This window comes from Cyprinodon variegatus, unplaced genomic scaffold (genome assembly GCF_000732505.1).
Source record: "Cyprinodon variegatus isolate N-32 unplaced genomic scaffold, C_variegatus-1.0 Scaffold836, whole genome shotgun sequence".
NCBI lineage: Eukaryota > Metazoa > Chordata > Actinopteri > Cyprinodontiformes > Cyprinodontidae > Cyprinodon > Cyprinodon variegatus.
The window spans coordinates 106,316-167,136 of NW_015151289.1; the positions used below are offsets into that span (position 1 = coordinate 106,316).

A 60,821-nucleotide genomic window follows, 5' to 3' on the forward strand; every position below is an offset into this window, starting at 1 on the left:
TAAAGAGAATTGGTCCTAGCACTGATCCCTGTGGTACTCCACAGGGATCAAGTAAGACACTAACATGTCTTACTTCATCAAACCAATTTTAATATCAGACAAAGAAAACATGAGCATATTTAAAATTTATTTTCTGATGCAGATTTTATTGTTCTAAAGGAAAAAATGTCACTTAATTCTGGTTCAGTTTTATCTATTTGATGCTAGATTACTGAATGACCTGCAGACTGATACTATTCCCTTAGACAATATCTGTCTTTCAACTTGAAGTAGGAGGAAAGATCCTAAATGCAATAATGTGTCTGAATCTAAAAAAAAAAGAAATACCAAATTATAAACTAATTGACCTCTATCCACATAGAAACAGTTAAAAGCCATTATTAGAGACACTACCCAAAAATTGGGAAAATATAAAATGAAATTGAACCTTTCAAGGTCTACCTAAATTATCTCAAGAGGAAATGGTCCTCTCATCTAGGACTTCACAAAAGACCCTGAGACATCTAAAACTCAAGATAAAAAAGAGCCTTAGCAAACATGCTTTAGTCTCAGAGACAAAATATCTGTTTCTGCATTAAAAGAAGGTGAGAATCAACCTTAATGTACCAGAAGGATCCAATGATCCCTTTAACCTTTGGAAACAATTTTGTGAGCTGTTGAGGCGAAAGCCAACATTTTTGGAAAGAGAGGCTGTTGTTAAATCTGGTTTAAAATGAAGAAATTTTAAGAACATATTTTCAGAAAAAAAAGCATGGTTGTGTTAGTGGGATGACGGTACTTTGGGCCTTGGAAGACTAAACTATGATATGAATTTTGCTTTCTATCAGAAATATTTAAGAATAATTCCCTGCCTTCGTTTGCTTTTATAAGAAGCAAGACAATGATCCAAACAGAGCAGGTTGATCTAGGTTTAATTCAAAGGGAAATGAGGGCTTTCGAGTTGTGTCACCAATGTTCATACTTAAATTTGATCGAGCTAAATGACAACAATAAAGATGATCAAACCTTTCAAAAGTAGCTGCAATAAAACGAACATTTCAAAGACTGGGCTAAATGGTAATGTCTCCCCTTATGTATATCTGGGTGAGTACTTGACAGCAGTAGTTAACATCAATAAGAACAATTACTTTTCTTCAAAGGGCCAAGTCAGTTGAATAGCTTTTGTTGTTTCAATAATTCAAATCATAATCTATACGTTTTTTTTTTTACTGATTAGATGTGATATTTGTTATGTTAACATTTGTTTAATACTAGAAACAAACAATTCTGTAATAGGGCTGGATCTTTCCTTACAATATTTCCTGGAGTACTGTTGGAAAAAATAAATAAAAGGATCTAAAAGAAAAGAGAAAAAAAGATTATTATTTAGATGTAGCTTAATATTGATATTTATTTCCAAAGTGATGCATGAGTCGTTAAAATGACTGGGAGAAAACATTCAATACGCTTATGAAGTACCTTAACCTAGAATTAATAATAAATTACACTACCATAATACATACAAATATAAAGGTTGTTATAAAGGTAAAGGTTTACATACCCTCCCATTAAGGCAACATGATCAATTCACACTAGTCATTCCAATAACAAAAAACTGAAAAAATAATAATATGTACTTAATGGTAATTTATTAGAATAAAATTGTGATTTGGAATTTTTAATTCTAAAAAAAAATTTGTAAAAGGAATTTTTCTTATAAATAAAAGTACCTTTCTCACAGCGAACCTCTCAAGAGGTGCAGAAATCTGACTAAACATTTCCTGAACATTGCAGAAAACACCTGATTTCTGTGATTGTTTCAAAGGTGTTGCTCACCAAAATTTTAGTTCAGGAGCTCCATCAGGAGTGTTGATTGTTGTACTTGATAATATATGAATATTTATATATAAATATATATATATTCCCCGGGCGCCCAACGATGGCAGCCCACTGCGCCCCAAGGGGATGGGTTAAATGCAGAATTAAATTTCTGCATGTGAGATCTATAAAGTTCAATTATTATTATTCAAAATTATTGGCATGATTTACATTTTTATATGTTTTATTTGTCATTACTTTTGACAGTTTTTATTTACAGTATTGTACTGTCAGCTGATTTTTTTTTTTCTGTGTTTAATGAAAGGGTATAAAGCACAACTGTATGTAGAAAAGAACCTTGTGCTCATTGTTACGCATAGTAAGGAGTGTTGATGCTGTGGGCCTATAACTCTTTCAAACACAGTTGAATCATTTTTATTTTATTACTTTATTTACTTGACACCTTCTGTATCATGACTGTTAAATAAAAGGACATTTGAAATAATAATATAATGCCTTTTACAAAAAAAAAAAAATGCCTTTAAATAAATATTTTGAAGGGTGTAAAGGGTGGATGATGGAAAAACAAAATCAGTACCTGAGCTATAAGTAGAAGTTATCTCACTTTATAGTTTATTCCTAGATAGAGTTCTGGGATTAAATTATTAATACCCACTACAGAAGAAAAAGGACTGTCATCCCTCAAAGCTTCAACTTTCAAGCTTCTTCATAAACACTTCAGCAATATTCTAAAAATAGCTATCTCGATGCTCTATTTTTATCTCGTTTTCAATAAGAGGAAATTGATGTTATTGAGACAGAGAGGAACAAGCAGATCCTTAAATACCCTTTAAGTCACTCTTATTGTTTTGTTTGTGCACAGAGAGTGAAGCAGCCTCGGGGAAGGCATAAAAACGAACAAAGAACCCTGATCAGCAGCATGAACCTACTTTGCCAAACCTGTTGCAGCTGTGACTATAGTCATGACAGCAGCCATAATATTGAGCTGTTTTAAAGATCTTTCTTTTCCATCAAGTGTAAAAATGGTTATTATAGCCAGGATGTCAACCAAGGGGAATGTTGCAAATTCATATAGACTTACATGTTATGTACCGTAAGTTTATATGAAAACAAGATTGAATTTATTGTCTTAATGTGGAAGCATGTGATTAAATAGCTTTTTATTCTAGAGGAACATCAATAGAAGTAAAGCTAAAAAATAAAACAAAAGAGTTGTGCTTCAAACTCTTTAACTAGATTCATTGCTCAGGGAGTTGGACTTTCACTCTAGCTTCCATAAGAAAAGTCTCATAAAGAAAATGAAACACTGTGGGACTTCTTCCATCATAAACAAGCACAACATTAAAGCATGCCCCTGCAGCTTGATGCAGTGATGCATAATCATCTTAGATGCACAGCAGTCGGTCTGCTAATAGGGGATTTTCCTATGCTGCCGATGGTTGAGTGCTGCTTCCTCACAATGAAGAGTTGGATTACAAAACCTTTTTTTTTTTTTAGCTCCACATCTTTGTAGCTATGAGTTTTGCCACTAGAGGGCAGTAAAAAACAAGAGGATTTGTAAGGATTTTCTGCCCAATTTCTAAAACTCAAATCTGCTGCTGGTTTAAACCATACTAGACACATAACATTTTCTGTACACTTTGGCATTAGTTGATGGTAAAATGTTCTTGTTTTAGACCAGATTACCAAAATCATTCCATTTGCTAAGTGGTAAAATATTGAGAGATAGATACAAACAAATGTTTTGATTACATATTTTTAGATACAGAAGATGACATACTTACTCTTTAGTGGAATTATTTTAATAATGATCTGACTTAGGTAAAATGTTTTGAAAAACTTTCCACAACTCTGCTGTAATTTTATCCCACAGACAGAACACTTTAAGCTGTATCTGGTTTTTAGACCACAAGACCTTTACAACTCTTATTACACTTTTTCCTCAGAAATAAGATCAAGGCCATTCTTCTTCACAAATCTTTTTGGGACCCTCTTCTGCACAGTCTGATCTTTTTTTCTATCTACACTCTAGTTCTACAGTTAAGTTTAAGTTTCATTTAGTTTTTTTTCCCTCAGAACCCAGCTGAGACTCTTCTTGACCACGTGTTTGGAACAATCACGTGAAAAAGCTCTCCTCGTTTTATCTCCGGATTCTTACCTAGAATGTCCTAAACTACTTCTCCTTTTGTCAATCTTTAATTTATGATTCCTTCCATCTATCCATCGTTCAAAGCTTGTTCCGTCAGGGTTGCAGTGGTACTGGTGCTGATCTCCATGAAGGTAAAACCCGGAAAGGTACCAGTCTGTCTCAGGGCAACACAGAGCCACAGACATACAACCATGCACACACACAGTCACACCCAAGGACAATTTAGAGATGCTGATGAACCAAACATTCATGTTTTTGGACTGTGGGAGGAAGTCTGAGTACCCAGAGAGAACCCATGCATGCACGGAGAGAAGATGCAAACTCCATGTAGAAAGACCCCCGGCTGCAAGGAACAAGTGCTACTCTCTGCCTCTCCTCCCTTATGATTCCTACCAGTACCATATATCATGATGTGCCAATCTCAAAGCTCCCCTGTTCATATGATGCTTCGGGGCTGAAAAGCAGAAAAAAACAAAAACAAAAAAAAACATGATAATACAGCATGGTTTTTCTAAACTGCAGAAAACTCTTCTGTGTATATGTATAACTGAGCTTTTCCTGACCTGTCTGTCACAAATGATTTGATGAGCACCTGATTATGGTTGATTTGAGGTTATATCTTCTCCCCCCCTCTAAAACAAATTGTGTTTATGTTGCTTAGTTAAACATTCTGAGGTTTTTAAGTACAAAATAACAGGAACTGATGCCAGTAATAAGCTTTGCAGTAATGAGGTCAAGATTGTCCTGAGAGAACTAGCTCTCACCCATCATGAGATTACTTCTATCTTGTTACTTTGGTGATGCGTAACCTTTTCAAAAAGTCATCAATTAATACTCTTTAATCTGATATTAATCTGCACTTATAGAGGGCAGGTTTGTTTTATTAAACTTAAAGGATTTTACTCATTTTCTTGGCTCCTTGTTTCTTTATTTTTGTGTTCCATAATTACTTCTTCTGTCGCTCCATTTAATTATACATATAAGGTGTATTCGGTTTAATTTTCTTAAGTGTGCAGATTCACATTTGGTCCAAATTTTTATGTCAACACCCCTTAATAACTATATTTCAATGATGCAAAGTGTCTAAATGGGTTTTTGTTAAAGTGCATTTCCTTCCTTTTCAAAACTTTGAGGTGTTTCATGTTTTCTGCACCATGATTCATCTTTGATGTTGCATCTTTTTTGTACATTTCAAGTTTCCTGATAACTTCATTAAAGCTAAAAAGGAACATGAAGTCAGCCAGCTTTGCTGTAGCTGCATCCTGAAGGAAGGTTTCTAATATGCATGAATACTGTGAGAATCTTTCTTTAGAGTTGGTGCTAATTCTTATTTTAATTGAAAACTATGACAACTGTTAAATCGTGCTGATCACACAATTAAAAACATCTAAAGGGAGTATTGCCCTTGAATTATTTATAAAGCAGTGTATGGAGGATTTTACTTCTCTGTGTCTATAAAAGTGGCAACTGAATCTCTTTGCAGCTGCTGCAGTAAAAATAAAGATCATAGAGGAATCTAATGGATAAATATTCTTGATTACCTTTAAAGTTTCCGTTGCTTTTTCCTAAATCTTATCTTCATCCTGCCACTTTGTGAGTTCACACTGCGAGCCCCACCTGTTTACTGGATGCACCAACGAATGGATTCACACATTTCTCCATTCATGACATCTGTGATCATAGCAGGAGCCTTTTGAAGTCTGAGGCCTAATGTTTATGCTGTTCAAGTCCGCATAACTAAAGGATACTTGGAGAGAACCAATTAGAATGAAATGAATTTGTCCTTATATACCTATGATGAATAGGCTGCAGGAGTTAATAGCTGCTGATTCTGATTCCCTTTTACCTTTTTAAACATGAAGAGAAATAATATTCAGTAGTACTAATATGTCTAATTTACCCTCTTTTTAAACAAGCCTTGAATAATACTATTATTACCACATCAAATAGAATTTAAACAGAGACCCAGTAAAGGAAACTGGCTACATATCCTGCAGATTGGGAATACATATGGAAGGAATTGGACATGTTGTTAATAGATCCATGAAAGCAAAAGTGAAAACCCCTTGAGGCCATCCGGTTGCTGGTATTCCACAGCTCCTAATTACTTGGCAGGCTGAAACTTTGCAGACAGAGCAGGCAAGACAAATGAATCCTTTAATCATGGTCAACAAAAGCAGAGGAAACGCACAGACCTCCAATTCCTGTGGGATACTTACAACTGAGCTCAATAAAGTATGTAGCAGTTAATTAATATGTGTAAATTTGATTATTGTAACTTAATGGGCACTTGAGAAAATCAGTGGTTGATGTCTGCAAGCATTTTAGTTATGGGTTCCTCACTTCTACTACTACAGGTCATCCCAGTTTTCTATAACAAGATGATTAACAGACTTTAAGAGGAAGGGATCCTAAAATGTCAAAGTTTTATATCCAGAATACCTTTTTAACTCATTGTATGCAAAGTTAAAAGTATAGTAATAGTAACGTAAATAATTTGCTCTTTGCAAATAGCATTGATCTATTTAAGGAAACTTAACTCACCAACTGTGCAGTCATACCTTTAGCTTAAGATTTTTTTATTAGTTTTTTAGTGCCCAGTTGTTGGTTTTAGTTTAACCCTGACCTCACATTCTGGTATGGCTCATGCCGAAGAAGAAGAAGAAGAAGAAAAAAAGACAAGCTGTAGTAATAAAGTTACTTTTAGTGAGACAGATAGATTAAATACATATAAAGTTGCAAAATTAAAAAGAACCAAAGAACTAGATGAACCTTAAGACTTTGGAAGCATAAACTCAGTGTTATTTGTTTTGTCTATATAGCATTGTCACTAAAATAAGAAAGTAATAGTGTAACATAGCATTCAATCTATATGGTTGAGATTTGTGATCTCCAGGTTGAAAAGTTGGCATCGTGCCACCAGCTCTTCTCACAGATCCAAAAAGGCAGCAATAGGACATTATCATTGCACAAATATTAAACTTTATATCTAAACTGAGCTTAGTTTATATCAGATTTAATCAAATATTTTCAGTAAAATTATTGTATATTTGTGAAGTTAGATACTGGCTACTTTGAAAACTGTTGTAAATTTCAGCTTCAACAAATAAATTGGGTATTTTAAGCCACTGTGCTTTGATGTGTTCCCTACTTAACTTCCTGCTGGAGATGGCTGTCAGCATGGGGGTGGAGGTTGGTTGATGACCCAAATGCAGAGATGAGGGAGGCAGAGATGAGTTCTTGCAGGTTTCATAAAATCTAAAAGATAAGAGAAACAAAATCAAAGAGTCAAACCATAAAGCCAGGAGACGTCAGGAGAAAACAGACATTGGGAGCCAAGTAACAACAAGGATCCAGCACTGAGGAGCTGCCCAGGGACAGTATATATGGGACACAGACTGGGGTAATCAGCTGATATGAAGCAGGTGTGGATGGAAGTGACTGGAAGGGAGCTAGGGGAAAAGAGACAGGCACAAGGGGGCAACAGAGAGTGACTTAAGACTGCTTACGGTAAATATAACACAAATGGAAAATGAACCAAAGATCAACAAAACAGAATGACTTAGATTGTGAAAACTCAAAGTCCAAAAAGGGAGAACAATAAATGGGCCCTGGACTGGGAATAGGTAACTAATAAAAACTGGGTCACATATTGAAAAAAACATTTGTTTTTTTGTTTTTTTTAAAAAAAGGTAAATTTATTATAAAAAATTGAAAACAAGCTCTATGCTAAATAAACTATTTATAGAAAACAAACTTCTCTCACTTCCTACTCTACTGCCACCCCTATTTGGATGGCATTATCATGGAAACCTACCGCTGCCTTCCACTTTAGCTTAAGTGTTTAAGCAATTTGAACTATTCGGAATGATCCTTAGGCTGATTATGGAATCTGACCATTTTTAGCTGCTATTCCTTCACCTTTTTTTGCCACAACGAGCACTATCCTGTGTAGGAAAGGACTGCTCTGCTGTGCTGAATCTGGAAAGCCTTAGAGTCTAAGGCTTAGACCATCTTGACATCATTATAAAAAAAAAACTTATTGAATGATGCTACACAGTAACAAACTAGGTGTTAAAGATTCAGTCAACCTATTGCACTCTAATAACAGTATTTATAATTATAATGAGTGTAAATCAGCATAGGTGTTGGAGTTGAAATATTTGAAAGCCAAACAGTGCAACTTTTACTCTATATGGTGTTATTACCTGTTTTTTCTTCTTGAGTTTGACACTAATATGAGTAAAATTATCTCTGAAAAGTTGACTCTAGCTATAGAGCACATTTCATACTAATTTAGAGTGTATATTTAACTCTGTAAGTGTTAAGTGACACCTTTTTTTTTACTGTGTAGTCAAAACAAGGACTACTGCCTTCAAAAAATATATATATTTTTATAAACTCATTGAGTTATGCGACTTCTGAAACATTGAGAACAGCAACAGTAATTTAATCTTCAAAATCCAAACTCTTTTAAGTCTTTTAAGTCATCTGTGTCTGGTTAAATTTTTTATTTTTTTTTCACCATGAAGGAAAAAAACTTCTAATAGGCGCTGAAAACAACAGCTTCAGGCAATGCAAATTACTAAGCATCAACTAAACGCCAAGCGGACTCTGATTTTAAACTTCTTGATCTGAAAGCCACTAACACATTGTGATGAAAGTGTTTTTCTCTAACAAGAGCAATCATATTTGATTTATCTATTCTCCTCCTCTCCCACAAGAACTTCGTGATAGCTGATACATCCCATTTGAAGAACCTCTCTCATTAGATTGGATCTGGAGAGGGAAAACAAATTGCATGCAAAACAAGCTGTGTCTCTTTTGTAATGAATTATGCTGCACATCAGGCATGGTTTCTGGAGTCCCGAACCCCAGACGTCAACTCCTCGCATCTCCAGCCAATTGTGAATTGCTGCCATTGACTTGTCTGAATTTGCAAAACAAGCAACCTTTTAATTCATTCAAGTTAAGATGCAGATCCTTGGCCTTCAGACTGCTCAGTCTGTCTGCAGTGACAGCTCAGGGATCTGGATGCTGGCTACCCATTTAATCCTGTCACTCTGCTGTTGGACTGCACTGAACTCAGGACAAGAAGTTCTCCGTAATTAAGGTTTTTTATAATTTAAAATCAGAAAAATTGAAAATAAATGAATATGTACATTTTTTAATAACAGGGTGCAGTTTTCAGTGATATTGAACCATTAATTGTATTCTACTCATGAGAGATTTGGTTGTGGAGGTAAATCCAGAAGAAACTCCTCCCAAGCATCAGGGGAAACATGGTATTCTCAGGGCAAAGGGCTATGAAGTGTTTCAAACAGGTTCCAGGTCTGCATCTGGATTTCTTTTTTCAGATCAGCAGCCTTTGAGTACCTCATATACTTCCTCTACCCTCACTCTCAGATCTAGATGCTAAAACTCAGAAAAACATTATTTCGCTCTCGGCTTCTGTACCTTTTAGGATTGATCATTAGGTGTGACCATCTTATCAGTGCAACATATATGAACTCTTCGGTAGCACTCATCCCTTCAGAACCGCCTTAACCTCCAACATTTGTGTTTTGCCATTTTCTCTTTACAAGGTTAATTAGAGTTTTTTGAAAGGTGTTATTATTCTAAATTGTAATGTTGCTGACCTTGTCTATAAGCCTTAGTTTCAGCACCCAATAAGGGGAAACACATTTCTGCTCCTGTTTCGTGTTCTTTTGGTTGCGAGCCAAATCTAATGATTTTATGCAGTGTTAAAATTCCTATAAGTTGCTTGCATCAAGGCAAAGCAAATTAATCGACTGCAAGAATGATTTTTTTCTCTTGGCAGGGGGGTTGGGCTTTATAATTTGAAAACTACATTTGTTATAAACCTCATCTCCTGAAACTCTCATGAGAAGAAAATCAAAGGCTAATGAGGAACAGCTTTTGACCGCTCTTGCGGTCTTTGTAATGGATGAGGTTGCATTGTTTCACATTGCGTTTCTACTCAATTATATATTAATGAGCTTCCCAATAACTGGCTGTTGGATTCCTCCGAGGCTTTAAATCTGCTCTGTGTTCTACGGGGAATGAAAGTAATAACTGCCAGGTGCAAATAAAAGTAAAATATAGTGCTATGCATACCAACTGTGAAAAAAAGTAAAAAAAAAAAAAAAGAAATATGTAAAAAAAAAAGAAAAGGTTAAACACAAATATATCCTTTTCATGTCATTCACAAGGTCTGATTGTGAAATGATTANAAACCTGCTCTGTGTTCTATGGGGAATGAAAGTAATAACTGCCAGGTGCAAATAAAAGTAAAATATAGTGCTATGCATACCAACTGTGAAAAAAAAAAAAAAAAAAAAAAAAAAAAAAAAGTAAAAAAAAAAAAAAAAAAAGGTTAAACACAAATATATCCTTTTCATGTCATTCACAAGGTCCGATTGTGAAATGATTATATTGTTCAATGTTAAAACACTGGTGGGGCATCTATTATTTATTTAATCATTGTAAGGACAATTCGATGGACACATTAATTTTCCCCTTTTTTTACACTTATTCAGATTTTTTTTTTGTATATCTGAGGATTTTTTTTTGACAAAAAACATTGTCAGGTATAATTAGTTTATGTCAATATAATTCAAAATCTATTTCTTATTAATAATTAAAGCATCATGTGTTGTATGTTTTTCCAATTCCTTTAGGTTATGGCTACAGTCCGAAAAGGTTACTATTCAGTAGTTTGATTGTTTTTATCCTATGTGTTAATTTATGTCTGTCTTATTTTATTAGCATTGTTTATTGTATTTTCTTTCAATTTTTCCTATTGATGTGATCAGCACTTTGGTCAACAAGTTGCTGTTTTTGAATACGCTTTATAAATAAATTGGATTGGTTTTTGATTGATTGAGAGTATAGGCCTGCTTCTGCAGTAAAAATAGTTTACCATGCTGATAGCTTGCAAAGAAAAGCTCTGTGTTTACACTTTGAAGCTTTCCCTCTCTATTTCTTTTCCTGAGAAGAGATCACTCTGGACAACTTTTTAAATGACATTTAATATTATGTCTGTATTAAATAACCATAAGACATGACAACAGAACTTGACACTAATAGTAATCTTACTCAGACCAGGGAATTTACCAAGGGTTACAGAAGGCAATGCTTACCAACATCTCATGAAGGGGCCACAATTCAAAGTTAAAGAAGCATTTTATTTTGTTCTACATGGAAATTCTGAAAAATCACTATAACTTGCATACTCCTGGTTAGCTTTCTAATAAAATCTTAAGAAAAAATAAAATCATCCTTGGGTAAAACCACCGAAAGTATAACACTGCCATCTTGTGGCTACAAGCAGCTATTACTTCAACCAGTTTATTATGTGATGCAGCCTTCACAGGCTGAGTATGAAGAGCTGCTCCTGCACTTTTAAAACAGATGTCCTTTGCAGAGTTGTTGTTTTTTTTCGTTTTTTTTCCAACTATATATCCAACTAATCAGATTAGTTGGATATATATATAAAAAATTGAAACTATGAAATTGCAACTATCAACTAATAAATGAAACAATCATGTTTTATTATATCATGTTTAATCAAGTCTTACTTTATATTTCAACCCATTTTCTCCTTGAAGCACGCTATATCAAAGTGTTAACACACTTATATTTCTGGATTGCCTTATATAAATGTAAATAGTTTTTTGCAAGAGAAAATATGGAAATAAAATAAATTAAATGTTCTCAATAACTCTCTGCTGCCCCCAGGAGGTTAACAGTTGGTATGTTACATACATGTGATTAAAGAAGAAAACTAAATCTGCACTAAAGATAATTACAGGGGCTCAGAATTTATTTATTTATTTATTTACTTTGTTGTTGTTGTTTTTTTACAATGTTGGTATAAAGGTTGTTCCTTGCATGATATTTTAAATCGCATATAATACATGAAGTTGGCTTCCCCCAGTAACGATGATGAAAAACGGAACTATTTAGAGTTTTCTTCAAATTTCTTGTTGATTCAAACCAACATTAGAAGAAAAAAAAAACAGTGATGCAGTGATGTTAGTGATGAAGTCAGTCCCTGCTTTGTGAGTAGTATCATAACCTTTGACATACAATAGTGCTGCGTAGAGATTTAGCAGATCAGACGCGCGCTTTGGACCATCTGAACATAACACACGTTTCTCTGTATGATTTTTAAACCTGTTCTAAAAAGAAATGAATAAATGAGCATGAAAATGCAATAAAAAAAAATAAAAAAAAATATTACTACCATCAATATAATAAAAATAGTAACACGTTTAAGTTATTACCTTATGAATTTAAATGTTGAGTTCACAATTAGAAAGAGATTCAACTCTTTTCATCAGAAAGTTTTGCATGTTCGTGTCCTTTTTTACTTTTCAGAAACAGCTTTGTTGTTTTACAAACAGTTTGATCAAATTATAAGGCATATGCTTAATAGCTAATTTACATGAATGAATTCAGCCAACCTTGTAAAAAGTTAAATTGGCCTATAGGCGGTGAGGCTTCGTGTTTTTGTTTTTTTGTTTTTTTGTCATCTTTTTTAAATTTATTTTTATATAGCCTATATTTATTTATTTATTCACGCCTCTGCTTATTGCTTTAACTGTAATAGGAATATGTGGTGATAAAACATGGGTTAACATTTAGATGGAGTTAGAGGGCCCATTTCCCGTTAGTTTTTAGAAGGATTTAGTTTTATTCCCTCATAGTTTTAGGCTATTAGTTATTTCGTTTACAGAGATATTCATCTCCAGGAAAAGTTTGCCAATTGGGCGTAATTCAAAATTAAAACCTTTTTTTTTTTGCAGTTTTGATGGTTTTATTTTGTTTTAGCAATAATCAAGGGAGTTTTTTTTTTTTTTTTTTTTTTTTTTTTTGTCTTTTTTAACCCTTCCCCAGTGAAGATTTAAATTGAAGCTTAAATTTTAAATTGCAAACCGTCGGCTAGCGCATATAATTATTTGTCAAATTAATTTAAAATGGTTTAGGAAAAAAAAAAAAAGAAAAAGTGTTATCTTTTTCTATTCTTTTTTTATATTTATTTTTTTCCTTCAATTATTTTGGGCCGTTTCCTTCCTATCAAAAGCAAATGAAATCTCATAAATTAAACTTGGGGAGAAGAGAAGGCCTTGTGAGGGGCTGGAGGTTGCGGGTTGGATTCCAAGGGGGGCAGAGGGTTAACTGAGGGGGCTTGCGTGACAAGAGGAGGGAAAACGGGAGCCCTGTTCTGCAGAAATGTTTTCTGAAGGCAACTGAACTTCAGGCTGTGAGGAACCAACAACCCCTCATAAAGCCCCAGTTCAACGACCACGAGGTTTTATTATTATTATTATTATTATTATTATTATTATTATTAATATTATTATTATTATTATTATTATTATTATTATTATTATTATGTGCCAGCCATGATTTATCTATATAAGATTATAACAGAGGAAAACCTATTGTAATTTTTATTGAAAATCCAAAGAATGCATTGCTCACTGTGAATGAATTTTATATTTTATTTTAGTTTTGTTCAATGTGATTCAAAGCTGAAAGGTTTTCCACCCAATACTATATATCTACTTTTAGTGTATGTGTGTGTGTTTGTGTCTGTGTGTGTATTGGTTTTTATTTTCTAATATGCACAAATTAATAAACATAATCAGTTATGTCTCACAGAAATAAACATTATTAACTTTCAGGCCATTTTCTTTTATTTATTCATCTTTTTTTTATTAATAATAAATTCCTTGTCTTCTTAAAAAGTCAAAAACTGTTGCTTAATTTTCTTTTACGAGATTGCATCACTTTTAGCAAAGGTCTATATTTGTTTGTTTTTTTCATTTCCTCCTTGGTTTGACTTAAATTTAAATTAACAAGTCCTACATATTTTGTTTATTTTCACAATGTATGGACAGGTATTTCTTGAAGCAATATTTACAACAAATACACCATCTGAAAAAAACAAATAGGCTTTATTTCTTTCAAACTTTCCTCACTAGGTAGAATTCAGTGACAGGAGGACATCTAAGAGGCTCTAACAGGCTGTGTGCTGGTAGTGATCTTTTGGGGCCATGATTTATTGAGAATATAGACCTAGATTGTAAGCTAATATGACAGAAGTGCTTTGACCTCAGGGGGAGGAGGCTGTGCTCTCTCTGCGATGGCACTTTGAGTTTTCTAGGCCCGGTTCTCACGCGATTCCTCGGTCTGAGGGGTTTTCAGCACAGTGTCCCTGTTGTTTTTATCTACCACTGATTGGTTTGTGTTGTTTTTATGTAGTAACAACATGAACTGAACCGCCCAGGGTCAGACTAAGTCCACCTTAAAAATAGTGAAAGAAGACTTGGAAGCTCTATTATGGGAACTTAAAATGTTTTAACTCTAGTTCTTATCCACACATCTTTCCATATTCCCCTGTAGGCTGCCTTGACCTTTTGATCCAGTCTTTTAGGCCCAGATACACAGATGGCAGGGAGGCTGATGTTTTCATTGATCTGATGATCCATAAACCTACTTATTGTTGTTCTCCATCACAAATGCCCCTTCATCAACCCACAGGAATGCAACCTGCTTCATGTGCAATGCAAAGTGAAGTCCTCACTATTCCCACATGATTCATGATCACTATATGGAGTCATGCTTTCTGCAAAAGTGGACGGACATCATGTAGAAATAGGTCAATGAAAGTGGTTTGAAGCACAGCATGAGTTTTAAGCATCAGTCATTTCCTTTCCTATGTGCTGAACTGACAGCTCGGTTCTAAGAGGGGTTAATTTGGAGTGCAGGGGTTAAACAAACAGCCACTGATAGTTTGTTCCAGCTCTGTCTCTCGCTTTTTAAAGTATTAATTGCAAAAGGTAAAAAAATACAGTACAAGCAACAATATCAGCCTTTTTAGGTTTTTGTGATTTTATTTCTCTGAAAGAAGTAGTTCACAGAGTGAATCAGGCTCATGATGCAGTGAGGTGAGAGCTAATGTGGATTAAGCAGGAAAAGTATGTGTCAGTCTCAGTGGCTGGGATATGCAGGGTTTTCTCAGTGTTTCTGAACAGCTTCAAACACACGACAGGCACTGTTTCATGTTAGGTAACAGGAGAAGCGAGCAGGTCTCTTTCAACGTAGCACCCTCTCCTGACAACTTGGCATTTTTCAAACCATATCTGAAAGGTCCCAATTTTAAATTCTGTGATTTTCAAAGCCAAAAAATGAACAAAAATAAAGGCAAAGAGGGCAATGGCTACAAGAAGAGGGTCTTAAAACCAGGCAGATCTGTCATTATAAGTCTCTTCTGCTCCATGTTGCATAAAGGGGCCTTTCTGGTTGACTGGCTCTGTTGAGATGTCTGAACCTCACTGACCTCATACTCTCCCTCATTCTGGGACATGGCTTTGACCCCAACAGCTAGTAATCACGACAGCAGACCATTAAAGAGCCCAAAAATAATGAAGTCGCTATGAGAAAATTAAAGGTCCCATATTATGCAAAATTCATATTATAAGCATATTTTAACAGACATGTATTGAAGCCCATGATTTAGGTTCCCAAATGAAAAGAAAAAAAATCAAAAAACTTTAACCTCTAGCATTGCCTTTATCAAGCTCTTAGCTAATATGTGCTCAAAATGTTCTATTTGAAAACCACGCCCTTTATGATGTCATAAGGGGAAAATAAGTTTATCCGGAGCGGTCTGTAGCAGCCCATTGGTCAAGCTAAGGCCTCCTTCTAGTGCATGATTCAAGACTCCTAGGCTACTTTTAAAAATTCCCTCTGGTTGTCGTGGTTGTGGGTTGTGGTGGCGTGGCCTTCAAGAGGACGTAGGCATGGAAAGCCAAAATAATTTGTCCAGAGGAGGACTGAATAAGGAGATTTTTGGCACATTCTGTCTGCCTAATCTGACAAGAATCTTCCTGCTCAAATGATAAAAACATTTTTTATTTTGAAATGTAGAATAATATGGGAGCTTTATTATAATCCTATATCAAAATATGAAACAAGTCCATCCCATTTAAGATCAGAATCCAAGGATGGCATAAAGGAGATATTCTGTCTGTTTCAAATCCTTACAGGGAATTATGGTTGCTGAGCCCTCTGGGATCCCTTATTTGTGTTCTACACATACCCAGTGAATTATCTGTAAAACAAAAATCAAATGTTCTAAGGAATAATGTGGTTATGAAAAAGCGGAATCATGACATTGCACATGTAGAGTGTGCACACTAATGCATTGCTGAACAACCTTTTACTCAGTGCCTGCATTCAACCATCTCTAAATATATTACTTCTAAAAAACCTGATATGGTTTGAACTGAAATTTACATGAACCAGTAAGGTTTCTGAGAAATTTGTTCATTAGCCTACTTAAGCTAAAGCCACAGTTTTCAGTTATATTTAACAGGATTAAAGCAAATGCTAAGATCAAATTTATGTATAATGGTCCAAATAAACCTTGAGCACTGGGCCAGCAAGTCCTTGAAGGCTTAAACAGTTTGAAATAAGTTTTTTTTTTTTTTTTTTTTTTTTTTTTTTTGAAAAAAAAAAAAAAAAAAGACAGCAACATTCAATTGTTTACTGAAAAAAATATTTGCCTTTGTTTAAACCACATTACATATTTCCAAACATATTTGGTGCATTGTGGGTGTGTAGCACCTTTTGACCAAAACATATTCCCTGTGTTTCTAAAATATTACCTGACAATAAAGTTTTGTTGTGATTCTAATTTGGAGAGCTGAAACTATACCAGCATGTTTCCCCCAGCATCACCTTACATCCAAATGTGCAACCATTTAACATAAAACGCACTTTATGAAAGGAAAATATAGTTTTGAATGCCGTAGTCAGAGTTCAGAATGAGCTGAAGAGGCTTGAGGACAAAAGATTTTCTTGAAACTTTTGCAAGGCAGAGTGAGCAAACATTGAAAACGGTCATGATCTTGGTGCTGATGACTGGCTTGATTGCTCATTTCATTCTCCTGCCTAGCTCTGATCAGTTTTTCATTACCACTCATCATATTCACCAGTTCCAGCTTCTATTTAAACTGCTTGCTCCCAGTCATCAGTGCCAGATTATTCTTGAGCCTTCAGTGAGAGTCAGTTAGCATACCTGTTGTTGTTCTGATTGCCTGATCCTAAGCAGCTCTGCCCTCGGACCTTCGAGCCTCCCTATTCCTGTTTCGAATTTGTTTGCCTGACCTGTCTTCGGACTCCTGCTGGTTTCTGCCTGTGGACTGAACCTGGATCTGCCTCCTGACTTCGACCTGGATTTTCCCTCGGTACCTCTTTGGATCTCCGATCTTCTGGTGTGGACTCCTGTTAACCTCTTCGACACCGGCTTGGGCTTCACCTTCTGGAAACTCCTGCCTTCCTTCGTCTGATTGGAGCTACTCGTCAGCCGGTTTTGCATTCTTCAGGCTCCAGCTCCTGGAACTCTCTGGGCGGCATTCTCTGCGTGCTGTTAGCCATCCGGCTGAATTCCACTGCTTCTTTTGGGCCCAGACTGAACTCTAAAACCAGGTTAGTGACTCACGCCCTACTAATCGCCCTCTTTCAGATTTAAGTGGTCACTAACCTGAGTTTTCCCTCTACAGAGATTCTGGCCTTTGATGTAAACAGCATTATCTGGAATGTCAGATGCTGAAATTTTCTTAGTCTTGTTGTTTGGTTTGCCCTCAGGGTTGACAGGGGTAGGACTTACTAGAAAAATATGATGTCATTTTCCTCATGGCTCCAAGTAAACAGCATTTAAATCAAAGGCGAGTCTTAATGAGTTTTAACATCCTTTTGATTGTAGACTCATTTTGTTATTGTTAGTATTTGCAAATATAAATTTTGCACTCCAATTCAAAGTCCCAAAAAATCATTACAAAAATATCTCAATTGATCATATTGTTGAAATAGCATTTCAGATAAATATGACTTTTGAAAAATAATGAACGAGGGTCAGTTCCGTAGTCGTTTATGAAAAATGATTTTAGGTTATTGATAATTGTGGTTCTTTACATGAGTCACAAATACTATTTGCAGCTCCATGTTCTAAAATTGGACAACCAATGTAAAATATTCAGTGTGGATAACTTCATTACAAAGCTCTATGGAGGTGTTAAACTACAAACGTTCTGCAGACTATTAGCTTCATAGGCGATTACTGTAAAGAGGCTTTGACAAAGTCACTTTAGTGCTGCAGTAGAGAACAACTGGGATTATGTTTTTAAAGAGGAACACGGTGTGTTGTTGTCTCATTAAAAAATTACAGCGTTTGCTCAATCTGCTTATCCTTATTAATGTCCAACATTGGGTTGTGTGAGATTTCCTATGAAAAGTGAGCACAGACTGCTGGATTCAAAGCAGCTGATCAACATGTAGAGCAAAACCATGCAGCCCATGGAATGTTCTGAGCTTTTGAGCATTTTTTCCCCCTGCTGCTCACAGATGAAAGTAAGCATTACAGTTAAAATCCGATTACATCTCCATGCACACAGTGGAGTTTTACTCTACTTTTCCCTTCTCCTTAGATGACTAAACATTCCCTACCTTTATAAGTTTAACAAAACACTTACAGTAAGTCCATCTATGGGATTATAGCTCAAACTTTCAATGATTTCTTCACATATAATCAACAGTTTAGAGGCTCTGAAAGGATTGGTTAACCACAGTGAAATACCTCTGTCTCAGCCTGTCAGCTCAGGAGGGGAAACGTCCTGACCTGGTAGCTTTGGTTATTGTTGGGCTTTGAAACTCATCACTGATTGGTTCATTAAGTTTGTCAGAGGAACATCTCCATTGTACATTTTTAGTCATATGCAAAATGCCAGTCTTCATATTTCATAACATGAGCTGAAAGTTTGTTTTTTATATGTAAAAACTGATTTTTATCACATATATAGCTGTGTGGTTAAAAATGTGCAATAATTACTTACAGGTAACATTTGTGATTATTATCATCATAGCTTTTAATACCTCTGTTCTTATTCAAACACACACACACATCTGTAGAGGACAAATAAAACACACAAGCAGTTGCCACTAAATAAATGAACTTACTTCAAAACAATCCAATAAAAAACAACATAATTAAATAAAAAAAACACAAACAAACAAAATTTTCAATACATTAGTTTTTCATACACTGCTGAAAATAAAATAAAATGTGTACACTAAAAACTTTATTTACAAACAGACCGACAGACAGAGATAGGTAGATTTTTTTTAATTAAAACACTTTTTTTTAGATCTTCTGTTTCAATATGGCATCCTTGTTTTTTCTGTCTGACAGCAATAATAATAATATTAATAAGATAAAAAACCCAACGACCATAGATGACCAAAAAGGGGAAAATAGGCCAACAAACCCTTCTGCTTCATTTTTTTCTGATATTTTCTATGTATTTTGTCGTAAATAAAACTTAGATGAGTAGTTATTTTATCAGTGCTATAAACTACATAGTGCATGCACAAATGCAACCAACAGGCGGACCTGTGCCATTCTTCAGGATGCGCTCTCCATCTCCAGACCTGAGGATATTCCTGTATCTCCTTGCCTTCCTAATTGATCCAAATTCACTTTCTCTGCTATCCCTAAAGACACAGCATGCAAAATAAGCTGCGAGAAAACACTGTGGAGTTTCTTCTCCTCTCTCTCTCTCTCTCTCTCTTGGAGTAGTTAATGCCTAGTTGCTTTTCTGTCCTCACATCACACGAGTTTTGCGCCTCTGGAAGCGCGTTGGGAGCCAAACAGAACCACAGTGATGGCTCTCCCTGCAAGGATGTTATAATAGCCTATTGCCATACGAGGAGATTTTTCTATTCTTTTTTTTTTTTTTTTTTGCAAAAAAACCGCTTATCCGTTTATGTAAAGGTCGTGATGTTGGACGATAAATCCAAACTATGTGTTCCGTCTTTTTATATCGAGAACCTGCTGGGGACCTCCGGCGGGGATTTGTCTGCCGGAAAGCGGGTGGAGAACCCCGGCTTCAGAGTTAGCGGCGCTGCACCCAGTTCGGTGGGCAAGGAGCTGGAAACAGGAATGTTTCCAAACGCTAGAGGTTAGGTCTCCTCTTTCACCTTTTTCACTTGATTGAAACAGCCATAAATCATCCTTTTCATTCGTTGCTCTTTCCAGGTTTATTCGTTTTTAAAGGCTTCAAAGTTCAAATCAACATAATTACATTCATTTTGAGGGGAAGGACTCTATGGAAGAGGATTAGGGTCACTGAAAAATTAAAAAAAAGTTAGCTGATTTTTACATTTTATTTCAGTTTAATATGGGAAAAACTTGTTGTTGACTTGTTTCTCAGAATCCTGACTTAAATCTCAGAATTCTAACTTTAATCTCAGAATTCAGACTTTTTTTTCCCACAATCCTGACCTTAATCTGAGAATTCTTACCTTTTTTTTCACAATCCTGACTTTAATCCCAGAATTCTGACTTTTTTTTCCACAATCCTGACTTTAATCTCAGAATTCTGACTTTAATCTCAGAATTCTGACTTTTTTTTTCTACAATCCTGACTTTTTTCTCAGAATTCTGATTTTTTTCCCCTCAGAATTCTTACTTTAATCTGAGAATTCTGGCTTTAATCTCCAAATTCTGACTTTAATCACAGAATTCTGACTTTTTTTCCCATATTAAACTGAAATAAAATGTAAAAATCAGTTAACTTTAAAAAAAAAAAAAATAAATTCAGTGGCCTTAATCCTCTTCTGCAGGTCTCAGCTCAAGGTCTAGTCAGTTATCCAGAGGTCCAGTCAGAGCTGTTTTATTCAATCAGTGTAGTATCCAGTGGTGAATGGAAGAGGATAGCTGGTTTTTAAATGGGATGGGGTGGGAAATGGGGTCCAGCTGTCAGCCTAAGAGGTAAGACACCAACACCAAGTGTAAAAAAGAAACATAATTTGAGCATATTTATCATGCTGTGGTGACAGAGACTGGGGTGGTTTTGCTCATTTGAGCAGGAAATAAAAAAAATCTATAGTGTTTTTATTCTTTTATTAGATTTCAAGTTAAGCATAGTAAATAATTAAATGTCTTTCTTATAATAATGATAAATTACAGTTAATGAAAATATTAACTTGTTAATTAAGTTTTTTAATATTAATTAAAAACTGTCATAAGAGAAAAGTTTATTTCCTGACATTAAAATTAAAGTTAAGCTAGTTTTCTAACATCAGCAATGTTAGAGTCACTTTCTACCACATCACTTTTCACACATGGATATTTTTTTTGTCACTGAAAATAAATACCACGTTGTTATAGTACATTTAAAAAGCCTAATATTGTCCCCCTTTTAGCTTTTAAGCCTTCATCACACACAGTTTCCATATTTTGCTTCACTTCAACTTAGAAAAAAAACTTTTAAAATGTTTGAATAAGTCTAACTCAGCAAGTTTTTAAAAATACACTTACATCACATGTCAATTGGAATTAAATCCATATCCTTTCTAAATGTATCAAAATCTGCTGAATATACAAAGTCTGCTTGAATGGCTACTGTTAAGAGTTTGTTTCATATAATAAAGGTAAGTGTTCTGAATAAAACAGCTTACTATTGGTTTTTTCCACTGTGACAATGCAGATAATTATATCTAGGGAGAAGGAAACAGTGGAGACTGTCCAATTCAGACAACATTTGTGTTATAATAAGATAATGAAATGGCCCATCAACCCTTATTTAGTCTTTAGTGGTTAATGTAGTTTGCAACGCATGACCTGGTTAAGTGTTTTCAGTACTTTCTCTTTGCAGATAAACAAACCAACACTCCAATTAGCTGCTTTTATTCAGGGAAGTTGGGTACCAAAAATATTAATTATTTTTAGTTTTTGACAACACACTAGTTTAAACCACCAAGGCACTAAAATAACGCGTTTTTTTTTTGTTTTTTTTTTACTTTTTAAAATTCAATCTTACTAGTTATGATTTTTTTTTATTAGTTTTTTTTCTGTCCCTTAAAAGAAATAAATAAAAACGAATTAGTGTTAAAAACTTTAGACAAGTTCAAGTTGACCTAATTTTTTTAATCTGCTTTTATAAGCTGGAAGATGAAACTTATTTTTCCATGAGAGTTTAGCTTAAGATGTGCCAATTATTGGCAACCACTGCCTCAGGGTTAAGAAGCTTAGCTTGCTAACTAGCTTTGACTTTAGCATTAGCGCTGTTTCTAAACTTGCTAAAGTTACATTCAAATTTCAGGACTTGCTCCTGTTCAAAAAAGTTCTCAGCCACAATTCCTCAGCCGCATGTGCTGGACACCTCTAAAGAAAACAGCTGCTTGTGAAAAGCAACTGCTAATGAATACAACTGCTTGCAACATCAATAAAGTTGAAGTTGTAAACAGTAAGTTCTGGTAGGATTTATTACCCAAATAAAAGTAAGATTTGCAGTGCAAATTTATCCATTATTGAAAATTTGCAAATTGAATGGCTAATATTTAAAACATTTAAAATTTCCCTTTATAATTCTCTTTATCTGCTGTGTTTTTGAACCCAAAGTTTTTTCAGGTCCACATATAATGTGAGATTGTTTTGCTGTTGTTGAAGGTTTTGTAGCAGAGCTTCATGGGCTCAGCCTTTCAGATGAACAGGGGGCCCATGGACCAACAGTTCAAGGAGATTTCCAAGCTTCATCAGACTCAGCCGAGGAGAGCGATGAATCAGGGAAGAGAGACAGCAGTCTCACTAATGACAGAAAGGAAAAAACGAAGCATCCCTCCTGCAACCGAGGAGATGATATAGGTAAGATAGGTAAGCTAAAGAACACCAAGGAGGTGAATTTCTTTTTGTCTTCACCTTTCATATAGGCTACTTTACAAAAATACACAGTTATGTAGTTTTTTTTTCTGTTTTCTAATGTCATATAGGTCCAGGTGATATAGATAAGTAACATGTGGGTTCTCACAAAAAGCATACATAAAAAAAAAAAACATTTTTTTTTTGATCTCAGGTGAGGTGAAAATGCTGCGGAAGAAGAAGACCCGCACCGTGTTCAGTCGTACTCAGGTCTTCAAGCTTGAGTCCACCTTCGACCTGAAACGTTACCTAAGCAGCACTGAGCGAGCTGGGCTGGCCGCCTCGCTGCAGCTCACAGAGACGCAGGTCAAGATCTGGTTTCAAAACCGAAGGAACAAATGGAAACGTCAGATCACCACCGACATGGAAACCAGTGGCGCCCTCGCACCGTACACTTCCCACAAGGTCGTCAGAGTTCCTGTGGTGTACAGAGAGAACATCGGCATGCCTGTGACTCTGACCAGCCTACCTCAGGTGTCATCACCAATTATTGGGCTCTCAGATCCCATCACCTTTCCAATGACTGGACACCTTACCCACCCAGTGATGTTCATGTCACAACAGATGGCAGGACTAGTATGATGTATGTTTGGAAATAAAGAGAAAACACTAGAAATTCAAACCAACCAATATAGATGCCCTGAACTTTTTCACGAAACTCTGGGATTATAATTTGTTCTGGATATCTTTTTCTAATAAAGGCAACACAGTCCCATCAAGGTTTTATTTTCCAGCTAATGTCACAAGTCTTCTCAAAGGTTAAGACCTAGGAGTGAAGATCGTGTATTTCATTTTTTCACACGATAGAGGTGGCCACAAAAGTTCTATTTTTGATTATCGTTTTGCTTTTATGGCTTTTTAACAGAAATAATTTTGTTGAATTGGGAACAGTACAACTTTCAGCTGCAATGCTTGTTAATTATTTAGCTCAGACCTTAAAATGTTGGCAAACAAAGTTTCTAATGTGCCAGAAAAATGTTATTTTAATAAATGGTTTATGGAGTATGAACAAATAACTCAATGACACAGACTGCAAAAGCACAGTTCTCATCCAGATGTTAAGCAGTGGACTTTTCTAATGGGACTGGAATGTTGTCTGTCTTTCACATGTAAGCTAACAGTGCTGATTTTCTTTCAGGGAGAAGTACATGGCTCTCAGCCATGGGCTCCATTTTGTTATAGGGCATCACCAGTCATTAAGAAAAAAATCCCCACATATTTATGTTATTTATAACCCAAAATTAGTTTTCTGTTCTGGTTTGAATGTCCATGTAATGTTGCCTGGGTTTCATGCTGTGTGGAGCTCTGTGCAAAATCAAACTAAACTAAGGGGACATGTTCTTACTTTATCAAGAAAATCTGGAATCTTTAAAAATCTGAAATATAAAATACATAGTCCGGTCAGACTTCAATGTGATTAATCTACAATGAACATAAATTCTTTATAAAACACTTAAAGGTATGGCTTAGGATTTTGGCACGTTTTTCAAAAGACCAGCCCTCTACTCTGTAGGAAAAAAATGCACATGCACAACCCTGTACCCGCTCCTGCCTATTAAACGCGCGCAAGAGCGTGTACAAGCCCATTTCTCCTCGTGCAGCTCTATTTAAAAGTTGCCGTCTGCATCGCTCATACAAGCTTACTTTCCAAAAGCAGATTTGTGATTTTTCCACAATGTCAGACTCACCACCGGTAAGTGAAAAAGGGGACAAGCACATAGGACGGCCTTATGTAAACATGATTGACAATTAGGTGTACCACCTATTTTGATGACCCACCCAGAAAAACAACATCCTCCACTATACCTTTAAGCAGGGGCAGATTTAGGAAATTTGGGTCCCTAGGCAAAGACAGGCAGGGGGCCCTCTGATTTGAGAATACGGCACATAAAACAGACCCGTTATACAGATACAGAAATATTACTAGATTAGACATACATTATTTGTTCTACGTTTTGTCCCTCTGTTCTTCTCTCTTTTCTTGTTGTTTTCTTATCTATGTTTTAAACTCAGCTGACTTTTCATGCTGTCTCAAATGGAATGAAAGATTTTTTCCACGCACTAAGCGCACTTAGATGATTGCTTCTTCCTGTGTTTCCATAACACAGTCCTTCTTTTCACTGTAGACAAGCCATGATCTGCTAATCTGTTCTCCATTATTCATTAGGATTAAATAATAGCTGCATGAATCATAACACGAGATAAGATAAAGTAGAGCAGGAAGTGGGGTTACCAATCTACTTGCTCTGGAGAGCAGAGTTTGGTGCTTTTATATGTTGTCGACAAAGTCTCGAGTAGCAGGAAAAGTTGCTAGATTTGGCACTAGGCGCCATTTTTGAAATGAAAGTGCTAGAGGGGTCTAAATAGTCACTAAATATTATGAAAGAAGCGCTAACTTTGCAACACTGCTCTTCGCATCATTTGTTTTCAAATGGTTTGCTGCTTTTTGTTTGGACCTTTCTGAACATGTGCAGCAAATGGATTTATCCAGTTTGGTGACACTGAGAGACACTTAATATTATAACCGTTCTGATGGCATTTTAGCGAAAGGATTTTTATCAAAAAACATCATTAATGTGCACAAATAAGGAATAGTTGTATTAAACATACATATAAACAGAGTTTTATGGGGCCCCCAGGAACCTGGGGCCCTAGGCAACTGCCTAGTATTGCCCAATGGTAAATCTCGCCCCCCTGCTTTTAAGCATGTATGTCCCTCCAAGTATGACGTACAACAATCACACATCCTCTAAGGGTTCCTTCTAGCTGGATTATATGTCGTTTCACAAAGCACCAATCTTTTCCAACTGGTTTCTGACCAAATGAAAGGGTTCACTGTACTGCAGTGGCTTACAGTCAAGAAATCTTAATCTAACTTTGGGTTCTTTTGTGGTAAATTCATGTTATTGAACGGCTGTCTTCAAGTCAGGAGCGACTGCTTGGAACTATCATGACACTATGGACAACAGCCTTTGTAAGTATTTTCCACTTCACAAACTATTATTTTGTTGTTTTTTGTTGCACTTCACCATTGGAAATAATGTTGCACATTTTGATATCAAAGACATTAAATGCTCTTTTCCAATGATGATTTCATTTATCGAAGGATTAAACTTATTCAAATCAACCAGGGTCAATCTGAGAAAAGTGTATTACTCATTTGTTAAATTGTAGATTTACAATGATGAACATTGTTGTAAACCTTTTTTTAATTCACAACCAGCAAACCTGAGCACAGATTGAACTAAGATTACATCAACATGAAGTTGAATAAGGTATCCCCACAGAAAAGGCTTAAGCTTAAAGATGAACCCACCTGAAGCCGAAAGCCAAAGAAGGAAGCGAGAAATAGGAATTAAACACTGAACTCAGGAGAGAAAAAAAAGGTGTTTGTGTGGACCGACAACTGAGGAGCAACAAGTAGTGAGTATAAAATCCACAATAAATTCTACAACTTCTAAAATGCAATCGAAAATAGGCTGGTAGGGTTATTCTCATAGGGCTATAAAGGAGAAGCCGCAGGGGTTGGCAGTTGGTTTCCAATTTAGTTGGCTTCACGGCTGCTTTGTCGTACCCCTAACCAACAAAGAAACTTATCTTATATACTCAAACCCGACTTTGTCAGGGCCTGAGATAGGAATGTTTAAAGGCAGACCATGTGACCTAAAGAGTCGACGCATATGAGTTATTTTAAATGATTCCTCAGGCCAATATACAACACTTTACACTATCAGTGCTATAAGCAGGGCTCCCCTCTTGAAATACCGCCTATATAAGTTGGGAGAAGATGCACTGTCGTTGGCCAGGTCATGTAACCTGGAAGAACATATAGCTTTATGGCCACAGGCTCTTATGTCATCATGGAGATAAGGCTTTTGATCTACCATTTTTCCACCGGCTCGACTACTGGTCATGGCATAGGCAATGAAAAAGTTTAAACTTTCTGAGGAGGCTAAAAGAGTCGATCTTGGTAAGTAAACGTGAAAGGAATCATGCATGAGGAAAAACAAGAGTCGATCTTGGAAAGGAGTCTGTTCGTTGAAAGAAAAAGCCGAGTGCAAAACTGATTCTCTTTTCTCAACTTTATTATTAGACTAGTAAGTAAGTAAGTAAGTAAACTTTATTTGTATAGCACTTTTCACAGACAAAGTCACAAAGTGCTTCACATGATAACATAAAAACAACACAAGTAAAAACAGATAAAATGCAATAAAAGCTATAATAAATAAGGGAATAAAACAACACACTATGTGCTTTGGAAGGCTAGTGAAAACAGGTGTGTTTTTAGCTGCTTTTTAAAGATAACCACCGAGTCCAGAGAGCGCAGGGACAGGGGGAGTTCATTCCAAAGACTACTAAGTTAACACTTTGCCGCTAGTATAGTTATATATCTATGTTAGTATTTTCCATGTTTAGTAGAAGCTAAATATGGTCAGTTAGAGGTCTAGCGCCCCTAGTGGCCAAAAGTTCTACATTGTGCCTCTCTAACTGTAGAGTACTCAAAGAGGGGTTAAATATCCTAAAAAGCAACACTTATTTGCTCAATATGCAGAAACTCCAAAACAGATCTGGAAAAAAAAGTTTATGTGCATCTGGGAAGGTTGCCCGCCTAGCAAAATGACTCCAAGAACAGAGCAACAGCTCATCCAGGAGGCCACAAAAGAATCTAAAATTATAGTTATGTCTCTGAAGGTTTGTCTTGAGTTGGTTAAGGTTAGTGTTAAGACTACACACTAAGAACGAGGATGGAAAGAAATGGCATTCATTGATGAGTACCAAAGAATAAAAAAAATTTAATAAAAAAATCCCCAAAAGTGTCATAACCTAGCAAGTTGAATTTCAGCACTAGCACATTTGCCAGAAAACTAACCTACTACCAAAAAGTTGATGTTGAAAGAAAATGAAGATATTCTGTTGATTGAAATAAAAATAAAAAACATTTCAAAGGTGCTCACACTTTTATATAACAAAACATTTCAGAAAAAAATATATTATGGCATCCTTCACAGTGGTGCTATGCTGCTTTATGATGTGGATGACTTGCCCAAATAGATTAAACCACTTTCTACTGGAAAATCCTGACAAGAATGTTTAGCCATCAGTACTTGAGGCAAACCCTAAACTATAGGTCCCAAAAAAGGAAAACAAAAGAATAAAGAATTTTAGAGTGACATAAGTTTGACTTGTCAAAAGCAGTTTAGATGCTGTGGCATAACAATAACTGGCCATACAATCTTAAAAAGCTTCCACTGTATCTAGATTTTAACATTTTGCTGATAAAAATGGACTAGACATCCTGAAAAGATATTTGATGAGAGTTTTTGCCATCAAGGGCAGCATAAACAACTTAGTTAGAGTTTGGGGGCAGTTTACTTAATAAATGCAGTTTAAAATGGAGCACTGATCTTTACAATTCCTATTGTCACTATGGAAAGCAGAAACCGAGGAGAAAGAGAAAAAGAACAGAGAACACCCAAGGTGGTATTCAGGAAAATCTCCCAACATGATCTGCAAAGTCCAAATTATTGATTGCTCTGATTTGGATTAATTAATATAATTTGAGAGATTCCTGAGATAACTTTAATGCAGAGGTCATCTGTTAAATAAATGTACTTTATTGCGACTATTTATCAATCTGAATGCAATATTATTAGTCCATATAGAGTGGCATAGTGAGGCACACATTCTCCTTAATTAAGATACATTTGTGGCAGACCTTTGTACATGTTTAGTAACATATGTCAAGAAAAATGCATGCAAGCATTTGATGATGTAATAGAGCATCCATTTGGTATGAATGAGATTGTATGCAAAATAAAAAAATTATTCAAGCAATGTAGCTCAGATTTCAGGGCTATAAAGTTCTTAAAGAAATATTCAAAGAAAAAAATTAATATTATATCTCTATATTTATACAGACTGAACTATTCTTTATAATGTCTTCAGTTTGGCTTTAGAAAAATCTGAACACCTTTGAATATTGATGGTGCATTTTATTGCACTAACACTGAGCTCTGAGTTAAAAAAAAAAAGCTGAAATTTGTTTGCATTGTTGGAAAGAAAAAAAAATCAAGCGCGCATAAATTTGCATGAATGGAATAAAAGTTGGAGGCTACAATATGGCGAGCAGACGTGAACGCTGATCCCGCCTCTCGTCGGCTTCCACGCAGCCACCAATCAGAGGCTGCAGATCCCGCAGCCTTCCGGGATCCCCGGCTCCTGTGCGCCCCAGTCTCCGCCGTGGAGGAGAGCGATGCGGCTCGGAGAGTCCGGAGAGGTCGGTGAGTGTGGAAACCAGCAGGAGCGCATGAGATGCCCGGGAATATGAGCAAAGAAGACGGACCGAGTCGGAGCTCATGTTTTACTTTCACCATCGACAGCATCTTAAACCTGAAGCAGCGGCAGGACTGTGCGCGTTTGGACGTCTTAAAGGACACTGAGTGTAAAAATGATTTTCAGAGATGTCAGGAAGTGTGGGACGTCCCGAGAAAGCAGCACATCGATGAGACAGGTGACTCTCACGTGTTTATGCTTCTAACAAACAGAAAATGTTTATTTTTGTTCTTTTAAGCACATGCGATAGACTAAGGGAAATCAAAAGTGCGCGTTAGGCTTAAAACAGTGTCGCCTCTATCCACAGATAATCCCGCAGCCCGTTCAGCGGATCGGGGGAAGACCAGCGCGTCACCCACCGATCCATCCTCTCCGGGTGCGCACATTGCGCACGGTCCGGAGCACCAGCCGTCTGCCGCCGACACCAAAGCCACGGTCAAGAAGAAGACCCGCACCATCTTCTCCAAGAGGCAGATCTTCCAGCTGGAGGCCACCTTCGACATGAAGCGCTACCTGAGCAGCTCAGAGAGGGCATGCCTCGCCAGCTCGCTGCAGCTCACGGAGACCCAAGTAAAGATTTGGTTCCAGAACCGCCGCAACAAGCTGAAGAGACAGCTGTCCACAGACACAGAGAGTCCGCTGGGCGCGGAGCATTTCTCTGAGGCGGGGAAAAACACGCAGTTGGCGAGTTTTTACAAAGACAGCAGCCTGCTGGGCGGATGTTTGTTACCGATGCCTTTTCCCGTTGTTTATCCGACTGCGAACGCTGCGCCTTACATCTACTTCTCCAACTCTGGCAAATATTTTGGCCTGTTTGATACAGACTGATGTCTTCTTTTCTTTTTTTCTTGGACACTACGGGCGACAATCATCTGCGATCAGCATATTATTCTATTACTTTATTTTTTGTATTTTTTGCGGCCGCTTTGGGTATTTTTGTTGAACATACGTCTCAAAAATGCATGTGCCACTTTTATTATTATTATTATTATGACTATTATTTTTATTATTATTATTATTGAATGGCGTTTAAAATCATCAGAGCAAGGATTATATCGCATCAAGTCTCTCTGATTGAATGTACCAAGTGAGAAATCAACTTTCTTACTGCGCGGTACTTGTGTGCGTTTTTGCGCGCGCGATTCTGAACTTCTGTATTTATATAACGACTTATTGTTTTGTTTTTTCAACGGTTTATGCTCACTTGACCTTCCATAAGACTATTAAACTGTGAACGCAGTTTTGATCATGAAAACAAAAGGTTTTGCAATTAAAAGTGGAATATATGCAATCCATACAGACACTGAACGGAAATAAAAAAAAAATACTATTAAAGCTTTTTTTTTTGTAGTTTTTAGGTAATAAGTTGAAGGATTTTTTTAAATATAATTTTTATAATCTAATAATGCTGTCTACAAACTTTACTAAAAGCAAACTCCAGCCATTTTAATGGTTTTCTGATTTACTGAAAGCCTGGTACTTTGATATAGATCTGTGCAGCCGAATATGTTGCAGAGGACAGTTTATTTCACTGTTCCAAAAGAGAAGTCCGTAAATACTTCAAATAAAATGTAAAGCAAATAAAAAATAAAAAAAAATATTTCTTTATACTTATATGCATGCGTTTTTACTGTGATCTGCATTTTTGAGTTTGTTCAAACTTTACCTGTCACAAGTCTATTAGAAATAAGCTCTAAGAAGCTTTTTATTTCATTAAATTATTGATTGAATACTTAAAAAAAAAGCTATTTTGTGGAAAATTGACATAATCTTCAAAAATCATTAACTTTTGTATACATTTAGAGATTCATATGGAGATTTCAAAGTAAGGTAGAAAAGTGAAAAGGGTTTAACAAAGTTAGAATATTAACCAAGACAGATGTAGAATAAAAAAAATTTCTATGTGATTTTATCAAATTATTTATTTGCATAAAAAACTGTGTCAGTTACTCACAACAGGTTGGAGCACTTTTTTATGGTAGATTTGGCTTTGAGTAACTTCAGCCACCTGTGTCTAAGTGCTAAAAATAAAATGATGTTATTATAATTAGTCCTCCAAATTCTGAATCTTTAACTAAGCTTTTTTAATTTCCAGTAACTGATATAAATACATATTCTGATTTAATGTCTTTTTGGGGAGAGAAACAGCTAACTGTGTCACCTTTCATGATAAACTCCATTAATGTTAATGCTTTTTGTTGTCTACAGGGTGTAGATTTTTATGCTGCAGCAGTAAATCTGTGCTATCTAGAGAAAAATGAAGAGCGTGGTCCTTAAGGTGGTCTAAGGCCATTTATATTCCAATTAGCTGGTATTTTATGGAGTTTAAGTGTGAGTTTGTTTATGTTGTCAATGCGTGTGTGCACAAATGGGTGCAGAAAAACAAACTCCTAATCACTGTTTCTCTGAGTTATGCATCACTAAAGAAACACCGAGGGATTGAGCGAAATGTGTGTTTAAGCAGATTCACCTCAGTGCCTCTACACAGATTTTTTTTCTCCTTTTTCTCTGATAGGGCCCGGCAAGCTGCACTTTACTCAGTGTTTCCGGGTCACTTCCCCTCTCAGCGCTGGAGCCTGTCGCTGCTTTCTCCCTGTCACAGCCATTCAAGGCCCTGTCACCATTAACCTGCTCATTCACCCACTTAGTCTGCCTGCAGATCGCTTGTTGTTTCTGCTGAATTCCAGTCTTTTACCTTTGCTAGTGCACACTCTCAACTTTTGCAAAAAGATAAGAAAATTGTTTGTCTGATGTCAAACTGGGGCTAATTGGAGCATATGGGGGTGATTTAAAAGGTAATAAATTGTAAAAGAAAAAAACAACAAATAATTTGGTTTAACGTTTTTTTTTGGACAATTTTTTTTATAAATCTATACACAGTATCACATCTCACATAAGTGAGTACAACCCACATGTTTCTGTAAATACTGCATTATATACAATACTACAACAGAAAAAAAGTAAACAGATTGTATAACCTGGCAAAATTGTTGACTGCTTAAAAAGAACTAAACCCACAGCCATCATTGTCTAAATCGCTGACAGGGAAAGTGAATACACCCCTTAGTGAAAATGTCCAAATTGTGCCAAATTAAACATTTCCCTCCAAGGTGTGATTAGTGTTACAAGATCTTATGTATGAATGGGGAAGCAGGTGTATTAAAGTTGATATTATTGCTCTTGCCTTCTCTCATCATCGCTGGGAGTCCAACATGGTACCTCGTGGTGAAGAAGTATCAGCTGCCCTTGCTTCACTACACCTGATTTCCACTGATTGCTGATTAACATGCTTCTGGTGAATGGCATTCATCAGGAAGTTGAAATATGCAAAATGCAGGGCAACTTTTTCGGACCAACCTTTGAGACCCCTGCTTTACATAAAGATAGAGGAACAACTGGGGGAGGAGTACAAAGATAAGTGAGTGCTGCATACAGTAGAGCACAGTGGTGGTGGTATTATGGTTTGCAGACTCGATGAGCATTGCTGGCTATTGGAAGCTACAGTTCATTGTGGAATCCATGACTGACCATAAATATTTTGAAATACTGAGGCAGAGTTTGATCTGCTCTCCTTGAAAATCAGCTTGTGAAGTTCTTGTGAACTGCTGCTCAAACAAGTTAAGGCTCGTGCATAATATCATTTTAGGCAAAATACACACATAGGTGTGTATTCTTTTTCACTGACATCAGGAGGACAGGAAATTTACCCCACAAGCTGTACACTGACTGATTTACATTAAATTAAAGAGTCATCTATATAAAAAGATATTTAAAAAATTGAAGGGTGAACTTACTTTGGCCCGATACTGCATACATTACAAGAACAAATACTTTTCATAAACACATAAATTAATCTAGGTCTAATTTACAGCGTATGACCAAATTCACTTCCCCTAAAATATTTTTTCAATTGACTTTATTAGAATTAAAGGCACAACATGTAACTTTTGTCCACTAGGGGCGCTAGACCTGTAACTGCCTGTATTTTGCTTCCACTAAACATCAGAAATAATAACAAATATATATGACTGAATACTAGGAGCTAAGTGTTAACTTAACAGTCTAATAATAATAATATTGAGAAAACAGAATCGGTTTTACATGCGGCTTCTTCTTTCAGCCTTCGCCAACGAACAAACTCCTTTCCATGATCGACTCCTGTTTTTCTTCACACACGATCCCTTTTACGTTTTCTCTTTTTAGCCATCTCAGAAGATTTAAACTTTTTACTTGCCTCAGCCATGACCAGTAGATTACTGACTATATAAAAGCCTGCGGCCAAAAAGCGATATGTTCTTCAAGGTCAGATGACCTGGCCAACGAAGGTCCGTCTTATCCCAACTTATATAGTTTTTATTTCAAGAGGGGAGCCCTGCTTGTAGCACTGATAGTGTCAAGCACTTCACATTTGCCTGAGGAGTCATTTAAAATAACTCATATGTATCAACTCTAGTCACAAAGTCCGCTGAGTGTGTCTTTAAAAAAACAAACCAATCAGCATTCTACTCCAGCTAGCTTTTATTGAACAGCTGAGGTCAAATATTTTATTAATTATTCTGTTGTCAGCTTTTCATACATGTATCTATATGAAGTTTAAATGAAAAGCATTACTAACTCTCCTAGCAGGTTCATTTATCAATTTAGGCTGGAGGTAATTTTTAATTACAGTTTTCTCATCTTTATTGACAGCCCTATTAAGTTGTTTATTTGTTTTTATCTGAACATTTTCTTAAAAGTGTCATCACTTGGGTGTTGGGCCTCAGTTAAAACCTGCCAGACCATCCAGAGTGTAAAAAGTGTTTTTTTTTTTTTTTTTAATTGTTTAGGCTTCTCAAAGAGCATGATTTTGGTCTTCCTACTTGATTTACGTAATTTGTGGAATGATGCTAATATTAGCTCAACTTGATATCATCTCTAACCTTGGTAAATTCCTACTGTTTGAGTATGAAACAGGGAAAAAATTGTGAACGAATCATGGCAGACTGCTAACGTTGCTGACGCTACACCCATATGAACACGCATACACACAGGTCAAACTGTGTGTAACAACGCAAGAAAAACCATGGGACATGAAAATTGGTCCTATTGTATTTATTTTTTCTCTTAAAAATGATAACATATTAGTTTATAGTTTATCTACCATGTATTTTACATATACATTTTTTTTTTTTAGAATAATTGGTTTCCTTTAGAGTTAGAATTGTACTTACATATTATTTCAGTGGCGTAACCTTATAAAATGACTTATGTGAGAAAATGTCTTTGGTGCAGGAAAACTTATATTTCTATAAACCAAATCACATTAGTCACATTTATTGAAACTCCTGAATTTATTTTGAAATCTAAAACGATTCACTAGTAATAATCACCAATATGTTCATTAGAGCACAAAGACCTTCTGATTTGTAGAGGAATAAATATAATGTGGCACAAAGGCCTATTGACACTGAAAATACAAGCAAGTCAGATCCACAGCTACGGATGCATAACTACTACTTTAAATTTGCCTCCCTTCACCCATTGATCTATTGTCAATAGTGCAATAATACCAAAAAAATATATAAAGCAATGTTTATGTTACTAATGTTTATAGTGCAGAGGTAAGGCAGGTGAAAAGAAACAAAAAAAGAAAAACCTTTAAAGCTCCTTACTAAGAAACTGCAGCAAAGAGCATCCGTATTTTTTGCCAAGTATCCAAAAACAAAAAGATACTAAGGGTGTTGTGAACATCTTTAACAGAAGTGTCAATAACAATGGAATTATGAAACTGGAATTGGAAACTATAATATAATAATGTAACTCAAATCTTCAGGTAATTATAAAATCCAAACGTCATAGGAAGAGAAAAAAAGAACCGTAATGTACACTATGTCATTTTTTAGTTTTTTAGATAAAGAAATCTTCAAGACTAAATATCATTTTTGCCACATTAGTAATATTACCAAGCTTTTCCAATTGAATTTATTGAGTTTATTGAGTATTGAGTTTTGTGAATTCTGTCATAACTCCAAGTGTTTTAAAATCTTGTGCAAACCTTTAAACTTAATTTTTTCCAGTCCAACTACTTTCTAGAATTTTTATTTTATCATGAATTTAAACCATTCAGAAATACATTTTATAACAAAATAAACTAAACTAGATGATGCAAAAAAAAAGTCTAAAGTTTTTTACCTTGTATTTGCTTTGCGGCTCAAGAATTTTACATCTGACATTGTTACTCCTTGTATTTAAAACTTGAGGGCGCATACTGTGTATTATATCACTTCTAAATGTAGCTGGATCACCAGGCATAAGGGAAATAATTATTAATCAGTAATCCAGACTTTTAAATGTGAATTTGATTATTAAACTGTCATATTCCTATATTTATATTTAAGTTGAGGGCATTAATTTAAAAATAAAGCCCCTAGATATTTTATTTTTGATTCAGACTGGTAAAAGCTATGCTTAAAATGTTGGTGCAACAATATTTTTCATAAAGCTGTAATTATAAGTTGTTAAACTGTTGTTGTCTGCTGATAATACATATTGCAAATGTTTTGATCAAGGTTGTAATAAGGTTTGTATTTGCAAAACTATCCTAGTGTGGGTTACAGTGTGTGAGTTTGAGTGTGTGCGGACGGTTAGTGTGGATGCTGGATGGTGTTTACAGTCGCCAGACTTCCTGACTCTCCCACTGTCGGCCACTTGTGAACGCAGCTTTGGCTCTTTGCTTCTCAATGCTCTCTCATCTGCAACCGCAAGGTTCAAATGACCCCACCGGCTGCTCACAGTCTGCGCCGAGCCAGACTGAAACCCCACAGCCTCATCTGTCACAGGCGAAAAAAGATCCATTAAAATCTGGGTTTGATAGTTTAGACAGCTAAGGGCTGGAGTCTCTGTGTGCTTATTTGGAGCTATTGATCAGTGGGAAATGTTGTGATGTAGTTTAATACCTGCAATTAACTAATTGTAATTAGTAAAAGCAAAGATTGTTTCAAGAAAGAAGTCAAACCTTGTGGTATTTTGGTCTCATTTACTTTAACAAGTTTTTCAACATTAAATCATGAGCCACAAGGCACATGGTTCTGATATTATGTAAAATGTACAGTATGGATAAACAACATTGTGCATTAGTACACCTTTAGCAGGAATCCTCCTGGTAAAAACTAAACTTTCAACAGTTTAAAAGACTAACACATTTGCTTTATTTCTTTAAAAGTTGGTTAAGCTCTGTTGTGTTGGATTGGGAAACGTCAGAGGCGTACTCTACTTTTTCTAAGCTGCAGTAGTTGCTCAAAAGTAGGTTTAGAATTAATAGACCTTTTTAAAACAGGTTTTTGTTTTGATCTTTTATCTTTCTCATGCTGGAAGGGGGAGTTTGTAGCAAGGTTTTCTTCAGAGGTTGCTCTGCATTAAGCTCTATTTATCTTCCCTCGTTCCTGTTGAATAAACCTACAGTACTCTCACAGGACGATGTTGAAACCACCATCTTTCTCTATGTGATTGGTGTGTCCAGGGTGATGTTTGGTAATTGTCTTTCTCTACACAACAGGCTTTGCCTTTAGACTAGAGATAGACCCATACAGGTGTTATACGGCGGATATTGATAATTTTGACATAAGTCTAACCGATCCCTCATATGTGCTGCCGAAATTTTGGGGCCAATTCTTGAAGCAGATATTGCCTTTTCTTCCTGATGCCGATAATAAAAATAGCCCTAAGATAAAAAAAAATTTTTAAACATGACTTAAAATAAAATAAAAAAAAAGGAACAATTATTAACAAATAAATAGAAGCAGCAGTGGATCCTAAATGGAGGGAATGCCATACATCAGCTTCACATGACTCCAACCATGGCTGCTGAATGCAGCAATGACTCGACAAATGCACCCATTTGTTGATACGGATACAAGAAGAAAACCTGAACAACTGCCAAAAATATTGGCCGGCTATCGTTCTACTATAGGCCTGACTGTTTTGTTTTCATTTGAGCAGCTTCCTCTTCCATATGACTTCTGAGGAGTCACTTAAATCAAGTCATTTAATCCAGAATCAGAATTAGAATCAAGTTTATGGCCAAGTAGGTTAGTACTTAAAAAATAATTTGACTTGGTGTTGATGTTGCAGATATATCTATATATATATCTATATATATATAGATATATAGATATATATACAAAATTTCACAAATCATATCTATATACAAATAATCCGTGTATATATATATATATATATATATATGCAGACAAATTAGATATACAGATATTTATAGAATATAGATATATTCTGCATCTCCTTCCTGGCTTATAATTGGATTAATTAATTTAGCTCATAATTAAATTGCAAATAGGATTTTTTTTTATATATATATATATAGATTTTTTTACCTTCACTGTAAAGGTCGATTTAAAAGAAAAATGCAGATTTTTTTTACCAAATAAAATGATTTGGCCACACTGAAATAAGATAATGGAGATGTTTCATTCTTATTTTAAGGACTCATACCATTTAGACAAATGTTTACTGACCTATTTATATCATGTGTAAATAAACGTATTTAAGAAAATATTATACTTTTACTTCACTTTTTGCATTGCAACTCATCCATTAAGACCTGTTTTGTGCCAATTGCTGCCCATTTAAAAGAGTCTGTCTGAGCTGTGGATATCTGCAACTCCCCCAGAACGACCAAAAAATAGGTTTAAATCGGGGGCAATTTTAGCTTTGTCCGGTTTTTATGAAATAGTTTCATATTTTTTAACTCTTGTGGTTTAAACTGAATAATCTGTAGTTTGAGAACAACCAATATGCAGGGAATGTATCTCAGTGGTAGAGCCCATGCTCCATGTATAAGGTCCTAGGTTCAATACCTGGCATCTCCAATCAAGAGTGGCCAGTGTGGGTGCTTAGGCAAGACCCTTCATGCTAATGCCTACTTTGTAAGTTTCTTTGGATAAAAGTGTCTGCTAAATGCATAAACATAATTTATTCTGCTGCATTCTTGAAGTATGTTTTTTTATGCAAGTTTTGTACTTGTGCATCTGAATCATGATAAGACTGTTTATGTGATTTGTTTAAATGAGCTTGAAGAAGGGGTAAAATACTTGGGAGGTAAAGCTACAGTCCCCACTTTCAGTTTACGCGTTTCTACCTTTGAAAAGATGGCTTTCTTCATCTCTTTTTCAAACCATCTGTCCCTTTTGTTTAAGATCTCAATAAAATTATCATATTTAACTGAGTGTCCTTTGATCACCCGCAAAGCAACCAAGCTTTTCTCTGGTAGATGTTTCCTGCCCTGTGTCATACCACTAACATTTGAACATGATTGAACAGGACAGTGTGAGACTCTCAAAGCTTGTGACATTATTTCATAGCACAACTGTGCTCCACACTTTTCTTTCGTATTCCTTAGTCTCTGTGATGCCCTTTGCTCCCTGTTTGTTTCTTTTTGTTTTTATTTTCTTCAAAGAACTGTTGAGTTTATGCTAAGATTAAATGGCAAACATTGGGTTCTGTTTACTAAATTAGGTGTGTTCTGAACAGAATTGGTTAAACTGGATTTTACCGTGGTGTATCAAAGAGAAGGGGACCATACACAACAGCACTTCACCATACAAGCATATCTTACATTGCTCTAACATTTGATTCTTATAAGATACATTAAATCATTTTTTTGTAAGATTAAAGAATGTGAACAATCTCAAACAAAATAAGCACTTTTGCAACATATTTTTAAATATTGTAAATAATTAAAAATAGAAATATTCAGACAAGAGTAATTAAGGTGTACAAGAGATTTCTTCCATTGAGCTTTGGGTATAAATCATTCACCAATAGATTTTTCTTAATAAGACGAGAGCTTTGGGATAGTTGCTAAACAGCTCTGATGATGAGCCACACAGCTAAAATTACAAAAAACATGAAGCTGTTTAGCCTGGAGCTTTCAACATGCATTCTCAGATGGGATTTGTAATGACTACCAATTATGTTTTATGATGCCTAGAGTAAGGCTGGATCAGCTCCAGCTACTAACTACCATGACTCAACTTAATGGTGTGTTAGACTGAACCTTAATTACTGCAACACACTGCAGTGTAAAGGCTATTAAGTCAAATTTAAGCACAGATTGTACAAATGCTGGGTGGTGTCAAAAAACCAAGAGACATATGTTAAATTATCAACATACAGTACTAGGCTTTTGTCTACAGTCAAAACAAATATATGTATTGTAAGATTAATTTACCAAAAGGTAAAAATCTGCAAAGGAATTTAATTATCTGGAAACAAGTCTTTATCTGAACAAGTGGTTGTAAATATTTTTTTTCTTTTTAGTTGTGCAGAAAGGAAAGTGCAGGTATTCAGATTTTTTTTCCTCAACATAGCATTTGTAAAAATAGTTAGCCCTCTTAAGATTTCTTTTGTTTTGTCTTTCTCATTAGAAAAAACACAATATTTTTTATATGGTATGATATCAGTTCATACTGTACTTGAGGGGAAAAAATCAAAAGGAAATTATGAATTTATGATTTAAGGGGAAAAATATTCAAAACCTAATCAACCTATTGTTAAAAAAGGAAAAGCCTCTTATATTAGAAGGTTGATTTTAAATAGAATCACATCAAGGCCTAATTTAATGAAATTCATGGTATTAACATCTGTAAATGTTTTCTTTAGTTCCAAACCCATTATTAAGGTTGATCTAAATGAAAAGCATTACCCTTAAATGAAGAAAAAACAGAATAGTGAGTAGCTGGCAAACCAAAAATACCAGTACATAGACATCCAAATAACCTATAAAAAGGCCTCAATTACTTCAGTAAAGGTCAGAGTTCATGATTCGACAATAAGAAAGAGAGGCTTGGTCAAAGAGAGACGTAAGCTAAAAGGAAAGCTCTTGATGTTTCGGTTTGGTCTACATTCCGACATTTCAAATCTGGATCATGACCAAAAGAACGAGATCCCAGATACAAGCAGCTGAAATTAGCCTTCTCCAAAGGATATCTGGGAATTCCCCTAGAGGTAGGGTGAGGTGTTGGTCATTCGGGAGAGGCACGAACTCCACATCTAGAGAGGTCAGCTGAGGTGACTCGGACATTAGTCCTGGATGCCCCATGGATGCCTCATTTGGGAGGTGTTCCAGGCACGTCTTATCGTGCAGAATCCTATTGGAAAGTTCAAGGAAAGAACCAATACTGACTAAAGGAAACCTAGGTGTGTCTCACATTTATCAACATCCCGCTGATTCCCAAAATTTGGGGGGGAATTACCCTGTGAACTGATTCGACAAAAGTGGAACACGTTGAAAAGGATGCGATGTTGTACATCTATCCAAAGATAACACATCATTTCAGAAAAGCAACATTACACTGACATTCAGAAATGGAGGCAGTGTGTTTAACGACCTGAGCAGCTTGCTATAACTTGTAAAACCAGAGAATATGGACCTTCCCAGGGAAGACTTTTCAAAACATGTACAAAATGTGCCCAAGAGTAACTTTTTTCCCTATATAGATAATTATTCAGATAATTGTTTTTATTTTTACTCAGGTTAAAGGTCAAAGCCACATATTCACCAAACAAAAAATCTAGAGTAGTACAGAATAAAAAATGGTAAAAAATTATTTGGGACATTTTGATGGGTCCAGAATATGTAAGTATTTACTTCTGATTTTGATTCCAACATCGATATGAAAGAATTCTGCTCCAACAGGAACAGTAGGTTGAATTTACCTGACATGGAGCTCAGGTACAGCCATATCCTAGTAGCTTTGTGATATCTCTCAGAAATTGAAGCCATTTCTCAGATTCAAGCTAAGAATAAAATAAAAATATACAAACACACACACACACACACACAAAAGAAGCAAAACAATAACAAACACTGCTCAAGCTTTTGAGCTTTGGTGCCGTCTTAAGAGAGCAATGGGTCTCCGAATTCTTGCAGAGATGTTGATTTTCTTCTGAACTGTTAAGTTGAATGTTTAATTTGGTGAACATTAGCATTACCAAACCTGGCAACTGGTTGGCAAACAGTACAGACTGACCAGGAAAAGCTAAACTTGTAGTTATTTTAAACACTAAACGTTTTAATAACACTTCATGTATTGCTGTTTAACATTTATACAATTAACGAATAAGGCAAAAATATTGTCCTTATTATTCTAAATAACATATTTTAAAATTAAATATTTGTATTTATTTATTCATCTTATCTAAATGGTTGTTGTTTATTTTAAGTTGCCTAAGTCAAAAACATAATGAGGGTTTTCCATTGATTGTTTTACATCTTAAAAGGACAGAGCCATGGATAGATTTTCAGCAATCCTTAAGTATCCTGACATTGTGACATTGTGATGAAAATGGCCACTGTTTTACTTTAGCAAGTTTATGACTACACAGAGGTACATTTAATTTCTTATTTAATAATTTCAATTAATATGTATATATTTTTCATTTTATCTGATCCCTGACATCCCTGTAAAATCTGTAGTTGTCACAAAGCTGTGCTCTGGTGGTTTGTTCAAAGAGCTCAGTGACGTTGCACTTTACAACATAAACAACACCCCATTCATTATGACCCGTAACTGGATAGCAACTGCTGGGACCAGGACGGTCCCATCAGGCTTTCAAAGGGCTTATTGATCCATTAATTTCGTCGGCTTTAGTGGTCTGCAGTGACATGGTGCCTCTGCAAATTGAATAGGGGCTCAGGGATTTCAATGACCATATCTGATGAAAAGGTCCTGCATGAGTGTAATGACACAAATAAAGCCAAAGGTCATCCCTCTTCTTCCTCCGGGAACTTCTTCACTTTGTGCAGAAATATCTTTATTAGCTTCAACAATTTCTAAGATGTCAGAGCAGTGAACAGTGGCAAAAAAAAAAAGAAAAAGTTTTTAGAAGAGCCAGATGTCCAGTGAAAGAGAGGGAAAGACAGAATGTAGCGTCTACAATTTATTCTTAGGCAACCCCTAGATGATCATCTATTCTCTGCAACAATGCCAATATACTTCAGTTTCTTTAATTGTGCAAACCCAGAATCTACCAAAAGGCTAGAGACCAGATTCTGCTACATGGATCATTTTGCTGAAAAGTACCATAGTGGGGCTGTGCAGTGTGTAGCGCTATTGCCTTCTAGCAAGAAGGTCCTGTGTTCAATTCCTGGCCCTTGAGTCATTCTGCATGGAGTTTGCATGTTATCCCTGTGCATGCATGTGTTCTCTCCAGGAACTCTGGCTTCCTTCTAAAGGTCAATTGTTGTCTCCAAAATTGTCTTCACTGTGTGTGCTGCATGGTTGTATACAGTAGAAGATGGGGGTGTGGATAGCTACCACACAATTTTTATGTAAATGTTATCATTTACTGTAAGAAGTCCTCTTCTCCTCCACAATGTGCACAAGTGTGACTTGGCCACTTCAATTCAAAGTGTTTTAAACAGCTTAGACATGATATAATTTTCAGCCAAGTGAAGGGGCAGCAATGTCCAGCAATCAAGGTGGCCTGAATAAGTGAAATATAATGCTGGTTTTGGATAAACCAGGGCATTATTTTCAATTGCCTAGTGGGGCTCTGGAGCAGCAAGCAGATGGACCAAGGTTGATTTAGGACATTTGGTTTTAAATTAAAGTGGGGGCAGACAAAGCATTAGGCAACCATGTTTATTTCTTTTTTCTTTTTTTACAACCTTTACACTAACAGGAAAACTCAGCAATTTCACTTTAATTTCTTAGTCATAGAAATTCCATTTAATCCCTACAAGTAGTTTATACCTGTGTAGTGTCTTTCGGTTTTTATTTTAGCCTGCTTTGTGCATTGTAAATCTTTGTTAGGGAAATATAATTTCTTATTAATACTAGAGGTAACTATGTCAAGAATTATACCTTCATGGTAAAATGGTGATTAAGGGGCTGTCTGAATTTTGACAGATCATAAAGCTGATTGGTTAATGCATGCTTATATAAAAGAATGTTGACCTACACTAATTTCAAACTCATACTAAGTGCATTTTTTTATATTTGCATAAATTTCTGTGTGTCCATTGTGGGGTCTGGGGGCCATTGGCAGCCTTTGAAAGGAGCCCTACGATAAATGGCCCTGATGAAAATTGGCCGTAAATGTAACATTTTTAAAGAGAGATTTTCAATGAGAAATTTCTATATCTTTAAATAAAGTCAACTTTGTTAAATCGAAACGATTTGTCTTTGCTTTATTATACCTATCTTTCTTTGTTCTTTTTTTTTTTTTTTTAACAAAATAATAAGCAGGATCCCAAACATCCATCACCTTTTTACTCAAAAACAGAATTGCAAAACACCCCCTCTTTCACATAATACTATTATCCTGTTTCCTATACTGTCCTTTGAGATTGTGGTTACATCGTGTGTTTATTCCTTGTACTATTTAATGAGACTTTAATTGTCATGGAAAACCAAAGACAGATTGCTAGTTTCTGAGCAGAGATTTGGTTGAATAATCAGAATTCTTATTTTAATTATTTCGACATTGTTAAATATATTTAATCATATAATTTTGCACTGGGGAAAAATTGGAAAAAATAATTTTTGGCATGACTCATTAAACCAGTATAAAACCATTTGCTAGCAGATGTAGATGTATATGTCTCAAGGGATATGAGATGCTGTGTTGTCCCTCGGTATGACAACAGGTCATATCTTTGTGGCTCTGAGATGAAAAGCTCTGACCTTCAAGGGCACAGCTCTGACCTCTTATGTCATCTGATCCACATCCAGGAGTCTGCTTTGAAGAAACTTGGCAGAAACAAGAGAGAAAGTGGCATATACAAGCAGAAGGAAGTTACTTAATTAGCAGACTGAGGATAATTTGTGATGTCTCAGTGAAATACTATGGCCATATGGAGTGGTCCTTGTCTTTAAGATCCTTCTACATGTTTTGAACACAAAGACACACTAAAATCAATAGTACAAGTTGGAGGAAAGAGATACTTGAGACTAATGGACATCAGGATTCGCAGCTGATGGGTGCAAAGGGATGAAATTCATATTGATACGCACATCACAGGCCGATGGGCTCCAAGGGGGCGAGAGGAGGTCACAAGTTGCTTTGACATGCTTCCCCTCCTAATGGAAAACTATTGACTGAATTGGGAAGAAGCTAAAGGGACCGAGATGGCACAGGGAGGCTCTGTCTTTGGACCCTTTATACTGAGCTGAAAGGGCCTGTTTGTGAGAGGGCTTGTACTTCTGCACATTTCATATCTGTAAATACGCACCTATCAATTTCTCGGTGGTCCTGTGGGATTCTAGTTCCTGATCAATAATCTAGTCAATGTATTTCACTGGTGGGGACCAGGATGATATAATCTCAAGAAGTAAAATGAATGATGTTCTTTTGCTCTTTGTTCAAATGTTGCCGTTTGACTGACATCAAAAGTTTATTTTTTTAGTCCTGCCCACGATTTTTAATTATCACTATCCCTATGTGATTTCTAAAACCCTAGATCACAGCCTTTACTATAAAAAAAACCCTTGTTTTTGGTACCCGCATATACTGTCCGTGACTGACCCAACATCTAATGTCTTTTCTTGTGTAAAAAGCAGAAAAGAAACTAGTTGGGATGTAGTCAAGGTTACATTCTATGTGTATATATAACTCAAATTATCCAAATAAAGGTGGTTCATGATAAAATAGAATACCAATTAAAAGTTAATGTATTACAGAAACTGAATTGTGAAACTTAGATATTAAATATAAAGACACATGTTTGGAAGTTTTAAATACAGAAATATGATGTTATAACCACCCTGCTTCTCGTCTGTAGACAGCTGAAGATAGGCACCAGCACCTCTTGCGACCCTGCTTGGTTTAAGGGCAATGGAAAATGGATTGATGGATGTTATAGCTAACTTAATCTTAGTTCTGACTTGACAGTATAGCAAACCTCCACCAGGTGACTGAGTCCCAAAATGGGGTTGCTGAAACACCTGGCTGTTTGAAGAGTGCTGTATACAGGATTTCGTGGAGAGTTAAGTGGAAGGAAAAAGTATGGTGTAAAAACATGAACAGGTCAAGGTTACAGAGCCTTTAAAGGATCAGGAGGCAAAACCAGTTCCAGAGTTTGGTAGATTTACAAGAAGAAGTAGAAAAGGTAGCTGCAGTCAGGGCTTCAAGAGTCGCCACACACAGATGCAGGGCATGGTTTATAAAATGTTGCCTTGAATGTGTTTATCAAGCTCTGAATGTGAGACAATATCAAAATTGTTTTATTTAGGCAAACAAGAGGAAGGACTCTAGCCTCTTTAAGATGAAAGTGAATTGTATCACTTAAAGGTATAGTGGAGGATTTTCGCAAATTTTTGAAAAGACCCGCCCTCTCCACAAAAAAAAATATGCACATGCACAACCTTGTACCCGCTCTCGACAGGGAACGCCTATTCAAAGTGTGCGAGAGCATGCACAAGCCCATTTCTTCTCGTGCACACTGCTTAAATGTTCATTCAAGCTTACTTTCCAAAAGAACATTTGCAATTTTTCCCACTATGCCAGACTCACCACCGGTAAGGGAAAATGGGTGCGAGCACATAGGACGGCCTTACTCAAACTCATCACCAGAATGATTGACAATTAAGAGGACCACTTATTTTGATGATCCATCTAGAAAAGGAATATCCTCCAATATACCTTTTATCTGGAAGCCAGTCAGTCTGTAGAAAGAGTGGAGAGGTACACAATCTAAGGTTTTTGACATAAATCCTGAAGTCTCAGAAATAAATGGGGATTTGGGGAGCCATGCCCTCTTCTGCTTGTAGTTCAAACTGTTTTTTCTGAGGTCAAATCATAGTCCTACTGCTGTCTTCTGTAATAGAAGGCTCTGCTAGAGAATGATGCACATTATACACAGAGAGAAGGGCTCTACTGAAGCAGGAACACATTTAAAAGAGCAGGATGCCTGCCCTCAAGGATTGACTATGGACACCCATTCAGACAGCCAGACAAAGGGTCTTCAATCAGGTCCCACAGTCCTGCATGATTTCATCACTGCATCTAAACATGTAGGAGAGTGGGTACTAAGTTTTTAACCATACCTCCACGAAAGCCAATCAGCTTCCAAAGTTCATATTAAAAGGTCTCCAAATCCACTTCTCATTTTGCTACCCAAAGCACAGGCAGTGGTTCCTCTATGTCAGACTTCGATTCAGATTACCCCGATTCAACCCACCTCCAGCCCCTCCTCCACCATTGACTCTTATTGCGTTCCCTGTCTCATCTCAACCGATCTGGCAGAAGACCGCCATGCTGAGCCTGGTTCTGCCAGAGGTTTCTTCTCAAAGGGGAGTTTTTCATCTACACTGTTGCTTCATGCTTGCTCATCATGAACAGGTTCATGCAACCTGTGTTATCCAAGCTGGACTTCCATCTTCCAGGTCCACGAGTGAAGCAATAGTATCAGCTCATGCAGTCCATTGGATCTCTCCTTACAGCTCAAGCACACCATCTCGCCAACCAGCAGCCATGGACTGAACCAACTTCATCTATCTCCACTCCACCACCAGTTTCAGGCCTGGGGGAACATCCCTTTTCTTTACTCCTGTTTATGCATATCAAAGCAAAATTCAGCACTAATGTTTCCTGCCGAGGTCTGAGAGACAAAAACTAAAGTAACTGTATCAATAAAATTCTTCTAATTTTCTTTTCTTTCTGTGTGGGTTTTTCATATTGAATTACCATCACACAACATAGTTTTAGATTTCAAACAGATAGTCTGTCATGAAATGCCAGGTTATGCTTTTGAGGATACTATACAGACACTGTACAGACACTGCCAGAAAATATGAATTAAAATTCAGCCATTTGCATTGTGTAAAAAGATTAGAAATGGGAACCTGGAACTAAAGTAATCGACCTGGTGTATTTCCAGGTGAATCACCTCAATTCTTTTCCAGGTAATCAGCAATGGGATGAAAACACTTCCCCACCTCAAAACTCCAACAATCCCCGGTTCCACCATTTTTTTTCAATCCTATTTTGAATTATCAACATGTGCCTTTAGCACAGCTCTGCCTAAGGCCTTGACAGCTGTGTATCAGTCAACTTATCCAGGGTGACAGTTTGAAATTACAGTACAGAACCTATCATCTGTATACTCACATATCACTGAACAATCAGTGACTGAGCCTTATTGGGGTTGAGCTGCAGTGAAAAGGACAACTATTCCCCAAACAGAGATCACTGAATTGCTGGCTAACAGCCTGAGTGGCAGCGTGCCATGCACCTGGGGCTCCTAACCAGTTTGTGTCATCAATGTGATGCAGCTATAATATATATAGCACCCAGAGTTTGAAGGGAACTATTAAACAGCTGCTGATAATGTCTAATAAAAAACACAAACACAGTATAAAGTATCCTAAGAAATTATTTTCAAAATCCTATCAATATGAGGATCCCATCTGTACTATACATTATAATCCTACATTTTCTCAGGAGATGCTCAGTAGTCAGGGTCATGTCTTTCTCCTAATGAGGGTTTCAATAATTAGCCTAGCATTGGCTGAAACGCTTGACTTGTCTTAGCATCTTCATTTTGTTTTTATTTTTATTTGTTTGTTTTTTTTGTTAATTTTGGATATTTTGGTATCTAACATAATTCAATGTGATTCAAGTTATTCCTGCTGAAAAACGTAAACAGTAGTTGCAATTTAATCAGAGGCGATGGGCAGCGCCCTACTGTACGGAAAATGGCCTGAGCAAAGCAGATCCGACCTCTGACTAGAAAACCTTATCAAGAACGACCCCGGAATTATGAGTTGGAAAGTCAGGGTGAAAAGACCCTCCAATATTTCACATTCAATACAGCTCCTACTCACATCAGCAGTGGTAAAACATTTTACAGTAGCTAGTTATACATGTTCTGCCCTAGACACAGAACAGCGTTTTTGTAGTTGTTATTGTTGTAATTATGTCTGTAGAGGCCTTATACAGAAAAAGAAAGAAAAAAAAAAAGAGTGTCCAGAGGATAATCGGAATGTAATTTTCTCTGAGAATACATTACTCTCACTATCCAGTTCTTAGCTTCAAGGTTTATGCTGTGTTGGGGTCAAGACCACACCAACAGAGTCAAGAAGTACCAAGACCGAGACAAGGCCAAGTCCTTCAGAGACCGCCTCTATTGCTGATTGATTGATTGACTTTATTGATCTCACCGTGGAGACAAGACTAAGACCTCTAAAGGTCTTGGCTTTGCCTCAGTACTCCTTTATGGAGCTAGAAGATTCTCAAAATCCACAAACTCATTGGACTCAGTTGTTGTGACCTTGACTACAACATTACTTAATGCGACACAATCTGATTTAAACTATGAATCCTATTATATTTTAGAGATGTTGCGGCTAAAACTGCAAGTTAGCTCAGGATACATAAATGCCGTTCTTTAATGGTGGTATTCAATGCTTGGCATAAACCAACCCTAATATGTTCTGAAATGTTAAGACTCTCTTTAAGACTTGTACCAGCCACCTTTATGTTGTGAGATAGAGAGAACAGTCCCAATAACTTATCTTTTAACTAATTTGGCTGTATGCCAGGGTTTTGTGGTCTAAATGAAAGACCCTTTTGCTTCCAGACTTCCTCCGAAGCTGATGTTTTGAGATGTTGCTTTTCTACATTATTTAGTTCTTCTCTCTTGATGGCTCTGTGTCTTCAAAAATAAAGACGTTTGGCCCTTTATGCATTTGAAAATTGAAATCAATTTTTTTTTAGGTTGCTGTCTAGAGCTAATGGCCTCTTCTTCCACTTTGAATACCCCATTATCCCACATTAAATACATTTTAAATCACTGTGGATATCATTCTCTCTGTTACCAGCTTTGGTTTGCAAAGTTTTTTGCTTTTGTTCTAACACAATAATTTTGAACCAAAAAACATCAATCCTCGCCATGAAGAACCCATCTAGTTAGATCTCCTGCAAGAGAGATTTTAGATATCAATGGGACTAACCTGGTAAAATAAAGGCAAAATAAAAAAATACATGTATTAATAAAAATCAAGTATGTTGGTTCATACATTCCCATGTTGTTTTTGGCAGCAAACAACTGTGTACCGATTAATTGTCAGCTTACCTGTTTTCTTTTTTCTTCAATCTCACACAAGGAAGAACTTGGTTTGAAGTGTGGCCTCAAAGCACATCTAAATCTGGGCATCCACTTGTCTTTAATGTTTTAAATCACCCCTCAGAGGCTCACAAACGTCATAGATCGTTATTTGGGTTTGCTTAAAATATTTAAAGGCTTTCATTGTTTGTGGCCTGAACTACTCAGGTTTATTGTCGGATGAAAGACATCCATATGTGTCTTCTTACAAACATAAGCAGATAAATATAGGTAAATATCAGGCTTTATTGGTGGGAAAGATCTATATTTTGTTATATTAGAATCTGGCAGGCTCTGAATTACCAAGAATAAACATCTGATACCTACATATGTTTACTCTGTAATACATGCAATAAAAATGTTTACAGTGTAATATAAGAAAGTAGAATTAAAGGGTGGCGTGATTAGGAAGCCTCAGATTCCCTCATCGTCATAAAGGTAATAAATGTTCCTTTTGGATGAGGAAATACTTTATATAACATTCAAATAGTGTAACACATTATAAGAATAATATTATTACTAAGTATTTTTAAGGGCAGTAACTACAAATAAGGTAAACAAACAAACAAACCAACAAGACTGTTTTTGATTAATGTTTTGTTGTTTTTAATTCACATGTTGGACTTCCACCTAACAAGATTGTGTTATTGCTTCTGATTGCTTGGCTCACTGAGAGACATTTGGTCACATGCAAGTGGTTCAAAACTGACAGAGCATCAGGCTTGATGCTGAACTGTATGCTATTAAAAGCTCAAATCTAAGACCTCCTTTTTTGTTTGAAGTCTGTGTTTCTCTGTGATGTAAAAATGTCTTCCTTCACTCTTTTCTCAAACCATAATGTTTTGCTGTCAAAAAAAAAAATTATTTGCAGAACATCTGTTGTGTTCTTTGAAGAACACAACAGCCTTGTCCCTCAGAGCAGCCTCTCCTGTGTGGAGCATGTATTGTGGAGAGGCTCAGCGTCTCCAGTAACATCCACCTAATTTTAAGTAATACTCTGTTTTGCATACCCAGATGGAAAAGCAAATAACTAAGGAACTGTAAGCCCAAATTACATGTGTGATACATCATTTGAATTTAAAAGCTAAAATGAAAATAATGTGACTAAAACACAGTCTGCATCAGTTCAAACAAAACTCATAGTTTTTTTTTTCTTCTCAAAAATAATAGGATTTTTTAAATAGTGGTAACAAAGGCATATTTGACAGTAGGCATGTGTCATTGATAGGGCTGGGTATTTTTGCCAAAGTCTCGAATCGATTCTATTTTGATTTGTACAGTTCTAAATCAATTAATTTTGATTTGATCTGTTTTTACAATAATGTAAGTGGTTACTGTGTTTCAAAATACTAATGTATTTATTCTTTCCTGTCATATTAAACACAAAGTGCAAACTTGTAAACCAGACAGTTTGAACTTGAGATGTGAACAAAACTGTCTTAAAAGTGCAAACTTGTTTGTGAAAAGTGAAAAAGTGAAGCCTCACTGGAGCAAGCAGACGTGACACAGCAGACATTCATGAGCTGCATTATCTCCACTGCACAAACCATATTTGCAGCGTTGTCTGTAACAACTACAGGGTGTTTGCTGGTCAGCCCCCATTTGTTAATGTCTTCAGTCAACCTATTGGCTATATTTGCAGCTGCCTGGTTTGAAGTAATCTTGGTGGTCTGTAGGATAAGATGTGAGGCACCACTCATTATCAATGTAGTGGGAAGTCACCTTAATGTCACATATCCAGCACATTATCTTTAGCTGTTTTAAATCCAAATTGGTTCCAGACATCAGACTTCAGTTGGGACAGCTTGCTGTTACTTGGGTTGGCATTTGCACACGCCTGCTCATTTGAATGTGAACATCACGCGTGTCAGTATAAAAGTAATCGATCTCATTCCCTACACATCGATTTTGACAAAATGTAAAGGAATCAATCCAAAATCGATTGAATCAGTTTTTTTTACCCAGCCCTTGTCATGGCTCCTGCATTGTCAACTACAACTACAGAAATTTCAGACCTCTAGGTATAACCGGTTGATTTTAACATGATAAAAGTCTATCTAGGAATTTTGTTATTAGATAAAGAAACATTTGACTGAGTTTAGTTAGGTCTGAAATACAGAAAGGTGTGCCCAATGTGACTTTGAGTTTCTTACATGAAGTTAGAGTAATAAGATTCTTTCTTCGTTTTAAGGGATTTGCCAGTCCATCCCTGAAAGTTTTTCCGACAATGAAAATAATAATCAGATCACATGTTTTCCGGGTTAGAGAAATGTGTTTTATAGTTTTCAGACTAATAACTGGTTTTGAACACTGCTCACTATCTAAATGGGGGTGGTCAGTGATGCAGCATTCTCTCTTCAGAGCTAAGCAGCAACATGGCCTCTGTGCCAGAGCTCTGACCCGTTCACCAGCTCTTTGGCTCTAATCAGTCCCAAGTGAAACACAATTTGTAACAGTTCAACTATTTAGGTTCATCCACTCAGCTGAAACAAACCCAGGGACTCAGAGATACACAGATGGCATAGCTAAACTGTCCAGTTATCGGCTGCGAGACAAGCCTTTTGCTGCATGTTAAAAATGAACATTGGCCGCTCGAATCACAGAAAAAATGACCAACTGTGATGCAGAGTAATTGGATGTTTCCTTCGAGGGCTTTTTATAACTGCATTAAATCCTTCTTCCCAACATGAGAATTTAAAGTGGCAGCAGCCCGAGGGTATCGACATCTTGATCTGATGTTCAAAAGGCACATGTAGCCTGTCATATGCTATTTACACCATGTTACCACAACAGCAGACAGTAGTTGTCTGTTTAGAGGAATGATGTGGTCACTAATCATGATCACCTCAGACTGTCAGATAATATTTCATTATATCTTAAGCTATCAGTTAAAAATGAAATTTCTTATGCATCCAGTGAGATATTTGTCATTGTTTTGTCATTTCATCAAAACAATAACGGAATGGTTATGTGAGTTATGAGAAACCAGTCTACAAACCCTGCTTTGAAAGCTTAAAAAATGCAAATATTTCCTTGAGATGTCACAAAGTAGAGTTTTCATAATGCTGTTAATTAAGCTCTGGTTACTAAATGGATGCTCTGCCTGGTTGTCAAATCATGTATGTACTTAGAACTCAGTAGCATAAATTCTTATCTACATACATACATACATACATACATACATACATACAAACACACACACACACACATACATACATACAAACACACACACACACACATACATAAATACATACATACATACATACATACATACATACATACATACATACATACAAACACACACACACACACATACATACATACATGCATACGATTTTGGTTTTCAAGTCATTTTTAATATGTTTTATGGATCTGGAATAGGTTTACAATCAACCCACTGTAAAGCATTTTGTGGAGGCTGCAGAAATATTGGGTGCCTTGAATCCTTTTAACAGATATCTAGTCCATAGTTAACAAAAGGACATGTCTGCATTGAACATGTTCCTAGAGGGGCTTACACTCTGCTCTAACATCTCCTCAGCCCTGGCCTTATTTGTCATATCCACTCTAAAGATCTCAAAGTGTAGAGTAGGAGTGTCTTGGTTTGGTCCTTTCAGGGACTCATCTTCCTTGTTGCAGATGATAGAGTTCTTTTTTTTTTAGAAAGACGGAAGGTTTTCTCTTTATATGGGTTTAGATTTCAACATAAAAGGGCCTTAAATTTGGCAATTTTTAAGATCACACCCATGTTCCATGTCTAGGGTTTGTCCTTTCCTTACTATAAGCAGATCAGTTTAATTATCTTGATGTCTTGGTGATTTTGGGACTCTTAGAGTCCTCTTCCAGTTAGTTGTGAAGAAGAAAGAATTGATCCAACTATTTTATTTGCTTTACTGCCTGTTTTTATCATGTTGTTATCTTTACTTGATTTTACTCTGCTTTTATTTTCCTTTTACTTTATTTTGTAAGTCATGTACAGGTAAGGAACTTGAAAGTCTTTGTACCACAAATAAACTCGCCCTTGCCTTGTCTTGCCTTGAAAAGGTAAGGTACATCTAAAGTCAGACCTGGCCTTAAGGTAATAAAATATTGATCGTTAAAGAAAGTACAAGATCAAAGGTAGAAGCTCTTAAATTCAGAGCTCAGCAGAGGAATTATATATTCCTTCTGGCAAGGGGAATGATTCCATAAAAAAGATCTGCGATTCTCATGTAGTTTTTATTCTTTGTCTTCTCTAAGCTGCAATGGATGCAATCTATATATGATAACATTTTGTAGCTATAACTCAGCTAAGATAAAATACTTTCATCAGTTTGGATTGTTATTATACAGTTAATTAATAGTAGTATTTAAGAGCCAAGCTCTGTCTGTCAAAAATAAAAAATGCAATGTCGGTTTCAAGAGAGATATAAATATGAAAGGAAAAATACAAAATCACTAAAGGAGGTTTCCACTTTAATTTTGTTTGCAGACCAAAGTGCTCTTAAAAACAGGTGAGAGTTGAAGTGAACTGACAGGATGTTTGATCTGAAACCAAACAACTCCTGGTAAAAACGTGTGCCTAATGGCCATCGTGTCCCCTGGTGTTCAGAGGGAGATGCAGCTCTGAGCGAGTGAGATGCTTTCAGCTATACATTATTTACCTTTAAACTTCCATAAACCCCAGAAAGGATAAAACAGAAAGTTAGTGGCCATTTTATTCATTTCTTATTTCCACAAATAGATTGTCGGAAATTGCTTTTCATTAAAAATGTATGACAAGCATCAAACAGTGATCATACAGTTATTGCAATAATAAAAAAGCATTTTTTTCTTGACATGTCACAGCCACCTACTACAATGAAATTTTGTGGGATTTTACAGTAATATATAGTTGTGAAGTGGAAGGAAAAAGAAGAGATGTAAAGAAACTTAACACAAGGTTGGACCATTAAACAATGTCCCAAACTTTGAACCTCTTGAAGATTGCTAATCGGTCTGTTATCTAAAAAAGGAAAGGCTGTGACATAGTTGTAAACTTACAGAGACCTAAAAATGGCAGGCTGGGCAAGAAAGGCATTAATTGGTATAAGTTTAAGTTTTAAAGATCTGCAACTTAAATGATAAGTTATCGAACCCTCCCTTTAATGCAACTTCATCAAATTTATTATAAAGTCATTCAGCACTTCAGTATTTACAGAACCCACCCGGAAAGATCTGATGTTAAATGATGACAGTCCAGCTAAAGGAGGCAGATGCTTATTAATCAATCTGTACCCCCCTTTTACACCCATCACCAGTAAATATTTCCTGTCTCACCTCAATTTCCATAAAGAATTTTCACTGGCTTTAATTGTTAATCAGTTAATCTTTCTTAGTAGTTGAACCTTTGATGAATTATCAAGCTAAATGATAATTAGTTCATAGTTTTGATTAATTATCAAGTCAATAACCTGAACAGGATTTCTAGGAGCACCCAAGGACTGGAGGGGGGTGTGGTTATGGGAAGAAGGGATTTAAGGGCAGTTTGCAGATTAGTTTGATGGAGATCAGCTCCTCCAAGTCCAAGGCCATGGTTGGCAACCTGAAAAAGTTGACTTACTTTCTTCAGGTCAGAAGAGAGGTGCAGCCTCAAGTGAGGATTTTCAAGTACTTTGGGCCCTTTTTATGAGTGTGAGGAGAATAGGGCAAGAGATCGACAAATTGACTCGTGCAACTAGGGCTGTAATGGGGATACTACAGTGGTTTGTTATGGTGCATAAAGAGCTGAGCCAAAAGACAAAGTTCTTGATTTACCAGTACACGTTCCTACCCTCACCTATATGATCATAAAATATGGATCATGGGCAAAAAAACAAGATCTGGAATAGAAGTGGCTGAGCTTCCTGTGTAGGGTGGCTAGTCACTCCCTTAGAGGTTGAGGAGCTCAGCTATTCCTAAGAGGCTTTGAATAGAGCCACTTCTCCTACACATCGAGAGGGATCAGCTGATGGCTCACACATCCTGATGTCCCCTGGACACCTCCCTCAGAAATCAATCCAGGCATGTTCAATTGTGAGGAGTCCCAGGGGACAACCCAGGAAATATTAGAGTGATTATGTCGCTGGTGAACCCTCTGATTCCCCCAGAGGAGATGGAGATGTCTGGGGAAATGAAAGTCTAGAAATCTTTGGTGAGACTTCTTCCTCTGTGACTGAGGTCAGGATGAGCGTATATTGAAAGGGCTGAGTGCAAGTATGAAAACCGTTAAAGATGCTAAAACTCCTTCCAAACAGTGCGTTGGTATATGAGTTAGAGTCAGATATAAATAAGGCCAAAGTAATTTGTTTTACAAAGTGGTGAAATTTTGTTCTCCCTTGAAAATTATACTGGGAATTCCTTGGACCTCAGTTATAGATGCAGAAAACTAAGAAGTGTAGAATTCACCCTTCCTCTATGTTTTAGCAAATGGATTTCCACCAAATAAAACATTATAGAATGAAATATTAACAGCTATGGGAATACATTATGTTTAAACATGTCAGTATTTTGCCTCGTTAGGAGGTCATTTAGACCAAAGTTGTGATACCAAAATTACTGGAAAATAGCTAATTTTACAGCAAAAATAACAAAACAAACAAAAGAACACCAACCATCCAGCTCTACATCCGTGTTTTTTACTGGGCAATGGAAAGTTTACCAACTCTTCCATATTTTAACTCTACACACAATGCTAGTCACTTATTAATCCAAGCATACTAGTACATATCTCACATTTTGTACCTTCAAAATTGCACTGATATCATAGTTTTGAAAATAGGTCTGGATACATGCCTCAGAGATTTTGGTTCATATACATTTAATCTACATTTGCAGCTGCACATGCATTATGTGTCAGATGAAGTGTTTCAATTTATTTAAGTCATGTATATAGCAACAATACACAACACGTCATCTTAAGGCGCTTTACAGACACAACTCAATCAAATCATGAAATCAGATCTGTAAAAAAGTTTTCCATTTAAGGAAACCCAGCTGTCTGCATCGAGTGATTTTGCAGGATATTTGCAGGATGCTGCAAGGGTAGACATTTGTTTGCATTGTACCATTTACTTTACAGCAATCCCTCACACCAAGTATGCATGAAGTAACAGTGGAGAGGAAAAAAAATCATTTTTGGAGATGAAGAAACCTGCAGCAGAACAGGGCCCAGTGTGAACTTACTTCTGCCATGGCCAAACGGGGGTTCAAGGAGAGAGAAGCAGACATACAAAAGGAACATAGAAACATCCATGGCTATGTTGAGGAGAGAAACAGGATCAAGCATGGAAAAAGTGGCACAGCTCTGCTTTCTATAATCTAAGGTGTTAATGACAACCGTCCAGCTGATATTTCTCTCCAGGATGTCACAGACGGACAGGACCAGAAAGATTAAGCTACTACGTATGAAGAGACAAAGCAGAAAGAACATAATGTTAGGTGTTTAACTAACAAATACTGCAGATTGGGATAAACAAGTAGAATGATAAAACTGTGATACAGTGTTCCCTATGTCCTCCAGAACGATAACCTGAGCCACTCGAACTGGAAGCTTCACAAAAAATGAAAGCGTTAAGCCTGGTTTTAAAAATAGACGGGATCTCTGCTTAAAATAACTGGATTTATATTTGCAAAATGAAGAGAATAACATGGTCAGAAACAACACTCAGGTAAGCTGTAGCATATAAGTGTCAGTTTGGTTGGAGGTTGGTTGAGGAGCCATACAGTATGCATAGATGAGTTCTTGCAGGTGTAATGAAATCAAAAAGGCAACAGAAACAAAATCCAAGAAGGAAAATACAGTAAACCAAAAACCAGGAGACGTCAGGGTAAAATATATAGGGAACCAAGTCACAATACAGCAATGAGGAACTGCAGGGTAGGAGTATATATGAGGGACAGAACAAATCTTAATGAGCTGATATGGAGCAAGGTGTGCATAGAAGTAACTAGTAGGGAGCTAGGGGAAAGGAGACTGACACAACGGGGCAACGGAAAGTAACTCAAAAAATGCAATACTGCTTAAATATAACACAACATGGAAAATAAACCAATGAAAAACAAAACGGAATTACATAGATAACTGAAAACTCAAAGTCCAAAAGGGGAGAACCATAACAATGTGATTTTGATTTAATTCTACAGAACACTAAGTTAAGCAAGAAAAGTTAAACCAGTCTATTACTGCAAGACTGAATGAACCAGTGCTTTACCAGTGATTTTCTTTGCTAATTTATGAAACATCCACTTAATGTTGGAGCTTTTAAACAAGCCTGTGCAAACTGTACCCTCAGTTTACTGTTTTAGTAGACAAGAGTGGAATCCAATGTACCCCTTCCCTGGTGCTCTAGGGATGATTTCTCCTTTTTGGACGTTTCTTCATAAACCCAAGAGACAATTGCTTGAAAATCGTACCAGTTTATTGATCTCTAGAATAATATGACCAGTCTAGCACCAAAAACCATGCAACAATATAGACACAAATGCCATTTCTTTCCTCGAACTCCAATGTTCAGTTTGGATTTCAACAGAGGTGTCAAGTAACAAAGTACAAATACGTTGTGTACTTAAGTACACTTTTTAGGTATCTATACTTTACTCCATTAATTATTTTTATTCCTACTTCGGATTTCTACTCATTACATTTTCACACAAGTATCTGTACTTTCTATTGCTTACATTTTTAAAACAAACGTTACTCGTTACTCTTGGCTTCAGTTTAATGATTCTAAATATTTATTTCCCGTCATGTGCGCCATCCAATGCAGATCATTGGCGCCATCCACATCTAGTAAAACTAGTGTAACTGGATGAGTCATATAACCCAAACACTCATTGGTTAGCTAAAGGAAATCATCAGAAGCAAGCAGGAGTTCTTCAAACTGCAAACATGAATTGTCTATGCCATGCTACAATGTTGGATTCAGAAAAAGATGTAGAAATGTCTGAAAGGTCAGACACAGGCGAGAGCGTATCGGGAGATGGAGACCAACAAGACCTCCCTCATCCTTGGACCTATCTCAAAGAAGTTTTAGAAATAGTCAAAAAATTGAGCTTTCAATTCATATAGTGGCATCTGGCCGTTTTTTTTTTTAAAGCTTACTTTATACTTTTATACTTTAAGTAGTCTTTGGAGCACATACTTTTTCACTTTTACTTGAGTAAAGAGGTCAAGTTGATCATTCAAGTTTTACCAGAGTGTTTTTAAACTGCAGTATCTATACTTCTACTTAAGTAACAAATATGTGTACTTTTCACATCACTGGATTTCAACAAGACATCTTCACCACATCTTAATGTCTAAATGTTTCGAGGTACTGCCATGTGATTGACTGGCAAGCTTTTTGTATTAACAATCAACAAAAGGAAACCACGCCTTCAAAACACATGAATGCATATGCTGTCTGTTGAGGTGTTTGGATGTTTCCAAGATTGATAACGAAACAAGCCAAGACAGAGTGCTCGTGACATGAGCTAACAACAACATAATGCTATGTTCAAACCTAAAGCAGCAGAGGAAGCAAAAGTAGCTAGTTTACATGCAAAGTCAATGGTTGACGCGCATCACGGTGCAGCAATAGATACCGCAGCACGTCTATAGCAGCAGGAGCAGCGCGTCGCCCTGATCTGGGAACTGGTCGGGAGACATACACAGCACTGATGATGCAGAGCACTATGATCACTCCTCTGAAACATTTTGTTAACACCTGAATAAACTTAAAATGCCGAAATCTGCCGGCAAAACATGTTCGCTTTTATTATCCTGGTGCCTGCAGTTTGGATTACGTACATGAAAAACGCCTTCCAGCGCCGAAGAGGCGGCCTGGGCCAGAGGCTGTTGAATGGGATTCCTAGTGACAGCGCACCGCCTGTCACTACGGTACGGGGGTCTGAGCGGCTCCAACAGAGATAATATTTGAAGGCAAGATGGTAATCGGGATTAACTGACTTCACTGATGATGTTTTCAGGTGGACTTTCTCACTTAAAAAATAGATTCAAACTACTTTTTACCCACTGATCACAGCAGATATTGCTACCATTGTTACAGGCAAAGAAAGGATAGGGTAGCTCCGCCCAATGCACATCAGACCCACTTTTTCCACCACGCAGGTAGAGCAGCAGAGATGCTTCAGCCACGCTTCAGAAATAAAAAATGTGTGTTTTTGCTGCTCTTGCTGCTTTGGGTGTGAAGGTAACGTAACAGTGGCTAGCTTCCAGCCTTGGCGTCCTGCAAGAGCATTGGGGGGTCGATTCGTTCATGTGTCAGGGTATGCGCACAGGATGGAGGGAGAAGTAGACGACCCTGATGGACGTGTCAGGAACCAATAGTGGACCACGGACCGTTAATTTCTTACTGTAGCGGGGAAAATTTTTTTGCGTTTCACTTCCAGACCATCTATTGCACTGCTTGCTACGCGGCTGTGGAGAGATATTCAAGCCACATGGTAAAAATTGCATCAGAAAAGAGCTACGGCACCTTTAATAAGTGTCCAGATGTGTCTAGATAAAATATGTTTGTGATGTTATTTTCACACAAATACAGCATAGATGACATTAAGGAGAAGCAAAAATAAATAGAAGCAGTTTAATGCTAATTTTTGTCCAACTTACTTACGGAGGGAGATTTTCAACATGTCCTATGCTGTCGTCTGAAGCACGCTTTCAAAATGCTCGGAGTTTGAAAGGAAAGTGGCTGAACAGATTGTTATGTCACCATTAGGGAGCTGTAATAAAGTCATATCTCTCTTGCATTTTGCATGACTGCAGGGAACTCCACTCTCGCCTGTCTGCTCTGCTCACATCAGCCTCCTTTAAGTGGAGCAATTCTGGGCTGCAGGTTTTTGCCTCGTTGCTGCCAAAGAGTGTCTGTGCCAGATAGCGTCGTATGATTACACTCAGCAATGCACAATACTGTGGATAGTGTTCTAGCTGGAGAATGAAATGTCTCAGGCCTCATTAAACACCCACACATTTGGAAATTAGAAACCAGTTATTCATCGTCTGAAGAGAAGCAGTAAGTTGCAGGAAAATACAAAAAATATTTTTGTTAAGATGGACATAATTAAAAATATAATATCCACATAGAAATTAGCAACATAATAAAATATTTACTGGAACTAAAGGTGTTCATGGTGTGTTTGGTAAATTAAACGATTTTCTATTTTCTTATGATTTCAATCAAATTCAGCTGCTAGTGTGTTAGGCAATGTTTTAGAAATTACAGTGATCCTGATAACCAGTGACAATCAAGTGCATAAAATCTATCGTGTTTTCTCTGAGCTGTAAAACACTAAAGCTGCTATGACAGATTTTTCGCCAAGAGCAGATGCAAATGTTTTCTGCTGTATGTGTTAACCCCACTGTAAAAGACTCTGCTGTCAAGCTAATGCCGTCCACATTTTCAATGTGTGATATGAAAACATCAGCCAAACTCAGTCGCTCATTAATATTTACTGACCAATACAGACCCTAGTTTTTATTTATGAGTTGACGATTACGAGAAACAGATTTCAACCTCGGTAGCCAAGGCTAAGTTTCTATGATTGTATCTTGTTGGGCTTTTGATTTAAATAATAAAACACAGTTAAACACACAAAAAATTACATAAAAATAAAACACAATACCGTAAAATGCATCTCTGACTCCA

At 36.5% G+C, this 60,821-nt stretch overlaps 2 protein-coding genes across 3 annotated transcripts; both read left to right on the plus strand.

Annotated features, from left to right (window-relative positions):
• The first annotated feature begins 19,790 nt into the window (after positions 1–19,790).
• Positions 19,791–23,465, plus strand: hmx1 (H6 family homeobox 1). 2 transcript variants are annotated; one of them, XM_015397049.1, is made up of 3 exons: positions 19,791–19,998; positions 22,491–22,694; positions 22,894–23,465. In XM_015397049.1, exons 1-3 carry the CDS (start codon positions 19,818–19,820, stop codon positions 23,319–23,321), a joined length of 813 nt encoding a protein of 270 aa, XP_015252535.1. In that variant the 5' UTR covers positions 19,791–19,817; the 3' UTR covers positions 23,322–23,465. The 2 variants fall into 2 exon arrangements, with proteins under 2 accessions (XP_015252535.1, XP_015252537.1); XM_015397051.1 differs by having other exon boundaries at positions 22,491–22,685.
• A 5,496-nt stretch (positions 23,466–28,961) lies between these two features.
• Positions 28,962–32,702, plus strand: LOC107099075 (homeobox protein HMX2-like). The gene is made up of 2 exons (XM_015397045.1): positions 28,962–29,250; positions 29,380–32,702. The coding sequence occupies exons 1-2, from the start codon at positions 29,052–29,054 to the stop codon at positions 29,898–29,900; spliced, it is 720 nt and encodes a 239-aa protein (XP_015252531.1). The 5' UTR covers positions 28,962–29,051; the 3' UTR covers positions 29,901–32,702.
• Positions 32,703–60,821: the final 28,119 nt, after the last annotated feature.

Bases quoted from the DNA above. Each gene is read 5' to 3' on its own strand.
- LOC107099075 (XM_015397045.1), top strand. From the start codon at position 29,052: ATGCCCGGGAATATGAGCAAAGAAGACGGACCGAGTCGGAGCTCATGT. The intron at 29,251-29,379 runs GTGACTCTCACG...CTCTATCCACAG, and splicing joins GCAGCACATCGATGAGACAG to ATAATCCCGCAGCCCGTTCA.
- hmx1 (XM_015397049.1), top strand. From the start codon at position 19,818: ATGTTGGACGATAAATCCAAACTATGTGTTCCGTCTTTTTATATCGAG. The intron at 19,999-22,490 runs GTTAGGTCTCCT...CTGTTGTTGAAG, and splicing joins AATGTTTCCAAACGCTAGAG to GTTTTGTAGCAGAGCTTCAT. The intron at 22,695-22,893 runs GTAAGCTAAAGA...TTTTGATCTCAG, and splicing joins AGATGATATAGGTAAGATAG to GTGAGGTGAAAATGCTGCGG.